This window comes from Centroberyx affinis, unplaced genomic scaffold (genome assembly GCF_046629955.1).
Source record: "Centroberyx affinis isolate AG114_WGS23_722 - 3 ecotype Tasmania unplaced genomic scaffold, CSIRO-AGI_Caff_v1 ptg004512l_1, whole genome shotgun sequence".
NCBI classification, from domain to species: Eukaryota; Metazoa; Chordata; class Actinopteri; order Beryciformes; family Berycidae; genus Centroberyx; species Centroberyx affinis.
In genome coordinates, this window is record NW_027282157.1 from 33,801 (window position 1) to 95,430 (window position 61,630).

General features: G+C 43.9%; 1 protein-coding gene across 1 annotated transcript; it reads right to left on the bottom strand.

The window, feature by feature from the left end:
• Positions 1–30,937: 30,937 nt before the first annotated feature.
• Positions 30,938–60,370, bottom strand: LOC139665269 (A disintegrin and metalloproteinase with thrombospondin motifs 18-like). The gene is made up of 12 exons (XM_071544273.1): positions 60,283–60,370; positions 59,529–59,659; positions 57,751–57,874; positions 57,066–57,310; positions 48,713–48,833; positions 47,567–47,693; positions 40,391–40,595; positions 37,637–37,831; positions 34,374–34,444; positions 33,677–33,842; positions 31,909–32,128; positions 30,938–31,053 (listed from the first exon to the last, which is right to left on the bottom strand). Exons 1-12 carry the CDS (start codon positions 60,368–60,370, stop codon positions 30,938–30,940), a joined length of 1,809 nt encoding a protein of 602 aa, XP_071400374.1.
• Between the last annotated feature and the right edge of the window lie 1,260 nt (positions 60,371–61,630).

Here is a 61,630-nt window from a genome sequence, read left to right on the forward strand (position 1 = left end):
GAAGTGACAGACAAACCGCAAAAGGTCTCCAGGCGTTATGGAAGTGCCGGTCAGAAGGAGTAGAGGGTTGCTGGTGCATGTGTGTCGGCCGGTGTGTGTGTGTGTGTGTGTGTGTGTGTGTGTAGGGGTTTGGTGTTGGAGATGTGCAAGCAAGAGCAAATTATCTCATAATATCCCAAAATCAAGAATACAGAAATAATTTGGCACCTGGAGATTCATTTTACTTTGTAGATTAGCATAATCTTCCATGCTCAAGTGTAGCTATTAGTCTTTGATACAGCACAGAGAAGATTAGATTTTATTTCTTCACACCCTTTGGAAATTGAGAAGAGCAGAGACGGCCTTTCGCTATTAATTCGCAGGCTTCTGGAGATGTGGGATTTGCGTTATACGTCGTAGGGGGTTTATTTAATTTATTTATTTGAAAATTAAACCCGGAGTAAAAGAGACATAAAGGCAGATGTGCGCAAGGAGCCAACAAAGCTCACGGAGTGGGCTTACTGAGTGCGCTCCCACCGGAATGAAAGGAAAAATAATTAAGATGTTAGAACAAAAAGCTTGGGTTGACATGATAAGGGACAGACTGTGGGCAGAACATAACTTGTTTTTGTTGGGTAGAAATAGACAAAATAAAACAAAGGCAATATGATACTGTCAGTGGTGGAAAAAGTACTCTGATCCTTTACTTACGTAAAAGTACCAATACAGCAATGTAAAAATACTCCATTACAAGTAAAAGTCCTGCATGAAAAATCCTACTTAAGTAAAAGTACATAAGTATTAGCAGCAAAATGTAGTTAAAGTATTAAAGTAAAAGTAGTGGTTTGGTCCCTCTGATATTTTATTATATATGACATCATTAGATTATTAATACTGAAGCATCAGTGTGTAAGCAGCATGTTACTGTTGTAGCTGCTGGAGGTGGAGCTAGTTTGAACTACTTTATATACAGTTAGCTAGTTTAGTCCAGTTGTTCCCAACCTAGGGGTCGGGCCCCTCCAAAGGGTCACCAGATAAATCTGAGGGGTCGTGAGATGATTAATGGGAGAGGAAAGAAGAAAAAACAAAGTTCTGATACACAAATCTGTTTTCAGTTTTTGGACTTTTTCTCTAATCTTTGATTTTTGCTGAAATATTGGATCATTTGAACATTTATTGAAATGAAACCATGTGAGGTTTAGAGGGAAAAATCACTATTTGGTGGAGCTGTTAACAACTCATAGACATCTGAAATGTGACCCGACTACACACTGCTTTTTGTAAGACGTCAAAAGACAAAAAAGTTGGAAACCACTGGTTTCATCTTTAACAATGTGTTGTATTTTAAAAGCTTGTTATATTATCCATTGTGTCAAATCTCCATCTGAAAAGTAACTAAAGCTGTCAAATAAATGTAGTGTGAGTGGAAGTATAAAGTAGCATCAAATGGAAATACTCAAGTAAAGTACAAGTACCTCTAAATTGTACTTAAGTACAGTACTTGAATAAATGTACGTAGTTACTTTCCACCACTGGATACTGTACAATGCAAACAAGTCATTAACAAGTCATTTAGTCTATTATTGAGTCCGAAAATCCTAATTTTCTTAAAATAAGTGAAGAAATCTGCAAATGGGGTTCGATAATTTCAGAATCAAGTGTCATTTTCTTGATATTAGTGCAGTGATCTGCCTTGTTCTGACTTGTTTGAAGATATTGACACTCATTTCTAGAAAATTCCAAAACAAGTGAAACTGTTTTGGAAACAGTTATCTCAGCTCACTGGCAGAATTTTTCACTTGGTTTATGAAAAATAAGCTAAATAGGCTAAATATGAGATTTTTTTTTTTTTTTTTTACAGTGTAATCAATATTGACCTCAGTAGCCCATATCCCTTTAAAAAAAAAACATTGGTACCCACCTTGACTATAGGCAACTGTTTTAACTAACTATACTATGTGAGGCTGGTCTTAGATATCAGGATTTTGGCTTTCAGTTTCTCTCAACTGATTTTGCACATTTAGCCAAACTAAGGTTCATGCTCTCAAAACAATTAACACAGCCATCCAAACTCATTCTCGCTGTTTTCTCATAAATTATACAACCACATATGATTTTTTTCCTAACCCCATAGACAAAACTCTGGATGAATTTCTTTTCCGTTTTCCATTATATCACATTCCTATGGCATGTGCTCATATCATATTAATGTCGGCAGGGTTAATGAAGCACGCAGCACACGGAGCGCTAATTGCTAAAATATTCACATAGCAATCAGCCCATTATGTGCTGATATTGAGCATGTGCCATAAAATTACTATTTACTGTAAAAGCAGAAGGTTTAATGTTACAGTAGCATAACTACTAACCATACTGTTTGTTTTCCGCAGAGGATGATGGAATCAAAGGGCGGCCAAAACGGTTATGAATACATTTATGTTGATGAAGAAAAGGAGATGGAGGAATGTAACTAGTAAGCGTGCTACTGTCAACATGGAGGCAACATTACTACATTTACTTACTACATTTACTTACTTACATTTACATTTACTTACATTTCTGTATATGTTATGGTCCGGTTGATATTGATCCTGTTTGTTGATTGCTTTGGTCACTATTCTTGGATGTGTGTATGTGCAGTACTATGTGCACAATACAAGATATAGTGTCTTGTAAGCCCATCCCTTATAGAAAAACCATATGAATTTCCCATGAATATTTCCACCTGTACACATGTGGAAAAACATGTTGTCACATTTAACCCTCATCCTTCCGAGGTATACTTTTTGTCATATCTCACAGCTGCTTTATTCTATCATTCCAATTTTCATGACTTTGTCAATCAATTTGTTCCTAATGACTTCATATCATTGTTTTCTGTTTCTGTTTTAATTAGTGCTTTTTAAAAATACCAATGTATTGTCAGTCAAAAGCACCCAATTCCGCCTATGCAGTTTTAATAGATGGAACTATTTATTGCGTTCATGTTTGCCATGGGTCCTAATTTAAAGTATCACACACTATCGGGGGGGGTAGGGGCACTCTGTCAGTCATTTTGAAGGAGACAGACACAGATGCAGCAGACACAGATTTCCTCATGTGCTCTGTGACCCTAAATACTGCTCTTCCTAAGGTAAGATGATGTTCAAAGTCACAAATACAATACATCATTTAATTAACTGTAACTTTCCTAAAACAATAATAATCAGTTCTTTTTTTCAGATGACATTAATTACATAACTAATAATGTTTTGAGAAGAAATAAGTTAACATTTTGCTATGATGGTTGTTTCGTACAGTAGTTTATTCTTGGTCGGTAGTCCTTGTATGTTAAATATGTTGGTAGGATGAGGGGTAATCATGTTATCACATGTTATAACATGTGGAGCACCTGAAAATGTTCCAAAACCACACATTTCCCATGTGCAAAGCACATATGTTCCAAATATTGCCCATGTAATGTCATGTGTTTCACATGGGATTGTTTTTCCTGTAATGGATGTGGGCTGGGCACCTATAAAATCAAAAAATCGAATTATCTGTGCAGCCATTTCACAGAAAGTTGTCTCGGCCCCTCCAATATGTCAAGACTCTCCAGTTTCTTGGATTTCCTCAGTGACATCCTCATTCCCCAAACAGTTCAAGGCATGGAGGGACAGGACTGATACAGTTAGTATCCACTTCCACCCTTCACCGCCGGTACGTGAGCCATCTGAACCCATCAACGTTTTGTGATGGTGTTCCTTACACCTTCTAAATCCCAAATGGATTTAGAAATGGAGCCATATAAGAGGACAGCACTTGAGGCCATGTGGAGATACAGCAGCAGATGGACACTCTAGCCGTTTTTTTTTCTTTTCACCTTTGATGCACGGCTAGAGAGAACATGCTGTGTGATGTTGATGAAATCCTCTGGCATGGCTGAAATGAATGTGTAGATGATGAATTAAGTCATTGGTCACAGATGTTATGAGGTGTAAAAATGTTGTGGTTGTTTCTTTTGAAGCAAAATGTGATTTGTTGTGTAAATCTGTGGGGTCAACATGGGGTCCGGGGACCACCAAGGGTCCTTGAGGGGGTTCCAGAGAGTCCCCAGCAAACCGATGAATTATTCAACTTCACCATTATTTCATTTACAAAAAGTTAACGCAATATAGAGAATGTATAAGAATGATTAATTTGATCATAGTTTCACTTAAACAAATGTAAAATGTTAGATATGACATTGCCAAATTTGACATTTTCCATGTGTGAAAATGTGAAATATTACATACTATAGCATTTCCAAAATTGTCATGAACAGAAACGTTTTGCATCTCTGCCCAATCACAGGAAGACGACATTTCATCAACAAATTATGTCTAAAATATAATAGAATAAATAAATGAGTTCATGAAATAGATTGTGGAACTTTCTGATGAACCCTTGGTATTCCTGTGTGTAAACAGCTGCAAATATGATGTAATTAATAAATGAAACGGTTGTAGTTTTGCTGATTATTTGATAGGGATAATTCAAATTACGATTATAAGGACAATTTGCATTTTTTGAATACATTACAGGATGAAGCAATACTCCATTTTGCAGTGGGGTTTTAGCTGTTTAGTGTGTTTAGATGGCTGGGTCAACTGTTTTGGGAGCTTGAACCTTAGTTTGGAGAAATGTGACAAAAACCGATTGAGAAAAAACGGTATGGCCTTTCCTGCCAAGACGTTAAACAAATTGAATTTATTAAGGCGTCGACTAAGATGAACAGCTACGTGCTTGAGTGAATACCTCTGCTTTATCCTTCAGGTGAAATGTTTAAGCCGTCTTACTCATAGCAGTCAAAAGAGGCTAAGAAATTCCATTTGATCAGGCACAAAGCTGCCAGATGATGATTGGTCCAACTGAGACTATTTGTATTGTTATATATTTAATTTGACCAGAATTCCTTGACTATCTATATTGTAGGTAGAGAGATAACAGTGAAACTACGATCCAAACAGTCATTCTTCTACATTCTCTAATTGTGTTCACTAACAATTTATCAATTTGCTGGGGACCCCCTGGAACCCCCTCAAGAACCCCTGGTGATCCCCGGACCACATGTTGAGAACCGCTGCGATATAAGACCCAGAAAATCCCATTTTGTGAAGAAAGTCAATGTTTTTATTTAACACTGCCTACATCAAAGGTGGTAAAAATTACCTTTACTGTATCGTTGGCCTAGTTTGTTGTTGTAATTTGCCTCCTGTGAACATCAACTCGCCAGTTTCAGTTGAAATATTATATATATCGAGGCATGCCATTGACCTCCGGTTGCCAGGGTGTTATCCTCAAAAACAATTTTCCCCGTCGAAAATCATTTCAGCTGAGGTTTGTGTTTAAATAAACCTACCAGTTTTGCTCGAAAACAGTTTCCCCCCCGCATCTAAAAATTGTAATTTTAAAATAATTTCAGACATTTTCTTTCTTTGCCCTTTGGCATGTAGCATAGTGTATTAAGTGAATCCTCCTTTTGAGCTGCACTACATTTATCTGGCATTAAAACGGTGCCATGTACAAGCACAACAATGTTGTAAACAGTTGACGTGTGGTGGGTTGCTCTTTTGGATGAGGACGCCATGCTGTCAGAAACATTAAGATGTACACATGCAACAAGCTTCTCCAGCGGCAATCATGAATTAGTCTGGCATGAATACAGATAAGCATGGGTAGAGGGGATGGCAGTCCTCGCTGATGTATTTTGATGCTTGTGTGTGTGTGTATGTGTGTGTGTTAGAGAGAGAGAGAGAGAGAGAGAGAGAGTCTATAATATCAGCTCTCCAAATTAGGAATCCCTATAAGTCAATAAGCAGCTGTGCACTTTCTATTGGGCCCTTCACACTGGGAGTTTCTAGTTCAGCTCATGAATAGAAAACAGCTCATTTATGATGTGGCTCTTTCTTCTAAATGGTCCTCAAATCCGTGAACAACATTTCACTTTTCTCCCCAGTGAATAAGAAATCTATTTCTCTCCGCTCTTCCGCTTTATCTCGGCCTCTCTGGCTTCTTCATCTCCCTCTCTCTCTCGCACACACACACACACACTCTCGTTCTCTGATCTACAAGTTGAAATGGAGTGTGTGTGTGGTGTGTGTGTGTGTGTGTGTGTGTGCGCGTGTGTTTGTGTGTTGCCCCCTCTCTCCTCCTGCAACAAAGTGGTCTGACAGGCCATGTCACATGGTGGACAAGTGGCTGATGGGAGCTCGTCGGCAGGCGATAAAGCTTGTCAATCTCCAAGGCAACACCGCTAGCCATCTGCCGCCTGATGTGCTGTCTGTACACACACACACACACACACACACACACACACACACACACAACCTCCCTTAACCCCATACCACCCCAACTTGTTTTTCTTAGCCTCCAGGCTTCCTCACGCAAGACGAGGAGGTTTTGCGAAACTTGTCTCCCCAAACACATACAGCTCACACGCTGGACCCAACGTGTCCTCCTCCAGCCTCCTTTCCCACACTTAACTGATCTCTCTAACCTGGCAACCAGCAACTCACAGGCCCGCCGGACAGAGAAGTGCACAGCCTGGGAGGCCTGGTGATTGAATTTCAGAAATGGAATAAGGCAAGGGGGGGGGGGGGAATTCCAAATATTCTGTGGTGGTGTTTCTGTCAGTTGCTTCAACCAATTTGTCCAACAACTTCCAGGCATGAGGGTTTGCTCCACCGAAAAAGGAATCTGGGAATTTGCTGGAAAGAAACAGGAATGGTTTCTTTACTAATAAAATTGGGAAATAATTATAGGATCAATATTGGCTTTTTATTAAATATCAGAATGTCAGTTCCTCCCTCACTGCAGCTACGTAAAAACTGTAAAAACCGGCAATTTCAATTTTTTATTTATTCATCCAATTAATTCATTCTTCATGTAAAGGCCATGAGTCAGTTTCCCTGACATTAAAGAGTAACTAAACCCATACTTTTCACCTAATGGTGAAAAGTAGAATACTGAACTGGCCATCTGCTATTGGCTAGTCTTTGTGCCAGGTGATGTCACCACCTGTTGTACTCTATAGAAGGTGACATCACCTGGCACAAAGACCAGCCAATAGCAGATGATCAGTTCAGGACCCTACTTTTCACCATTAGGTGTCAGGCTTTACACAGATTTTACACAGACTACCCTTTTTGTGTTTAGGGTCTAGTTCCTCTTCTTGTCTCTCTCTGAGAAGTTGGCACGCAGCAGGTTCTAGATGGGGATGGTGGTATAAGGATGGAGAAGGTGAGGAGGATACATCCTGGCTTGGGGGTCGGGTCGGCCACCAAAAGTTTCGAGAAACAGGCTTGTGACCTGACGGTTGAGTTCGCTCGAATCCCCCCAGTCAAGGCTCGGGAAAATTTGGATTGGGGAAGCGAACAAATGAACGCTCTTCCCTCCCTCAATAATACCATCGAAATGCCTTTAGGCGATGGAGCTGCCAGCGGAAGCAGACTCGGGGCTGCTCCCAGGTCTAAATATGTGTATCTGTATGAGCGTTGCTGAAAAGGAGCAGCTTGTCTCCCTGCATAAATAAAGGTTAAAAAACTATCAGCCTTCTGCTTTCTGTTTCACTCTCTTCACCCCCCTTCTCTCTCTCGCTCAAAGGCGGCGCCGCGCCCATTAACATTTAACTATACGCTGCTAATGACGCTCTTCACCTATACGCTGATCCTCTGCCGGTTTGCCCGGTCGTACCGGCGACCGGCTGATGTGCGCGGCCGTAGACAAGTAGAGGAAGAGAAAAGGTAGGCGGCACACACACACACTTCCTGGTGAGTCTGGTCTCCCTGTTCGCAGACACCCAAGGCCGTTTAATATTCACCGAAGAAAACAGACAACAAGGACGGCGGTGAGTGCCGGAGCAGAGACGGAGGAAGACAATGCGAGGTACAGTGCGAGAGGGAGAGAAGGACGAGCGAGAGACGGAGACAAAAGGGAGGCAGAGACACGGGAACAAAAGCTCGATAGAGGGTGGGGGGTGGGGAGGGGGGAAAAAAGTGTGTTTTCTTGTGTCCTGGCATCTCCCACTGACAGCTGACTGTAGAGGAGTTTTTTTTGCGTGAGAGTGGAACAGTTTCTTGGCTCTGAGGGTAAACTCCCCCGGCACCAGTCAACCCCTCCAAGGGAGAGTGCCATGGAGCAGAAAGACCTTCTCCAATTAGAGACCCTCCTACCTTCCAATCAACACACACACACACACACACACACTCCAACCCCCCCTACCCTTACCTGCCTCCTCATCCTGCTCTCCAGTTAGCTATCCCCCCCCCCCCTGCCCGGGGCCTTTTCTCTCTCTCTCCCATGCAGAGTCATCACAGCAGATCTTAGAAAATTGGAAGGAAACATTCGTCTGAACTGCCATTGTCAAGAAGGAAGAGCTCCTGCCAAAATGGGCTGAAACGACTTAACAATTTCACCTGCGAAAATATTGTGGTTCGAAAACTGGGGAAAAGAGAAGTGCCGTTTGGTCCCGCGCCCTTGTTTGCGTGATTCCGATTCCTTTTCTTAAGACTATATAGATATATATTTCCCGTCTCCATCCGAAAGAGGTTTAAACGAACGATTTCAAAAACTTTTTTTTTTTTTCTCCCCTCACCTCCCGTCCCGAGCAAATTACTGTAAGCAGCCGCGGGGAGTGGGAAAACTATTTCCGTCTGCGCTTCGGGCTCTTTAATAGGAGCCGATATCAGCCGTCTTGTCAGCCTTTTTGTCATACCATTGTTTTCTTTTGTTGCTCCGAGTAATGCACATCAAAATAAAGCCCTCCGAGCGTCGTGTCATTACTCCGCTTGTCACGCGCTCGTCACAATCCCTTTTTGTTTCCCGATGTCGCTCATTTGTGCTACCCGGCCGCTCCGCAGAATTGGACACTTCAATCCATTAGGTTGTTTACAAGTACAAAGTTTCTATGTACTTTACTCAAAGCGGAGCCATAAATTGAATATATTTGTCTCCTTCAAACGGGAGAGGCGGCTGACAAAATTGTCAACAAAATCATTGCGAAATAGGAGATCTTATAAGCATACGAATCGATGTTGCTTATTGACTCTTCAAAGGGGGGAGGGGGGGGGACCTTGCTGCGGCTCGGGTCGCATGCGTGTGGTGATAACAAGGCAGGGGAGATGTCGGCCCGAACCGCATCGTTTTGGATAGGTAAATGCTTGCCGTGTGTGTGTGTGTGTGTGTGTGTGTGTGCACGGCTGCTTCCCGGTGTTTTTTTTGCGTGTTTCCATGTAAACACAGTCTAGTCAGCATAGTTTAGCCAAACACCGGTGTCCAATTCCCTCTTCTGCGGGTTCGGGGGTGGCTGTTACGCCGTTACACCCCCTCCCCCACGCCACCCCCCACCCCCTAATCTTTGTCTCTCCCTTCTATTCTCTCTCTCTCCCCTCATCTCCTCATCTCCTCCTCTCTCTCCAGAGGGCCGATGGTGACAGCTGTAAAACCTTGTATCAAGGCGTTGACCTACGCTGTGCTGCCCTCTTCCTCCTCCTCCCTCCCTCCATCCCTCCGTGATTCTCCTCTCCTACACTTTGCTAAAGTGTTGCACCCCCCCTCCCATTCCCCCCCATTCCCCCCCCCCACCACCCGGCTCCAGTGGCCCGGCTCTGCCACTGCGACGTAGCTATCTGCAGCTGATGCTGCGGAGCTGATAACAGTCTCTTTTATCTGTCGCTTAGCAGCACAAAGGGACCTGGGCATTGATCAAATGCCAGCAGACTGATGGCTGCTCAACAGGCTGCTTTTTTACGCCCGCGACACTGCCTAGGGGACGGAGAGAGAGAGGGAGAGAGGGAAGGAGGGAGTGCGGGGAGGCAGAGGAGAGAGCATTCAACTTTTGTTGAAAATGCAATGCCTAAATTGACAGTCTCATTTCATGGTAATATATAGGAAATTATGCAAAAACCCTGCTGGTTTTGTGAGCCCTCTGCAATCTGAGCCGTTAACGACGTTAGATTGGCCGGGCTGGCCCAGCGGTTAGAAGTGATGCCAGTAGCAAGGTGGAAGTTTGTTGTGCCACCCCAGGAATGTGGCTTTTTGTCAACCAAAAGTGTGCCACGCGCCCAGCTGTTTTATAACAACCAAACGGCAAACTGTGACCCCATTCGCATCCCTAATATTAAAAGGAATGTTCAGCTCAGTCCACGGAGAAACAAACAATTTCTCTCCACATTGCACAGCAGTAAGAAGAAGTAATAGCTGTTTGAAAGGACTTGTATGACATTTTCAGAGAAATGGTTTCATTCCCCATTGACTCGCACAAGCATTGCTATATGCTAAGTGGAGGCTGGTGCCCATTTCTGAGAAATATACACATCATTATGAAATGTTTTTGTGTCCCATGATGGTATACAGGTCCAATGGGATAGGGTTCTTAAACCCTGAACCCTCCGAATCTTTCTTTCTGAACAACTCCTTGAAGTGAGTGATTTGATTTACATTAGATAAAAGAGTTTAACTTCCCATCTCCATTCCAGAACCTGGAGATTTTGTCAAAAACATCAGTTCTTTTTTACCAAACCTTAAAGGTAAAATCCACCCTAAAACACTGTTGTTTTAGGTTGGTTTTAACATTGTTAAAAAAACAGCAATTGGCGATGTCCCTTGCATTCCTGGGTCCATTTTTTGTACTTTGGTGGTGTATTTTTCTTGTTTCCATGAATAAACGTAGACAACGTGATGTCACGGCTAGACATTTCCAGCAGCTACAATGGAGAACGTGAGAATAAGAGAATAAGAGATAATAATAAGAGAAAATGTTTCAGCAGTCCAAAACATCAGCGGTGAACGTTACTTTGCACCATCGCTCAACAATCATACAGGGAGAAGAGGCAGAGAGACCAATTTCTCCACCCACAGTAGCCTCAGTAGAACAGAATGTAGAACAGACATGCTGAGTTTTGAGTAAGGAGCGAGACTCTCGAATTTTTTTTGACTGGAATAACTCTCGGTCTCTTGCTGTTACTATCACTATCGTTTTCTCCACCTACTTGGAAAACCCCACAGCTGAATGCAACAAGTTCACGTCCGTTCTCTGGGGGTTGTCGAAAGGCATTCTGGGAAATGAAGAAAGTCACTAACTGAAGTAGACGAGGCAGGTTGAGGGAAAGTAGGTACAACAAAAAGATAAAGTACAACACTTCATCACAAAGTAACTCCTGGAATGCATTGAACATCACAGGTTGATGCTATATAACGGTGTAAGCGTATCCAAGGGTAGAATTTTCCTTTAAGTCTTGATACCTTGGCGTCTCATTGATAAATTACCCTCATCTAACCTACAGTAGCCCCTTCCATGACTGTAAAGGTCATTCCAGAGAGTTTCTGCTGCGTCTTCCAGTGAGTATTCTGTGAATACAATCTAAAAATTACATTTGGTACATCACTCCCTTTGGGATTTACATGAAGTTGTGGACTTCTGTGAAGCCGCCAGACACTGAGATGTGGAAGATCCCCGCTCTAGTCTCTCAGCTAAGAATAGACACACACAATGACATTTTAATTTTGCGCTGCTAACAAACCCCCTGTCTCCCTTCCCCTCACTTTTGTGCTAACTGCCAAACCCTCACCATTGCTGCTTTCAACATTAAATAGAGGGGCGTAGAACTGCCCAAATTGAGTGTGGCATTACTCTTTGACACCATTCTGACAAGAACCACCTATGGAGTGTTATTGTCAGTGTTTGATTATGATGGAATTTCGCCCTGCTTGCCTGTTTGTTGGTCTGTCTTTATGTGTCTGTGACTGAGTATGACGGAGTATGATTTGACTCCATCTTTGTCACTCAGCGCTCATCGCTGTGGTGTTTCTGCACTGCACTTCCCAGAGATCACCTGTCAATCAAACAGTGTGTCCAGTACTGTGACGTCTTGTTCCTTGGATGTTCTGTTGATGCAGTCTGAGTTTCTCTTTTCTTTGTCTGTTCAGCCCTGGTGGGAGTCATTCCTATGTTCCCAGGGTCCTATGTTCCCCATTTCTAGGGTTAGGGTTAGGGTTTAGGGTTATGGTTAGGGTTAGAGACCTTCAAAATCAAATAAAATGATAACCATTGGTTTTGTTGTGTTTATATAGCCTTTTTTGAAGCCTTGTTCCAATAAAAAAAACGGGTCAAATTTGATCCGAACACAATAGGAGGGTTAATGTGTGTTAACAGAATATTGATCTGGGGAAAATAGGACCCTGGGAACATAGATACGCTCCCCCATGGTGGCCATCACTGCTCATGCTAACTACCCAGTTCTTCCTCTGTTTATTCGAAACAAACCGGAAACATAAACCAAGTTTCCGGTCCAACCCACTACAAACTGGAGGCTAAAGTGCCCCGTACCTCAACTACGGTCTTGCAGACCAGCTACAGTAACTAAATGGATTCATCCAAACCAACAGGACAACCCGTGGATAGAAATATAACTGACTGACTGTAAAGAAATCTCTATCACTGACTTACCATTTCTCAGCAAGACCATAAAACACCATAAGTGCTTCAACAAGACTAATCACCACAACTCTGACAGCTTGGCGGAAAATTAATAAGATCACAAATTACACTTTGGCACCTTGTACGTACACCCCAAACCGGTTCAACCCGCAATTTCTGATCATTTATTTTTGACACATGGAAACAAGAAGGTATCACAGCACATCTTTGAAAATAACACCCTCGTTAACTTTCAAGATTTGGTCCAGAAGTATGGCATTGGGAAAACCCACTACTCAAAATACCTACACTTAAAATGTGCAAAAAACAGTATAAATGACAAGTCTGTTCAATCACCACCACTGATGGAAAACCTTAACAAAATAAGACATTCTAAGAAACCTCTGTCAAAACTATGCAAACTACTCAACCATCTCCCTCCCAATTCAGACATGGAAATATATATAATAAGCACCAATCCCAACTTCTAGACCCAAATCTGCAGGGACACTTTTTCCTTTTTGACTAACAATACAAACGCACAGCTGATTCAATATAAGATCATCCACAGAGCGCACATTACTTCACACAAGATGTACACATGTACATCTGATGTCTTCCACAACACCAGTCCTATACTCATATCTCTAGCTATTGCCAAGAACTCTCCACTACACAATGGCTAGATCTGCTAACAGCACACATCTCAATGGAAAGAATCACAGCTTCTCTTAAGAAGCAGGAAAATAAATGTAATGAAATTTGGTCTCCAGTTACCCAATCCCTAAATTTGCAAATAAATGAATGCCACATAGGTTATACAGTACACACACACACACACACACACACACACACAATTATAATTTCAGACTCTGGTTCCCACACATTTCCTTTTCTTATCCATCATCTCTATTAACTCTATTCTCCCATCCTTACAACAATTATATTTCTGTTCCATAACTACATATAGCACAGAGGGGTGGAGGGTGTGTGTGGAGGGGAGGGGGGATGGCTTCACCATTAATACTCTCTGAATAATGAAGAAAAAAAGGGAAGAAGAAAAATCACTATCACAATCACTATTGTATTATATCAATCAGCGATAGAGTAGCAAAGCAGCCATTTACTGTATTTATGTGAAAGTGTGGTAGATGATTCTTTCAATAGGTACAGCACACAATGGTTTATTATCAATATATATGTATATATATATATATATATATATATATATATATACATATATATACCAATACATATTCACACATGCACACACAGCACTGGTGAGCAGCAACATGTGATGACATGCTTTTGTGGTGCAGCTAACCAAAACTCTCCGTATATTCTTCAACACTACACTAAAGCTCTATGTGATGAGTCTTTTGTGGTAAAACATTCATTTTTAATTGCTCTTAGTGTTGGAGTTTGCCTCTCCAAGGAAGTGATGCGTTTTACGTAACATCCATCTGTGTTAGTAGATGCTAATGCTAACTGTGCCACGTTAGCATCGTAGCTATATATATATAGCCTAAGTGTGTTTTTTTGTGAGTAGTGTTCTACAACGGCAGACACAGCGTTCTAGCTAGCATCTTCAGTGTTGTGAGTGTTTCTGTGTTTTATCCCAAACAGCCAACCACAGGATTTGAATGGACAGAACGGTCTTTCCCATTCAAATCAACGTTCCTGGATGGTCGGAGTGGAGGCCATTTTTATGTGTACTGTTTGATGATATAAAACCTCCTTGGTACCGCTAGCTTCCGTATAAACTGACTTACAGCAAGTGGCAGAGAGAGGTTTTGCAGCGAGGACCAAGCAGTGAAAAACTGCCATCTTGCTCTCCGTCTCTTTGCTGTCAGCGGTAATCGCTTTATATTACTGTTGGTAAGTCGTCACATTTTATTCATTTAACGATAGTCTTGTAACATTACAAAGCTAACCCACTCACACTGTGAAGCAGCCAGTGTGACATACTTTACCGCCTTAATGCCCAAACTTCTGTTGTCACCATAGCAACTAACCATAGACGCCATTTTATGGTGTACTAGCCAAAATACCATAGAAAACAGTGGAAAGACTGTTCTATCCATTCAAATTCTGCGCAGCCAATAGTGCCATGAGTGTTTACTGTGTTTGTTGTGTGACATCATTAAGTCCCGCCCCCCTTGGTTACTGTTGCTACGCCTGTCAAGCTTTCGCACCCGGCATGTAAATATGGCATTTTCGACGATATCGGTGAGAGATATTCCAAAGGAAATAATAGCAAATTTCTGGAATAATAATTCAGAAATATCAGAGAGAAGTAGACAGAAAGGACTACAATATGCTTTTGAGAGCTACATTCATAATATAATTTCTCTGTGGAGTATTGTGAATGAAGAGGACATTAAAATCGAGGGAAAAGCTCACCGGTCCCAATGCAAGCGTCAGGCACCCCACGTCTTGACAATTCATGTGCAGGACAGACACATACAGGAACAACAATGTTCTTGCACAGCAGGGTTAAGTCAAATTGTTTTATTTTAAGCTAACGTTTAGTTATGACTCCCTATAGCTTTCATTATTAATATATGTTTTAGGGTTAGGTTTTAGGTTAGGGTAGGTTAGGTTTTTGGTTAGGTTTTAGGTTTTGCTCAGCCTCAGATGGTACACAACTACCTAACTTAAAGTTAAAACATAAGTAACTTATAATTAATATTCAACCGTCTTTGTTTGATAACAACCGTGTGCTAAGCTAGCTAACGTTAGTTAGCGTCTTACCTTGGAGCAAACGAAGGAGATCTTTGGAGATTTTTGTTGATCTTCGATAGATTCAGCTGTACGGAAGCCGAGAACGGCCGTGCTTGCAATTTTTTTTTTAATACCGTTATCTCGAGATCACAAGTTAATTATTTCGTTATCTCGAGATAACAAAGCTTGTTTTCTCGAGATAACGGGTTAATTTATCTCGTTATCTTGAGAAAACAAAAGGCCGATTTCTCGAGATCACGGGATAATTTATCACGAGAAAACAACTTTTGTTTTCTCGAGATCACGGGATAATTATGAAGAACTTGAAAATGAGGTTCATTTGATCACACCTGATTTCAGCCTTCAAGGTCACTGTCATGACTGTCGGGGAGGATTCATAACTGAACAGGAAGTCAAGGCATAAATGTGTAGTTTTGTTTGCTGCAGTTACGTTGTTGTCAGTTGTCAAGACGCCATCTATGCATGCTGGCGTGGCACTCCTGATCTCTGATAAAAATCATAAGTAATAAGAGGAAACAACATTTTGTTTTCTCATGATAATGGGTTGATTATCTCGTTATCTCGAGATAACAAAGCTTGTTTTCTCGAGATCACAAGATAATTAACTTGTGATCTCGAGATAACAAAGCTTGTTTTCTCGAGATCACAAGATAATTAACTCGTGATCTTGAGATAACGGCATTAAAAAAAAAGAATTGCAAGCACGGCCGTTCTCAGCTTCCGTACAGCTGTGAGTGAGGTCTTCCACACTGTTTATTCCATTTCCGACATCTCTCCTCTAGCGTTTTTGGCTTCGGAAAAGCGATGAAATACGACACCTCCCCTCTGAACCTTGAGGATATCTGCTGTCGGACTTGCAGGTTCCATATGCACACCGTTTTGGCATTTTCCCTTGCTTCTGAAAGCTTGACAGGCCTCCCGCGCCTAGTTACGGTTGCTAACGTAGGATTGGACAGTGGCCGTTCTAGGGAGGGGCTTAGCGAAGGGTCAATTCTGACCAGAGTAGCCGCTGACGTGCCGAGCTATCACATAGAGCTTTACGACAGCGCTAATCTATGTGAGCTATCATTTTCCTGTCACGCTTTGAGCTGTAATGTGAGTATTGACACACGCCCACACAAGCAGAGACACACACGCTATCAACACAGCCATTACATTCTATGGCTTTGAAGTATAGCGTGCTTATGTCTGCACAGTCACATGGCAGCTGTCGCGTGTCTCGCTTTTTCATGTCCATATGCCAGAATTTATGATGTGACGGCGATGATAACGCGCACACAATTGTGCCAGCGTACACACACACACACACACACACACCGACACACACATTACAGTGCGTCGCTGCAGGAGCTCGTCCTCGACATGAATCAAAACTTGCCAATACATGCTTAAGCTAGAGCCGGTAGGTGGAGGATAGATAATAAATGTTCCCATTGATCCGGCATTGTCTTGACACTCTCCTTTCTACCGCGAATGCTCTCTCTTTCTTCCACTCTCTTTCGTTTCCCCCGTCTATCCATCTGTCTTTCGATTTTCTTCTCTTTCTCTTTCCTCAAAAGTGACAATGGCCCTCGTTTGTCATGCCATCCGCTGACACCGCCTGTAAATCCGAGCTCTGAGAAGATTGTGAGGAACTTGTCCTGGCTGATTTATGGAACCTTCCTACCCATTGATGCAAGCGCGAAATCCAATGTGAAAGGTAACCCGGTGACATTTGTCAGAGTCGGTATGTGGGCTCTCTCGGCTGTTTGCGGAGCTCATCGCTTGCCTAACACCCGAGGGCTGAGCCTTTGTTTTGTCATCGAGTTGCCACCGGGAGTGAATTTACCATATTCTATCCAACACAGTGTTGAAGCAAAGACGATATGTGGTGTGTGGCAGTGTTTCTCAACGTGGGGTCCGGGGACCACCAGGGGTCCTTGAGGGGGTTCCAGTTGGTCCCCAGCACTTGATGAATTGTTAAACTTCACCATTATTTCATCTACAAGAAGTGAACACAATTAGAGAATGTAGAAGAATGACTGTTTGGATCATAGTTTCTCTGTTATCTCTCTACCTGCAATACAGATAGTCATGGAATTCTGGACAAAATCACATCTAACAATACAATTATTCTCAGATTTGGGTCTGAGAGACAAAATCTCTTCAAATGGGGGTTTGTGGCTCTAATGTGCACTTAATTAACCTCTTCCCCCCTATACCGCCCCCGCCACTGGGTCCATCATTACAAATGCAGGTTGCACGGCCAAGCTTTGTTCAAACCCACAGAACTTTCTTTAAAATTCTAGTCAAGATAACACGTTTTCCAAAGATGCCAAATGTGTCATGCTGAATTACAGGGAAATCTGTATATAATGATGCACAAACATCTAGATTTTTTTCCATTTGATGTAATGGTGCAGTATCTTGTATTTGAATATTTCATTCAATATAAGCAGCTAGAGCTTCAAGAAAGTGTTGGAACGAGCAGATACAGAATATGGATGTGACGTTGTACAGTTAGGACATTTTTCTTTTCTAACTTTGAAGCTACTTAAGGGGAAATTTAAGGGTAAAGTCAGGGTACAAGGGGTTAAGGGTCCTTGATATGAAAAAGGTTGAGAATCATTGGTGTATAATAACAGCAAAAAAAACTTCTTCCACATCCGTGCATAAATAAATGGAATACGGCTGTGCACTCTCATTGACATTCAGTCAGAGGGATACAGTCCTGTTGCATCAACAGCACATAACAGCAGTTAAACTGCTTGTTTGTGGCACACAAATAAAACAATAATCCAGTCTATAATCACTTGTCCACCTGTCCAGCTGAGCGTACATTCAGACTAGACATAAGGTCAAACTCATTTGTATAAGCGAATTCAAATTGACAACTTTGGCCGCATTTCACAATCCCACTGGATTGCACACAAACCAAATAAGCGAAGAAGTTCAATCACCTCCCTCTAGCCTTTCTCTATCCCTTTATGCGTTACTTTTTTGAAAGGAAATGCAAAAATAACATAAGGAGATGTGTACCCACTTGCCTCCCTGAGTATGCGGCTATCAATGCTAATTCCGGAGTATTGCAGCCACTTCAGCCCTCTGCTGCTCCCATGCCACAAGTGGCTCTTACAGGCTTTTTCATAGAAATTCAAGGAGGGTTTTCTGGCTTTTTGGCACCACACAGGTGCAGAAACAAAGAGCAATTATTCCAACCTCTTCACAAAAAGCCACATTGAGATGTGGGTTGTAGAAACAGGCTGTGCAATTTTATGCCCCCCTAAATAAAGAATGCATATCAAGCCATCAGTGGGTAGAGCTTTGGAGAAGCAGAAGTTTAGGTTCAGGCAATGCATAATTGCCGGATACAATGCTCTTGAGCATCCATTTGTGGAATATATAACTCTATTGCCACAATAAATGTCATTTTGGATTGTACATTCAGTTCCCATCAAAGCTATGAGATGGAGAGCGCATTTCAGGGTCTAATTGAATCACGCAGTTGCAGTATTCAGCTCACTGTACTTTTGGACTTTCTAAGTTGGACGCTTCAGACATGATCACAGTGCAGAATAAATAGTTCACTGAAGATGAGCACTCAAATCCAGCTCATGAGAATTCAGACAAAAAATAAATCATCACCCACTATATGATGTAAAGATACATAGACTGAGCAGAAAAGACAGAAGTAGAACAATTTGGAAAAGAAAACATCATTCAAAGCCCCGAACTTCATTGTAATGCAAGAAAGTCGGAGTAACATACAATATGAAAGGTTTTGAGAGCATCTTGCTTCCTTAATGTGATGTATTTCCTGTTAAAACAGGATATTGGAGAGGGACATAACACAGGGAGGAATCGTTCAAAAGTGTAAACCAATAGGAGATCAGTTAGGGAGAGAAAGGCAATTTTATTTGATGGGAAGGGCGGAGGGGCGGAACTGCTCAAAAATCGGTGATGTTTTTATTGGTTGGAATTTTGATGTTGCCTCCTGGTACACGATGAAGTCACTGCTAAAGATTTTCCATTTTCCAGTAAGTAAAACTAATGAGATTTTGATATAAAAACGCAATAAAATAAATTTGTTGTCATTTTTTGGGGGGGGCAGAAATAGTCAAAGGTGTATGATACAAGTTAGAATGAGCTAAAAAGGTGAAATTCATTTTTCATTTCAGTGTGACTTTAAGCCCAAATGAAGCAAGTGGGAGAGATTTTTTTTTATTAATTACACTTCGTTCTGTGAACTTTTACTGCTAGTCGACTGCGAAAAAAACCCCAAACAAAAGGCCTCAAATACAACTGGGCTCACAGCTGTGCAGTCGACTATTTCTGTGTCAAAAAAAATACCAAAAAACAGAATTCTTCTCTTTCTGGACTTGTTGTTGACAGCGGGATAACAAAATGAAAAAAAAAAAAGTAAAAACAAAAAAATGACAGTGACACTTGTGGCGCTGCGCCATTGTACCAGCTGAATAACTAATCTGCATCCGCCCGCTGATTTCAACAAAACTGTATTGTAAACAGTGTGTGTGTGTGTGTGTGTGTGTGTGTAAGGTGGGGGTGGGGGGGGGGGGTGCGCCTTGCCTTTGCAATCAGTCCCCAGCAGCACGTGGAGAGCCGCTGTAATTAAGGAGCAGCGTCCCCGCCACGAATCCCAATCCAGTGGAACAGGACTTTAATTCCCCGCTAATTGAGGCCAACGCGGGGGAGGGAGGGGCAGAGGGAGAAGGGAGGGAGGGGAGGGGGGCGAGGTATCGTCGGCTCCTGCGGGGCGGACCGACCGCCGAGTTTTTTTTTTTGCGATTAGGCCGAGGCGTAGAGCGGGGCCGAGAAACGGAGCCCTCGCCCCGGCACAGCGAGACAAAACACCTGCCCACCTGTTTCTTTTTTTTTTTCTTTTTTTTTTTAACTCACACCCTACATACAAGCTCTCCAGTGGGAAACAGGAGACGCAAAACTTAGCTCCGGCTAAGGAGGGTGGTGTGGGAGGGGAGGGGAGGGGAGGGGAGGGGGAGAAGAGGAGGAGGAGGAGGAGGAAGTTTGATTGATTCGCTTCATTTGGATTCGTATCTATCGCGGCGGTGATTGCCAGTGACAGCAGGTTCACCCAAGAGAAGGAGGGAGCGCAAAAGAAAGAGAGGGAGAGAGAGACAGAGGGGGGGGGGGGGCTATATTTAGTGAACACTCCAGGCTGCTACAAGTGTTATATCTAATAAGAGGAGCCATTTGTAAAATATGATTTATTTATTGTGTTGATATTAGAGGTGTGTGTGTGAGAGAGAGAGAGAGAAAGAGTGTATGTGCGCAGGCTTTTTTTTGTTGCTATACTCGTCATATTTTCTGACTGGAGCTGCCTCTGAGTTTACCATAAACAAACTGGCGAGGGTAAGGTAAGGTAAGCCGTCAAATCCGCTGACTCGGGCTCCAGGTGACAGTTGTTTTGTATCTGTAATGGCGCCGTTCGCCGTGTCGGCTGCATGCGACGCCTCCCTCGCTTTCATGTGTGCACTTCACCACAGGCGCCGGGTAAAAAGGCGCCGAGGAAGTGGCTGTAAGGCACATTGTCATTGAAATCTGTCATCGACTCTTCTCTCTCTCTCTCTCTCTCTCACTCTGTCTCTGTCTGTCTCTCTCTCTCTCTCTCTCACTATATATATATCTTTCCATTTCAGAGCCGATCCTGACAGCCGCAGACTCTTCAGCGGTACTTTCGAGATCCACTTGCTAGTCACCGTTGTCTTAGGGAAAAAGTTGTGAGCTATCCCCCACGCAACTTCGCCCCACACACACACACATATGAACACATGAACACACACACACACACACACCATCCACACAAGCTCATACACACGTATAAACTGTAGTAAATAGCTTCTGCTCCCGCCGTTTGAAACGTCACGAGACGCCTCCGTCATCGTTTGCTCGCGAGTCTTTACTGTACGCCAGACAGCGTACAGACGGCCTGTTTTTGGCACATTTTTTTCAGTGTTTTCTGAAGCTGAAGTACTGTAGGTTCTGTTGTTGTGAAGGAGTTGTAAGGCGCATCAGCCCCAAAACTTAGTATACATTCACAGTTATTTTGGCGATGTGGAACTCGAGTGCGACACAGCAGCGGCTCGACATAGTCTGAGCTTGTCTTGGTTTTTTGAGGATTCCATTGTAGCCAGACTTGGGTCACACTTTGTTTGGATACCGTATTTCCTCTAATAGTGGCCGGTAGTCAATTAAAAGCCGGGTCTCCGATAATGGCCGGGGCCGTGGTCAACACGAACAAATAAAGGCCGGCCCCAAATACAGGCCGGGGAAAAAAACAAAGGAAAAAAAAACGGTGGATACCGGTAAACTCCTGGTGCCTGTTATATAATGTAACTGTAGTTTGTAGTAAAACTTCCACAAGATGGCAGTATGCCACAAGACGGCTCGGCCGGCGGAAGTCTCTGGAGCTTGCTGACGTCGATTACTGTAATTATCGATAATGCATTGCAGTAACAAAAAAACGGCTACCTAACGAACCCCAACAGAGGCAGATCAAAAAACAAGGAGGCTTCATACTAAAATATGAGCAAATATACTTATCAAACAGAGGGAATTAGAAATAAAGGCCTGTCTGTAATATAAGTCTGCTTCCAATAAAGGCCTGGTACCCTCTGCAGTTGAGGTAAATAAAGGCCCGGGCCAATATTAGAGGAAATACGGTAGTCCAATGTTGATACTCAAATTCCCATGAAGTGACTATAATGTGTCACTAAAGTCTACTGAGTTTCAAGTGATACTCATAACTGTGTGAAAAGCAGTCTAGGGTTAGGTTTAATGTTAGTGTGTTGGGTTGAGGGTTTGGATATTGGACGAGGACATCGATCACATCCACAGTCCAAGTTGTTTGGGTTGAGTTTAGGCATGAAGATCTCTTTGGTTAAGGTTAGGGTATGCCATGTGGAAGGTTATCCATCAGGCATGTCTTCTTCATTGCTGGGGTTGGGTTTAGGCATTGGAATTCAAGATTCAACACATCTCATGGTCTCCGTAAAGAAATCCGTCCTGAGGTCAGTTGCATAAAGATAGACCTAGTCTTAGACTTAAATGTGACCTTAAGTCAAACTTGCTATAGACATATTTACCTGTTCCTACAACTTCTTGATTGTTGTAGATCTCTAATGGGTTGTGTCTTTCTCTAAAGACTCTCTATCTTTTCAGGCTCTTTCCAAAAACCAAAGATTTGCCATCTTGTATGAAACAGCTTCAGTATTTAAACCTCACATTCTGACAGTTAGGCCGACTTGTTGCCATAGCAACAAAGTTCTTAACTCAAGACTAGCCGGGGGAAGGTGGCTAACTTTCCTACCTCAAAATAAGTCAGACGTAATATTTAATTAACAGACGGTCTTAATTAGCCTAGTCCAACCTGAGAATCTAAGACCAGTCTAAAGCTTAGACTAGTCTTAAAGTAGCTTTATGCAACTGGCCCCTGGACCACAGAGAATGCTGCTGTCATTCTACACTACATTAAGCCACATATAGACTCACACAGGCACGTGTATCACATACGCCACACTAGGCCTCAACAGCCACATTGCACATCACTCAAACAAACAATTACAATTACAATTTCGCATTTGGCAGACGCTTTTATCCAAAGCAACGTACACATGAGATTAATACAACACAAGCAAGGATCTAGTCAGGAGAAAACAACGTTCTGGTCCAGCAGGACATAGGTGCTACGAGGCATAGAGGCAGTGCATAGAGCGTATAGAGGCAGAAAAAGATTGGGTTTTTTTTTAGTAATTACACAGTCCATCAGGTGAGAAGGTGTTCGCTAAAGAGCTGGGTCTTTAGCCTTTTCTTCAAGATTGAGAGGGACTCTGCGGATCGAATGGAGTTTGGTAACTCGTTCCACCACCGAGGAACCACAGAAGAAGAGTCTGGCTAGAGACTTAGGGCTGAAGTTCCTACAAAGCCTCATTTAACCCTAACCCTCATAACAAGTAGGGACTGCCACATATTATACAGTTCCTAACAATACAGGTAGCCTACCATTGTGACCAAGAATCAACTCCTGTTATTTAGGCCTATTGTACCCTGTGGTTAGGTTAGGATTAGGGTTACATGGTCTGTAGGGTTAGGATTAAGGTTACATAGTCTGTGGAGATGAACCAAATAGGCAAGTGACACTTTGTTGAACATCTACGTTTTGTCACCAGATAGTTAATTGAGTATCAACATTGGACAATCCAAATAAAGTCTCACCCAGACTTGTTATGATGTACACTGTATATGTAATGAGTCTTTATCAATGATGCACAGAGATCACGATCACATTGTACAAAAGAGCTGGGGAATTTGCCCATTTCAAGATGGCTCAGAACATCCAAGATGCACTCCATCCCGTTCAAACAGCCTAACTAAAGCAAATGTCCGTCTGAACTAGGCTACTTCAGAGATGCTCTCTCAAAAAGCCTTTCACTTTCAAAATGCAATCTGTTCAGTCTGTCAATGAGATGAAAGTCTTGCCGAGGCGAAGCCAGACACGGAAGCTCTTTATAGGTTATATATGCTGTTCAGGACTCACAGTACATACCGCAGGAGGTCAAGCAGGCCGGCGGTGCGATGTACACTCGTTCTGTATGAGGATGTCGGGAGCTAAAGCATGTGTCTGAGAATAATGGATCTTCGGTAATGTTTCTGCTGTTGTGTCCTTGTTTGAAGTACTAGCATGGCTTTGATTTATCGAGGTTTCTAACCTTGGCCAATTACCTACAAATTCACTCCCTAGCTGTTTTTCCACAACGAAGGAGAACACTTCACGCCCCCCCACCCCCCTTTAGACACAACACTTTGTTGCTTGGCTTGCACAAAAATAGTAGTTAATAGGTAATAGTTGTGACCTTGTTTCTGTTCGTCTGATGATGTTTCCCCCTGATTATTTGTAATTCAGCTTCGCCCTCAACATGCTTGAGAGCCCTCTGTTTACTTAGGAAATCACCGGTGGTCCAAAAATCAAGCCTGGCTTGTTTTTGCCTATTCATCTTTTTATCCACAAGGGGCAAAAATGAAGGATAGCCTCAGAGATTCGGTTGGCATTCCGACCAAAAGTCTGAAAAATTGATAGGTTCGGAATTTACATATCTGTTGTGCAATTGTATTCCCTGTGGCCGGCGTGAGCGTGCGGGTTCATCAATAAAATATGAATGTCTGTGCAACAAATGCTGCAGCGGCGTCTATCAAAATGAAGTTTGGCAATGTGCATAGAGCAGTGTGCAGCGGTGTTTAACTTGGTGACAGAGGTCAGGAAAGTCAACGCCTCTTTTTTTTTTGGGCTACGAGGAAATCAAGGGGAGACCATTTGCATACATCTACAATCTGAAGTGTGAGAGCCTATGATTTATTTTGCTGTTGTTGTTCTTTGTTTATGTTGTTGTTTGTAATTTGCATTTAAAATGTGCTTTAAAATGGGGGGAGAGAGAGAAAGAGAGAGAGAGAGAGAGAGAGAGAGAGACAAAGAGAACCATTGTGGATTCTTTATTGGGTAAGCATTGCCCTCTGGTGGCCGGAAGAGGAACAGCCGTAATTAATAACCGGTGTGTTTTCCTCAGCAGTGTTGCATCCCCCACACACATTGCTCCACCATCCCCACAGAGTGTGTGACAGCTTAAAGCCGGTGCAGTCAAACCCACTGACTTCCACACAGTCGGACACAGTAGACTCTATTGCTTCGAACTAAGGCAGCCTGACCTCTGTGTGTGCATGTCCATAGGCATTTCTGCACGCATACGCCTATTGCATGCATATATATATGTGTGTGTAAGTGAAGAGCCGCCGCTAGCAGCACAGTAGAGGACCCTGCTGTTAGTGCTACAATGTAAAATAAATTGACCGCACACAAAGCAGCGCCTCTCCAGGGAGGAGGAGGAGGAGGAGGAGGAGGAGGAGGAGGAAGAGGGGTTGGGAAATGGATGGGCTTTCCGCCTTTGCGTTGATTAATTCACAGGTGTCATGGGGGAAGGTCCTTCGACTCTCAAAGCAACACATTTGGATAATGCAAGAGTCGAACTCGATGTGTGGCGCGGCGGCCTTGGGCAGCCGAGCAAAGACAGGGAGGAGGGAAGAGGGAGAGAGAGAGAGAGAGAGGGAGAGAGAGAGAGAGAGAGAGAGAGGTGGGAAGGGGGGAGGGGGGGGGTGGCAAGCAAATACCAACAAATGGCACCACAGATACAAAGAAATAGACACCAGACATGAACACACACGTACATACTGTACACACACACACGACAACATGAGTGTGTGTGTATGTGGGTGGCTGGGGTGTGTGGATGTGAGAAACAGCAGAAGACAGAATGAGAGCACAACTGGATCAGAAAAGAGAAAGGACGAGAGAGAGAGAGAGAGAGAGAGAAGACAGACAGAGGGGGGAGACGAGGGGGGGGGGTGGGGGGGCAGAATCCTTTTGCTGCTACTTTGAAGCCGTTTCCTCAAGGTCGAAGGGGTAACAGGCAGGCGGATCGGGCTACAGCTGGTGCCTACGGGGCCCCGGGATCCTAATCAATTCCTACATTTCAAGGGAAAATGATGAGATGCCGGCCGCTCAAAGGAAGATAGATGAGAGCGCGTCGCGGCAAACACACAGATCAATAATATTCATAGCCTCGAGGAGAAAATGCGATAAATAAAAGGTTTTTACTTGGCGGATCTGAGCAGGGATGCTCGGAGAAGCAGGTGGTATGTCCACCTTTAAGCTCCTGAGAGAAAGAGAGAGAGATAGGTGGGGGAGGAGCTCAAGAAAAGCGAGAGAAGAAAGAAATCCGCCACTGTACAGAGGGAGGAGAAGGAAAATGCCTAATACAATGCCAAGAGTCAAACTCTACAAACTTCTCAGTTTGGGAGAGCATGCGTGGGTTAATAGGAAGGAAGGAAGGAAGGAGGGAGGGAAAAGTGGGCCCTTACAAAAAAAGTCACATGTGAAAACCCACATGTGAATTCGAAACACATGAGCACATCCTACGTGAACATGTGACATTCCCCACTGACTTCACCTGCGAACTGTCTCTTTACATGTGAAATGAAGTTTTTACATGTGAAACAGGTGAAAATGTGAAGAAAAAAGTTCACATGTGGCAAAATATTGTTCATCTAGAAATTATTATTATTTTTTTTACATCTGAAGTAAAAACTTATGTGATGTCAAAATGCAGAAAAAACTGTTCCAATGTGAAAACCAACATATGTCCAGAAAACACATGTGCCTTGAATTCACATGTGGGTTTTCACATGTGACTTTTTCTGTAAGGGCAATGAAGGCAAGTCAAGTAAGCAGGATGGAAGACAATGGGATCGTGGGATGCTGGGAGTGAAAAAGTGAAGGGAGTGAAAAAGTGAAAGTGATGGGAGTGGAAAGGTGAACGGGGTGAGCTGAGGATGCTGTAAAAAAAAAAAAAAAAAAAAACAGATGGAGGGGAGGCTGGGAACGCATAAAGAGAGGCGAGGCCGGGGGAGGTTTAGTTAGCCGTGAGTGAGCTATCCAGGGGTCTTTACCGGGCTCTTAACTCAGACGGCGTGACAGAAACACAAAGGCCCGACTCGACGCCGAGCTGTCAAGCCGCCTTTTGAGCCGTTAATCACGGAGATCTGCGAGCCGCCGATCTCTTTGCGTTTCCGCCAGGCGCCAGGCAGCAACAAACGAGCCCCGCGCCGCCGCTCCCACGCAAAATCGCGAACCTCCAAAGCCCTGCCAGTGCCGTGATCCACCTGCAATCGCCCTGCAGCAAATACCAGGCGCACTCCCCCTTATGCTAGACTGTCACTGTGTGTGTGTGTGTGTGTGTGTGTGAGAGAGAAAGAGAGGGAGAGAATGCCAAGAAAAGGGTAAGGGTGTGTGTGTCTTTTTGTATGTGTGGGCACGCGCTCGGTGAACTCCTGCCTGATACAGAGGTGCTGATGGGAGAGGTGGCGTTGAAATATGACAGCTCTCACTTGTTCTGAAGCCTGCCCTCGGAGTAAGCCCTGCGAGAAATGGAGAGATCACTCTCACTTTCTCTCCCTGCACACACACACACACACACACACTAGGATAGAACTCTGTTAAGATGTGATTAGGCTGACTGTCAGTTGTGAGGGGTCCTATCAAGGTTCACTGCACGCAAAGCGCACACAAATGACCGTCTTGGTCGGACTGCCAGACAAGACGGCTTGTGGAGGAATGTCAAGGCTGGAAATAACAGCCGAGTCTTGACTTAGAGCTGGGCCGACAACAACCGGTGCTTTGCCAACTGGAAAAAAAAAAAAAAAAAAAACCAACACAAGATGGACCTTGAGACGGTGTTGAAAACGGGAAAAGAAATACCTGAATCGATCAGCCTTGGCTGGGAAAGCATTAGGAGAGACAGGCCTATTTTGGAGTTGACAGACCGGGGCATCTATTTGGGCTCGGTGTGCAAAATGTGCACCCTGTTTCTCCCCCCCCCCCCAAAAAAAATAAAGGGTGAACTGTTTGCCCATCTGCAACTGAAAGGGAGTACATGGAGAAATAGAAATTCTCACATTGCGGCTCAGCGGTGAACCTGCTGCCCCACTGAGAGGTAGCGGTCACATGCTGGGATATAGGAGCATGCATATGTATACCCTCTCTTTCTCACTCACACACACTTTAAATGCATAAAATCAATCATTAAAGGCACACACACAGACACAAATTTGCAGACGCCTACACACATGCATGCATCCAGGAAAGCGCACACGCGAGCATACATCCATGCAACCCACACGCATCCAAACGAACCCTGCGGACGTGTGCACCTCGACAGCCCGTCTGGCGCTTAACGAGCATGTTTATATGTGCGCGTTCGCCACGCAAGCGTATTTGTGTGTATGTGCGTGGGCCCCCAGCTTGTGGTGTCTGGCTCGCAGCACGCCAGTAAACAGCATGCAGCAGAGATGATGTGGGGACTTCGGGCTCCATGATTCACGCAGACGGGTTGATTAAAGAGCAATCGCAGCCCCCGCAGTGCGAGGAAGGGTGGCATAATCACCGTAGGAAAAACACTGTGTGGTAGCATAAATCTCAGCACGCTTCGAGTTATGAAACTTTTGAGGGGGCAAAAAGTCATCAAATATCAAAAGTTGCCAGACAGACTGATGGTGTACGAGCAGACTCCTGCTAAGTGGCCAGATAGAGACTGGCCACCTGAGTTTCTATCTGGATATCTAATTGCCGTGTAAAAAGAAAGTGAAAGACAGTCAAGAAAGCACAGATTATAGATCTCTGCTTGCTTAACGCCAAAAAATGTATTGCACTGTTATGGAAAACGGTTCACAGACCAGGCGCTATGGATAAGATGGATGTTATCAAGCCTTCCATTAGAAAGGACTGACATACTAAAGGCTAAGCGTATATTTGAGAATATATGGATGCCCTTCATTAATTATGGACTTAGATTTAACAGATGATCAAGCGAATGACTAATTTTTGTGGACAATGCAGTTTCTGAGCTTGTAGAACATTTTTTATTTTATTTTTTTCTTCTAAATACTTGTTATATTTTGTACCTACTGCAATTAATATACTCCATTTTGTTTAGATTACCATTTGTTAAAACAGGAGGAGCATTCTTGTTGTTTTTTTGTTTTGTTTTGTGTTAATGCAGCAATTTTATGTTGTATTTTATATCATATGAATGTAAAAGGCTGTATTTCATGGTGTTGAAAATTTAAATAAAAATATTGTGGGGAAAAAAAAAAAAAAGAAAGCACAGATGATATAGACTGTGAGCAAAAAGGGTGCTAGCTAGTACCAGAAAAGCTTAAATGCTTAAATGGTTCTGCATAGGAGCTTTGCGGTGCTGTAACAAACCTTTTAAGAACGTATGAAATGTTACAAACACATTCCAGGATGGTCGGAGCTAGCGGTGGCCATTTTTATGCGTACCGCCGGGCTAGCTAGCTTCCATAAAAACCGACTTACGGTAAGTTGCTGTGGTGAGAGGTTTTACAGCAAGGACTGAAGGACTTTCTCTGTTGCCTTGCTGCCATGAAATGCTAATATGCTAATGTTGACTAGAAGAGCTAGCAAGAGGTAATACTACGTTAGCCTGGTCGCTAACGTTAGCTTTCAGTTGAGTTTTGGCAGTTTGCTAAGCACTCCTGCAACAGACACATGCAATTAACCCTTAAAATCCCATAGTTGCCATATTTTATGCTACTAAAATTACAATGGCAAACAGTGGAAGGACCGTTTATCCCTTCAAGTTCTCTGGTTACAAAGCAGCAGTACTAGTATTTTTGAAGGAATTTTGAGTCATTACAGCTCTATATACAGCCTCTATCCCAACCAAAGAACTCTTTTTCTGTGCGTAAATAGAGATGGACATGGTTTGAAGTGAGGACGCTCGAGGGTGCAGCAGAACATGAGGGATAATCTCAAATTCTCTCTCAAAAAAGGATGATCAATTTGGAGAGGATACACTCATACTCCCACAGATAAACCGCCACTGGTCAAGTGTTTGTATCTCGGTGTCTGTGAGTCAAGTGAATGCCTTCATTTTAAGCAAGCCGTTCGTTGCTGCTCTGTGAGTCAGTCTTATTACATTGTTCGGGATTGTGGCGGCTGATCGACACCGAGCTGACTCACGACTTATCTCCTCTCAAGTCCGCCGGCCCTGAAATTGTGCCCAAAGCCTCCCCGCCGCATCAGAACTCCATTTTGACCAGCCTTTTTGTGGATAACACACCTACACTATTCTCTCTCAACGAGCTGAGGCCTCTCTGTATCTAGTCTGCACCCACACTAACCCTCCAATCATCCTCTTCTCTCCCTCTTCACCTGACTCTGCTCTCCCCCAGCCTGCAGACACCGCCGTTCGTTATTCAGGTCAGCCGCTGTGATCGATTGGAAGGAAGAGGTAGAGAGAATGCTGGGCGAGAAAAGAAAGGAAGAAAGACTCATAGGTGATCGCGTTGGATCACTGTAATGATGCTAGAGGAGAGTTAAAAAAAAAGGACCACTGACAACGTGAGTAAATAAAATGTTTTACGTACACGGATAGGCATGTTTTCGTAACGTTAACATGTATGGAATGCACAGGAATAATGTGTCCTCACATGATACAGCACCAGTAAACATAACAAGCGGAGAGAGTGTGAAGGGGAAGTACATTAGACAGTTGACCACTAATGTCTTATAACATGGATCCAAGGGTGACTGGCACAATCCTATGGTACATCCAAACATGGAAATAACATGTCACAGATCCACTGTACACCTGACAAAATGTAAAATCATATATTACGAACCATAATAACTTAAATAAAGGCTTTTGAAACCAGTCGCCTTTAAATATACAACATATAAGCGAGCTAAAAAAAAAAAAAGCTATTGTCCTTGTCCTGTTCTCTTGATGGCTTGTAGGTTCAGAGGTTGTCGAAAGAAAAACAGTCAACGAAAATGGCAAATTTATATTTACACCGAGCGACTCTCGAGACGCTCCGTTATTCGCACTCTTTCCAGTTCCGATGTGACCGATGACTCGATGACGCCGCTTTGGCGGTTGAGCGCGGGCGCCCGCGTCTCCTCGTCTTTTAGCAGAAACGAACGGCGAGAGTCCATTCTCTCTTCCATTTTCTTTGCGAAAATGCGTTAAGTCAAGTACTCCAGGAAGAAAACACAGAGCGTTAAACATAGTTCTGTGTGTTCAGAGTAATTGCCCCCCACCCCCCCCCACCCCCCAAAATGGCCTCCGCGGAGGTGCACTGGTAGTGTCAATTCTGTCGGGAGGCCGCGGCCAGAGACCCAGAGGTAACGGAGCTCTACGGCTTCTTGCTGGAGCAGGACTTGCAGCACTGCTGTCCGTAGAACTTGTGGTTGCAGACGCCGTGCTGGGGAACCAGGTGGCACCAGCTGAAATGGTCCACGCACTGCTCATCTGGAAAGGACACACAGAGGACACGGCGTGTTTTTTAGAATCAATCGAACATACGCAAGGCAACAGCAAACACAATGCAGCCCCCCTCTGGGCCAATCAGCAACAAATATGTCACCTTGTTTTGGCCTGTAATTGCAGTAGCCTCCCCCGGACTAATCAGTGCACTATTGAAAATGTCAGAACACACAAGTGAGACGCATGGGTCTCCGGTCTCGCCAGAATCCGATCAGTGGTGCTTGAGATGTTCTGTGAGACCGACAAATGCCCAGCTGGGAGAAAGTGGATTCCAGCTGTGAACTGACAACTGACAGACAGTTTTCTTCTAACTTTCCACACCATTTTCATATTTCCATGTTGGTCATGCAGTGCAGTGAAGGAAATATTACTCTTTTACTATGGTGTGTTTAAAATGGCTACAAAGGGTTTTCATAATAACAGCATTTCTGTAATTTCCTATTAATCAGTGCCATTTTTAGGTGGAATTTGCCAAAAACTAGGGGAGAACAGAGTAAGTTGAGCCAAAAGACCGTTTTTTTGTGTTATACTTCTCAAACTGAGAAATTTGCATGTACAGAAAATGTTTTAATTCCCAAGGATTCCCAACAACCTTGAATTTACATAGCAATTATTGTTTGAAATAAGTACCCATTTATTTTGCGGTACTACCACAAAATATAATACGTGGTTCATCTTATCCTGATGTCCTCACACCAAATAGAATCTCTGTGATCTCACTCAGTGTTTTGCATGAGCTTGGAAATGAGAATTCTCAATAGGAGCAGGCACAGTTGGTTTGGAAACGCTATTGCACCCACTTAATGAATTGTGGCTTTTCCCCCCCTCCTAGGAATTTACCTCTCTGTGTTGGTCCAGCACCGGGGACCTGGCCTGGCATCGGGCCTGGGCGTTGTGCCGGTCCTGGACCGGGGCCAGGGGCTGGCGCCGGGCAGAAGTGGGTGTTGCACGCCCTGGAGGTGACGGGCCTCTGGTGGGGCAGGCAACCAGCTGCCGGGCGACCCTGCCGGAGACACTGGATGGACCGAGTCTGGACCCCTCCGCCACATGACACCGAGCACTGAGACAGAGGCAGGGAGAGAAATGGTTGAGAGAGAGAAACGAAAACAAGGGCGGAAAGAGAGAGAGAAGAGAGAAGGGGGCACAGAGATATAAATAGGAGAGGGAGATCAAACGGGGAAGAGCGGGGAGGGAGAGAAACCATTATAAAAGGAACCGTGGAGGGAAGGGGAGGGATGGAGGAAAAAGTCTAAGCTGAAACAAAGAGCAGATGAAGAAAACCCACATCCCATACAGCATGTCCTCGCCCTGCAGCGAGCTGTCAGGAGATATCTTCTCCAGTGGAAACGCAGGGATCACAAGCGTTAGATCAAGGAGAAAAAAGACGCCATGCTATAAGAGGTTGCCCTCAAGACTTCTTACATAATAGATGATATAGAGCGTACACATAGCCTACACCACCTGCCTCAATAGGCACTGTAACAGAGAGTCAAGCTTTTGGGTAGCATCTGAGGCCCGTTCCACATCCCCAGCCGGTGTGGGCTAAGAACTTCCACCACCTGCAATGTATGCAGGCAGCTTGCCTCTCAGTTTGTTGGGATACTCTCAACATATATATACACAGTATATTGTAGCACAGGAGACATTCATGCCCGCAATGTCTTGTATTGCTCAGAGTGATGGTGTGGACATTGTGTTGCCTTGCTTATACCAAGCCCTCCCAGAGATAAGGGCCTGGTAAACAAAAATCAATAAAGTGAGGGAAGGCCAGGTGAGAAACCTAATGCAATTCAACTAAGACAGTCCTTTTCAGTGGATTATTGCAGTAGATTGACAGTGTGTGCGAAGGGCACTGCCATTAGTAGAAGGAGAAAAGACTCCTTTTCTACTTCTTCCAGTCCCTCCTGGCCTCATTTCCTACAATTTAATTCTACATTCACACACTGTGGGCGCTCATACTGAATTCCAAACTCAATTGCTACTCATCCTGTATCTGATTTTTTGGTATGACTGTTTATATTTATTCTAAGATGTAACCCATATCCCATACCAATATGAACCGACAGCAATGTTGAAAAGATAGCCTGCAACAATAACAAAAGACGTCACATCCGTTGACGTTTTGAACACATTTCGGTTACAGTCTGGGCCTTCAAGTTTTGACTGAATTGAGGCGTCTCCCAAAATATGAATCAAGTTTTCTATTTCAATTTAATTCTATTGTTATGTTGCATCGTCCTCCATGCTAACGCTGGCTCAGCCAAAATGACAAAATTATGATAATTGTCTCAGGTGGTTGACTTCAGACTTTTTGTCATGGCAATTACAACAAATTCTGCTTTGAGTGTTTAAATACAAGGTGCAACACAGCTTGCATGCCTCAGGATCTGATTTTGTACCACAAATCCATGTGGTCCAGGTCAGGATTGAAAAAAAGCAACTCTATGAAGCTTTTCGCTATTTTACCTGATAGAAAACAAGAGATCTGTAAGACGTGAGGGGAAAAACTCAAATTTGGGACGCTTTCAGCCGGAGTGTGCACACAGCCTGAAAGTCCCCCCTGTGCGGACAGCTTTTGGACCACAGCGTTGAAGCAGGAGGAGCCTACCTGTTGCCAGGGAGAGGAGTACCAGCCCAGAACCACGGCGCTGGAGGTGGTCCTGCCAGGGACGACCCGGGGGGGCTCCGGGCACGGACCTCGGCTGCAGGCCTGCTGGAGATCCACCGCGGGCTTGGCCATGTTCCTGCACCTCCGTATGGGGAACTCCACATACCTAGGATGGGGGAAGAGTGCTCAAAATGGCTATTCCTGCAGAACTTACAATTTGGAAAACATTGAATTTAAATTGCTGCTATCGTGAAAACATCCTGACTCCAAATGTGTATTTTATGTGTACTTTTTTTTTTACTTGAATCGAAAGTTTCTGTGGTTTTTCATGTGAAGAGTGCATTTCAAGATTTTATAGCCCATGAAAGTCTTTCAGAATTGAGTGTATGATTCAGAGGTATATGGGTATTGATCTGAAAATAAAGCTGTAATTCTTTTACCCCCCGAAGAACTGACTGACTGGAGATAATGCAGTTTTCAGCCAGCGAAAGCAGAACGTTATAATGGTTGATTATGGCAAATCAAGATGAATATTTCAAAGTTGACACGATTTCAAAGTTGGCAATTTGTCTAAATGTCACTTTACCCTCTGCACTCCACACACAGTGTTGTAGAGGCAATACAGTGTGATCTTAAGTGTTTCTGTGGATCTATTACAGTGTGAAGGATGTGTTGGTGTGGAGCTCCAGGTACGTACCCTCCCTGTGAGTCTCGCTCCCCACAGCGAAGCTCTCTCTTCTGGATGCCTGAGCCGCAAGACCTGGAGCACTGGGACAGAGTGGAAGGCAGGAGGGCCGATTTTAGAAAATAAACTCTGTGTGTGTGTGTGTGTGTAATGTGTGAGTGTGTGTGTGTATGTGTAATGGGGAGTGTTCCCATAGCAGCAGACACCACAAGGCCACATATTGCCATAGTGATAGAGCCAAAATACTAAGTGCTCTGTTGAGTATTTTTCAGTCATTTTCTTTGATGAGCAGACAGTGTGTGTGTGTGTGTGTGTGTGTGTGTGTGTGTTTGTGAGAGAGACAGAGAGTGCACATTCCACAAAAGTATCTTTCTATGGCTCTTTTTCAATATCCAAACAGTATTTTGAGAAGTAATTATCTTCACGTTGTTGTACGTCTCTGGCCTTGTACTGTGAATTTCTCGTGAACTTAATCCTCATTCTGACCCATTCTATTCCATATTTAATGACTTGCCGTGTGTCAGAGTGCAATGCCCTCTCCCACTCAAACTGCTGTACTTACCATAACTAAGAATAAAGCCGGGCTAGTAATAAAGGCGTCTTAGTCATCAAGAACAAAAACTGGAGAAGTCAGATGGAAACCTAATTTGAACTGCAATACAAAACCCATGCCTGTGCCAGAAAGGTGCAAAAATAAGCAGGTAGATCGAAAGGGAATCAGCACATTACATTAGTAACAAAGAAGCCCGGGACAAGTCTGTTAAACTAGGTCGCCCTTACTTTTATTCTGTGGAAGGAAGAAATTAAAGCTGCAGTAAGTGAAATTTTCTAACCACTAGAGGGCGACAAAAAACAGCAACACCTTTGTAAATAAACTCACAACAAAGCCACATCTCCCTGCACTGCGCTACGGAGGCCAGCCAAGGATAAACATCGCAAAGCACCGTGTGTAAAGGCTAACAGCTAAGCTAACCGTACCTACGGAGAAGTCTCGCCGGTTACCAGTCTCGCTTTGTCGGGCCTTTCCCCTGCGGACGTTTACGTGCGCCACAAGCAATGACAAGTGAAGAGGTAGCTAGCAAGTTCACTAGTTTGAGGGGGATCTGGCTGCAGACCTCCACTGTCAGGCCAGCTCCACGCTCAGGTCTCTTCTTCGTCAGTTATTTTGAACTCCCAGTACCTTCTCAAGCTGAAGTTCCGTGAAACTGGCCACAATTTCATTCCCAGTCTTGTCTAAAAGCCCCGCGAGGCTGCCACAAAAAAACACGGTTGTGAGTGGTGAAATCTCCCTAATTAATGATTTAGCAAAATGTTTAAGACGGACAGCGTAGGCTACTTCATGACTGTCTTATGATTTGGGGATAGTGCTAACCGGGAGAGATGTAATATCAGAACAAAAGAAGTTGCAGGAGATATCTCATCCTTCCCCTCCGTTTCTAGCTGATGGTTTCATTAATTTTGTTTACTGCTTGTTTTCATTCATTCATGCGTACGCTTAAATATTCATTCGACAGAACAAGATAGTAGGTAAAGAGCGAGGTAGGTGGAGGCGGAGGTAAAGAGCGATTAAAATAACCGACGATGAAGAAGAGCGTTGGGCTGCGTCATTAGAATGAGAGAAGAAGAGACCTGAGCGTGGAGCTGGCCTGACTCCTTGGCCTGACAGCGGAGGTCTGCAGCCAGACCCTTTTGACTAGTTTACCAAGTTTACCCCCTTGCTTCATCGAGTCCGCCATTATGCGAGCATTTTCAGGAATGGGAGGGGGAGAGCGCCGCTTTTAAACAGCGAGGGAGGTGCCAAGCTAGTTTTTAAAGAAATTGAACCAGGGACCAGGAGGAGCTTCGTTCAGGAGCAGAATTTGACAACACAGGTAGAAAAGAGGTGAAAACAGCAACACAGCTGCTGCTGTGGATATTGGTTTATATCATTATGTTTCAGTGAAATCAATACATAGCACACGTTAGTTTCAGGATTGGTTATAAGGTCTGATATCGCTTATTGCAGGTTTAAAGTACCCGGAAAGAGCCTTAGCTAACTGCCTCCTTTCATCTGTTGCTAGCTAAAAAAGCTAAACAAAGTGGCAAAAGCTAAACAATGGTAAATAATATGGTTCCATCTTTTTTCACCCATTTAATTCTCTGTGTACCCAAAATGAAGAAATTATTCGAGATCAGTGATGGAGTTGTAAATACGCTGAAAAGCTTGGCTTAAGTGGGACTCTAGCTAAAATAATATGCTATGTGAAGGATATATGCTATATGAAACACCCTTCAAGCATGGTATTAGTGCCTACGGTGACAAAACCAAAGACAAACCTATATAGTAATTTGTACCAAACAGGATTTGAGAAGACAGTGATGATTAATAAGCGATCCGTCATTCCAGATATTTGTGCACATTCCTAAAAAAAAATAGATGAAACCTTTCTGAGAATACGGATTACATCAAATGTATGTAACACCTCTACCTTCTTAGGATGCTGATTAGCTTCGGGGTGAGCCAGCAAATCCGTGATGGAGTGTAATGTCTCACAGCATAACATATTGGCATGGAAACCTTAGCCGTAATCCCAGGGGGAAACGGGCAAGGTTGCTGAGCACAGCCGGTAAAATAATGTGGAAACCTCAAAATCAGCAGAGTGACCTGTATTCTTTCTGCACGAGGTGGAGAAGGCAACTCCACTTTTACCACCTTCACTAAGCTAAGATGGTCTGTAGGTACGTTTTAAATCCTTGTAATGCTTATTTCTGACCAGAGAAGGCTCTTCCCGACCTGAAAATGCATTGCTCTTTCAGAACATTAAATGAAAACCCCCGTCTCAGATGCTCTTACACTGTTATATAGTAATTTTGTGATGAAGTGTTGTAATTTACTTCTTTGGTGTTCCCATTTTGCCTCTACCTCATTTAGTGATTTCCTAGAATGCCTTTCAACAACCCCCAGAGAAGGGGACTGAACGTGTTGCTTTCAGTGGGTTTTGCATGTGTGGGGGGAGAGTGGAGAGTGGAGAAATTGGTCTCTCTGCCTTTTCTATGATAGATTTCTCCCTGTATGATTGTTGAACATCTCTTGGTGCAAAATGGCGGCTCTAGAAAGAAGCCGTCGCTCTTCGATTCTGAAGGACTGACAACAAAACCTGACGTTTCACCAATTTTTTAACAGCGTTCAAGTGTTCCAGGGTGGGCTTTTCCTTTACCAAAAATGATTAAATTTGAAAACAACAATACTCTTCTACTGCAACTACGTATTCAGTTTCATGTGTCTTCCCTCGTACCTCTCCCCAGGGGGTGGAAACCCACTGCAGCCTCTCGTTCTTGGGGCAGCGGCGCAGAACGCAGGTCTCCTGGGCTTTGGGCCTGTGGTGCTGCTTGCACATGCTGTCGGGCACCACCACCGCCTTGGCCCCGGGGTCGGTGCTGCGGCAGAACACGCTCCGCTTCCTCAGCCCGCGGCCGCACGTCTTGGAGCACTGCGGAGACGACCACACGGAGGGTGAGGCGTTGAAAAAGTTGAAGAAGTCTTAGTTAAGAGATAGCACCAAACAGATTAGGAGCAAAAGTTCTTTACACAATATTTCAAAAGACACAGATGAGTGCGTCCCCAGGAGGTTCAGGAGGTTACCGATTCAATGAGCAAAGCTTTCACGATGACGAATAGATTAAATAATACACGCATGCCCATATAACTTGGCTTCGTTTTTGTTTTTCCGTTGCTTTAACCTTCAGCTTTCAGTGCCTTTCAGCACTAGGCCAAATTAAATGCAGTTAAATCCTTGGCATGGGCACTGTCAATGTGTTTGTAATTCACCACATGGCGGACACGAAAACAGCAGGTCACTGCTTCGATGATAGCCCATTATACCCTAACATTAAATACAATAAACCAATAACTAGGCGATGGGTTCGACCCCGACCCCATCACAGCGTCCGCGCCGGAGAGTGCCGGCGTAAACTCCGCATGAACCGGTGAGAAACGGACAACAGAGAGCGGGTACGGCTCCGCTGGGACCGGGCCGGCCGCAGCTTTATGGGACCGCACCGCATTCATTTATTAGACGAAAGACACATACGCATCTGTGCACAGCGATTTACATGCACGCCCAGACACACACACGCCCCGTCCCAGTTGTCCTTTGGTGACTGGACGGTCCGATTGATCTTTCCGGAGAGGGGGGGGGGGGCGGCCTTGTCTCTGCCTGACTGCCTATTGAACTCGGAGAGGCGTCGGAGCATGCAAACACCACTGTCCTAAAGAATGACAGCCGAATGACAGCTGAATGCCAGGATTGTGCGGTTTGATCGGGAAAGCTGACACACAGTCAGATCTGCTGCCAGGCCACTAATACAGTGTAGAGCAAAACGAGAAAATAAAAGTACTCGTCTGTTGTTTTAAACTGTTTTATCTGTGTGAAGCACTGTGGTTATAGAGAGACTCGCCAAAACCTAAATAAATTCATAATCTGTTAATAGCCATGGGATTACATGGGCAAAGCAAATCGTAGTCTATTTAATTGAAAAAATCTGTCACATACTCTTTCCTTCCTCCTTCCTATCCTATATATATATTGTGAAAACTGTTGTGAGGACAGACACTTAAGTAATTAATTCAAGATGGATCAAAATATGACAAACACCTAATAGAGAAAGGCTGATCCCAGACCAGACAGTAGCTATTTATTCATGTGGATGGCAAAGTCTTGTAGTTTAAATTAATTCATGCTTAGACTTCTTTTTGTTGTTGACTGTTTAGACAGATGAGGCAACAGAGAAAATATATCTATTGTGATTGCAAGTGACAGTTATTAGGATGTATTGAGGAGTGTGTTCTTGTTTCCATTGACAAGTGACACATGCACTTTCACTGTGTACTAAATTGTGTGAATACTTCTTGCTTATGGATTTTTTGCAGAGGGTCGATGTTTTCCATATGTCCAACAGAGGGCAGCAAAGTGTTTGTTTTTGCTTTAGGAGACATTAGTCTGCTTGCAAGTGAAACTGTGTGTGTGTGTGTGTGTGTGTGTGTGTAGGTGTGTGTGTGCAGGTGGATGCTTGTGTCTGCATCTGTAGCCATATCTATTCCAGGCACGTATCTCTCTGTCTGTCTACATGCAGATCTGCACACAAGCGTAGTGTGAAAGGGTTCAGGATGTTAATCTCTTACCTCTCAATCCAGTCAGGACTATTAACAATTATTTCAAACATGTTTGATTTTGACAACTCTGTTTGATTTTGACAAGTCAAGGACATGTGCTTCAGTAGGGTGAGCTGGTCAGTGGCTCAGATATGAACACAGAGAGCTGAGCCCGAGCAAAGGAAAATAATACAGGAAATGTGGAAAGCAAAAAATGCTCAACCTCCATATTTGTTTTGGTTCTGTGTTGTAGGAGCACAAGAGCTTGTGTTTTCATGAGATTCTGAAGGGCTGCATTACCCAAATGTGAAATTATGTAGTGTGTGTTCCCCAAATTCTACTGTTCATCAAGTGTGTGTTCCCTAAATCCAACTGTTTATCAAGTGTGTGTTCCCTAAATCCAACTGTTTATCAAGTGTGTGTTCCCTAAATCCAACTGTTTATCAAGTGTGTGCTCCCTAAATCCAACTGGTTGTCAAGTGTGTGTTCCATAAATCCAGCTTGTTGTCAAGTGTGTGTTCCCTAAATCCAACTTGTTGTCAAGTGTGTGTTCCATAAATCCAGCTTGTTGTCTAGTGTGTGTTCCCTAAATCCAACTGTTTATCAAGTGTGTGTTCCCTAAATCCAACTTGTTGTCAAGTGTGTTCCCTAAATCCAACTTGTTGTCAAGTGTGTTCCCTAAATCCAACTGTTTATCAAGTGTGTGTTCCCTAAATCCAGCTGGTCATCAAGTGTGTGTTCCCTAACTCCAACTTGTTGTCAAGTGTGTGTTCCCTAAATCCAACTTGTCAAGTGTGTGTTCCCTAAATCCAGCTCGTTGTCTAGTGCATGTTCCCTAAATTCCCCAAAAATCAATTAAAACAAATCCGAGAAGAACCCAAGCGATCCTCTAACCCACCTGCGACCAGGATCCGGTGCTCCACTCGGGCGGGCAGGCCTGGGTGTGGCAGGGCTGGAGCTGGGCGGGGGAGATGACGGGGCAGAGGGAGTGCGCCACCGCCTCTTCCCGTTGGTAGGTCACCTTCCTCAGGCAGCGCAGGGTCCTGGTCTGCTGGCCGCCTCCGCAGGACCGGCTGCAGGGACCCCAGTCTGCCGCCGCCCAGCTGTGGAGGGGGAACAGAGTCCGGGGAGAAGATTGTTAAGTTATGAGTAATTGAAAATTAAAAGCCTGTATCGGTGAGATTTAACATACACATACATACACTTGACCTGTGGAGGAGGGGGTCATGCGTGCATATGTTTGCGCAGGAACACACACACACACACACTGACACACACACACACATCATATGGAGCAGCTATACTTATGTGTGCCAGCCTCTGTCATCAGGATACCAACCACATGACTGAGATCCTAATCAGGACCGCCAACCACAGGTCCAAACTCTAATCTGCTGCACTTATTTTGGGCCCAAACACACACACACACACACACACACTCAAATCAGGGTAACTACAACAACACAATTTCACCCTACATTACCAATGAGTACTATCATACCAAACAGTCCTGTAAATTATTATTCAGTGGTTAAAGGAACCGACTTATTTTACTTGTTTTTCTTACAGTCTGGAAACTGGGATGCCTGACACCACAGATCATACATTGATATTACAGTATGCTAACAATATTTTGGCACTTGGGCATCACACGTATTGGTAGATTATATTTATTCTTTACACAGGCACATGTGGCTGCATGAGCTACAGATACTTTGGACACAGGCAGAAACAGATGCATGCTCACATATGTGTGTTTACACATCTACACACACACACATACAAACCCACAAACCCACTAAACATATGTTCCTATGGCATCCCAGTCCCATCCATCTCTAGCAGCACTATATGTATCTGAATCTAAACACGAAAGCTATATTGGATATACAGTACAACTCTCCTTAACAGCTTTCCCAGGTCTCTACTATAGAATACACTGTGTAGGGCCAACTGCAACATACAACATATAACATACAATAAGGGTATAGACAGATGTGACCTGGTCCATCTCTCCTCCACCCTCCTCTTTCCATCTCTCTTTTCTCATCTTCTCTTTCCCCCTCTCTTCCTTTCTCTTCTCCTGCTCTCTCCATTCCTCTTCGCTACTCATTTCCACTTCTCTTCTCACCTGTCTTCTCTCCTCCTCCTCATTTTTGTTCTCATCTCCTGGTCTTTTTTTTTTCCCTGTTTTTTTGTTTTTTTCCCCTCTCCCGTCCTCTCCTTTGGTATCTGTGAAATCATACTTCGCCACTGATGAAAGCCTGCTGCTGCTTCTAAAATAGCTTCTGTCTTGGCATCGGGGCCAAAGAGGGAGATTACAGCAAATGAGTGGTCTGACAACCACAGGCTTAGTAGAGGGAGATGGAGAGATGGAGAGATGGAGAGATGGGCAGATGGCTCGGTCCAGTTCTGAGACTACGTGGTAGCGCCCCGACCATTCCTCCATGCCTCCGACCTGCTTCGGGGGAAGAAAAAATGCTTTCATTCCCTTTCAAACCCAGCAGACAAATGAGGCAGCAGGGCTAAACTGCAATTTGGAAATGGGAAAGATGTGACCCATTGGGCCCGAAAAGCACCGGTTTGGATTTTTGGCTTTGGGTTTGTTTGCTTTTTTTTTTTTTTTTTTTTTTTTTGCTTTTTTCCCTGGCATATAAATAACAATATATCATTGGGGGAAAGAGGCTGAAGTGCCACTCCGCTTCGCTGCAAACCACCGTTGGCCTAGCTGTAATTTGTATCTCTGAAATCTTTCAATAACTTGCAATTTTAAGGCATAAGTACGGTGGCCCAGGAGTGCATAACATAACGACTTTTGTGAAGCAAAGAAAAAATGGCAACACTACGGCATTAAGCCACAACACGAAAAATTAAGCCACAACACAACGGAAGTGATAGGCGGACTTGTTTGCCTTCAAAATAAAAGTGTTACAAAATACAAAAGTTTAAATGTGCAAAACTATAGATTTAAACCAATTTATTTGTGTCTAATCATACCCAATAAGCGAGAACTAATCTTTGATGAAAAAGATTTAGATAACCTTAGATAAATATTATGGTATTTTTCATTATTATTACTATTATATGAAACAATCTGAGTTCTCACTTTTTGGGTTTGATGATTAAATGCAAATAAATTGGTATTAATCTATGAACTATAAATCTATCAGTTAATGCTGTTGTGCTGTGAGTTAATGCTGTCGTTGTGCTGTGCACTCCTGGCCCTCCGTACATAAGGGAGGAAAACTGCAGGGGAAATTCTGAGAGGCTCACCCATGCCTGTTTTATCCTTCCTCACTGCAGGGCCGCAGACGAGCTGCCACCACTGAACAAATATTGATTCTTAACCTAATAACGACTTTGGTTGAAGGGAACCTCGTATTAAGTTCTTCACAGTTCTTTCTTTGCAGAATTACATACCAAAATTGCCTCCTCTGCCAAATAGGTTTAAAAGAAAGTCTTGAAAAACTCACTAACTACTACTCTTAATACAGCTATCATGGATTCTTTCAACCCGTTTTTTTTTTTTTACATTTTTACATTTGTGTGGATTAATTGGAGATTTTCCCTCTGTACTCACTCAAGAAAAGTTTTATTCTATTTCTTTCACTAGCACTTCACTCTAACATGATCATTCTTTGGTCACAGCAATATGTTAAGGGAACTAAGGCCTTGACCTTTGCACTCCTTATTTTTGGTTGCTTGTAATGTTGGTGATTTAGGAATTTAAACTTTTTCTACAGTTGCTCCAGATAAGAGTGTAATCTAAATGTACTCTAAGTGTAACTACAGCTAAATCTGGTTGGGTGCTTGTGGCACACATGCATCCTTTGTCTTGTGGGGGGTCTCTGTTTTTTCTCCAGGATTTCCCTGGCACAGTACCACACGTCTCACTCCCGATTTGTCTGCATATGCCCCTGCAGGACGCGCCCAGGGAAACCCCGAACCCGCGGTAAGCGACTCTGCAGATGGCCTCTGCCAAGAGGAAGAGCAAAACGACTTCAAACAGGAGAGACGGGGAGCCAGGCAGACGCGTAGAGGGGAAGAGGAGACGGAAGGCGGGGGGATGGGGGCTGTGGCATGGAGAGAGCAAGACAAGACACAGAAATCTGTAAGATAGGAGCATGCCTTTTACCTGCTGCATGCTGGCAGACTGAATTGGCTTCTTATAATTCTCCCAGCATCCCCTGATCACAGCACATAGTCAAGCATCCCCAGTTTTCCCTGACACACTTACAGGCGCGGTCATCTAAATCAGTGGTTCTCAACGTGGGGTCCGTGGACCACCAGGGGTCCTTGAGGGGGTTCCAGGGGGTCCCCAGCAAATCGATGAATCGTTAAGTGAATGTGAGAATGTAGAAGAATGACTGTTTTGATCATAGTTTCTCTGTTATCTCTCTACCTACAATACAGATAGTGATGGAATTCTGGCAAAATCATATCTGACAATAAATATATTCTCAGATTTGACAAAATCTCATCAAATGGGGGTCCGTAGCTCTAATGTGGACTAAATTAGGGGTCCTTGATATGAAAAAGGTTGAGAATCACTGATCTAAATCAAACAGGCCGATTCTTAACCCCACTGTGCATTTTATGCGACTTCATCTGTACCGTTAGTATTTATTATAAGGCTTAGCGCCCCGGCGGGACGGGGACTGAAGGTCTCTACAGCAGAAAGGGGGGAGATGAGAATGGGGGTGAGGGGGTGGGATTTTTTTTCGGCTGTGCACGGCTAGACTGGCGCGGGCCCCCCCATGGGAATCCCGCGGTCTCTGCACAGTAAAACATGGACAGGCCTGTCAGCGCCCGCGATACACGCCGCAGAGATAAGCAGGCACCCCCCCCCCCCTCCTGTCAGACATGCACATAGCCACACACTCTCTCTCTCTCTCACACACACACACACAGGCGTGCGCATTCACACACACACATCCCACCTTGTAGTTTTTCTTTTCTCCCGTCGGGCTTTTGACTGCGTGCCCATCTGCCTCCCTCGGCTCCACTCGGTTTCTTTTAGCGACGGCCATAAATCGACACGTACGCACACAGGCGGCTACTGTATTTCAAGATCCCTGGGTGTCAAAAAACGGCTCTATTTTTCCTGAATGGGACAACCGCGCTGATGTTAGTCACCTGGGCTTTCTATCATTTCCTCTCTCGCACACAAAAAGGGGGAGGGGGGGGGAGGTCACGACAGCAACCGGGCTGTTTAATACCTTTCGCCGAGATAAGAGAAACGGTATGCCCGAGATTAGGGGCAGGAAATGCCCTCTCGGGTGGTGGGAAACTTGGGGAGAAACAGAGGCCGTATGTTGGAGGTGTAACCGATAGCTGTCTGGCTTCTTCAACCCCTGACAGGAGAAAGTTCGGTCTGGACGTGTTGTGGCAGGGTGGCTGGCGGCGGACGCAATGACGGCATCATCAACACGGGACACGAGCGGCTTGCATTTCAATTTATACCCAGAAAGATGCGTCATGTGTATGTAGATATGTGTGTGTGTACAGTGGTGGAAAGTAACTAAGTACATTTACTCAAGTACTGTACTTAAGTACAATTTTGAGATACTTGTGCTTTACTTGAGTATTTCCATTTTAAGCTTTGTACTTATACTCCACTACATTTTAGAGGGAAATATTGTACTTTTGACTCCATTACATTTATTTCACAGCTATAGTTACTAGTTACTTTTCAGATCAATATTTTATATTTAAAACATTTTATTATTTGTAATTTATAAAATAACTTTAAAATAGCATTGTTATAGATTAGACTACCCAAAAGTATAGCTAAATTGTTAAGATTAGCTTCACGTTGACAACTTTAAAATGCTGCTTACATGTACATGTATGTCAATAAATCAGTATTAATATTCCAATAATTTATGAAAAATATAACTCTCTAAATGGGGACAGTTTGCATAATGAGTATGTTTACTTTGATACTCTAAGTACATTTTGCTGCCAATACTTATGTACTTTTACTTAAGTAGGATTTTGAATGCAGGACTTTTACTTGTAATGGAGTATCTTTACATTGTTGTATTGCTACTTTTACTTAAGTAAAAGATCTCAGTACTTCTTCCACCACTGTGTGTGTATGTGTGTGTGTGTGTGTGTGTGTGTGTGTGTGTGTGTGTGTGTGTGATCCCTCTGAACCCTGGGCCCGGTTCCCTGCCTGTCCTTTTGAACAGTGCTGTAAATCAACCTAGCTGTGGCTCCCTCAGCCAAAAGGCCCACATAGGAGAGGGGCCATTTATTTAGAGCTGTTTCAACTTGCTCCTCCACTGCACTTCAGCCTGGTTTCCTCCTCTGCAGGCTACATCCTAACAGCGGTCCTTTAAATGCACAGACTCCTTTATACTCCAAGTAGGCTTGGGCCAATATTCGGTATTATCGATTTCCCACGATATTGAATATCGCTTTTTTAATTCAGGTGTGTTCCCTTTTCCACAATCAGACATTTTTTCTGGAAATAGCAGGAATTACCAAATTATATCAAATGACCGTTGTTTCCAATACTTGAATACAGGGTTCCTACACATTTTCAATTAAAAAAATCCATACTTTTTCCCGACCTTGATTTGTTTTGAAGATTTTGCCTGGTGTTCAATATGATTTACGCAGATAGACATCTTGCCCCTGCTAACTAGGTCATATCACTGTATAGATGAAGATTGTTCTTCACAGAGACAAATACCAGAATATGTGAAATGATTGGCAGGGTTCCTACACGGTTTCCATTTTAAAATTCTGTATTTTTCTTCTTGATTCTTGACTGGATTTGATTTTGGTCGGTATTTGATATAATGGTGGGTGATGGGTAATAAGAGCGTCCCTCTATCTGAACATTATTCTTCACATCAACAAAAACTGTGGACTCAAAGTGGGTCTACAACAACATAAAAGCTAGAATTATGTGTGTATCGGACCTGAACCGCAACATTTTCCATACTTTTCCAGACATTTTTTCAAATTCCCAAACTATTCAAGACCTGGAAATGATCAAATTAATTTTTAATACTTTTCCAGACTTTCCAGACCTGCGTAGGAACCCTGTGAATAGTAAGATCAAGACCCCCCTTTAGCCTTATCTTGCTTTGAGATTTGGTCTCAGCCTTATGTCTGGGGTTAGATTGGGGGGATACGATTTTTTCTTTGAATATTTGTGTTACCTTCTTAAAACAAGCCTACATAACATGAAATTATATAAGAGATCAAGACATAAATGAAGCAATCTGTGCACGTATTCAAAATGTATACACAAAATGTATATGAGGTTTGCCCCAGGCTGCAGTGATTCTGTCCCTCCTCATCCAGGCAGTAGCTGGGTTTCCATCCAAGTATTTTTTTTGGCGGATTGTAATGTATTGAATTAGAAAAGCTGAATGGAAACAGCAAATATTTGATCAAATTCCCTCAATATCGCAAAGAACCTTGAAGTGGCAAATGTTCTCATCGAGAAAGAAATTATGCAATAAATAACGATGGAATCACATTTGTGCATTTGGCCAACATCAGCTGACACTAAAGAAAAATAACTGGCCCAAAACTAATCAATGACTATCCATTTTTTTTAGTGGATGTGTTTTCTGACATTTTTCTGCATTTTAAAACAGACATCTGGGGTCTGAATCCGGCCCGGGACCTTTGTCGCATGTCATCCCCCTCTCTCTCCCAGGCTGTCCTGTGTCTCTCTACTGTCTAATAAAGGCAAAATGCCCAAAAAAGTCATCTCTTAAAAAAAAAAAACCAAGAAGGACACCGCAGCGCAGTAAATAAAGACTCAAACTGCAAAAAGAGAAAGAGATCGGGAGAGCTTTCATGTGTTTTCTCAAGAAGGACACCGCAGAGAAGAAGGGAGAGAGAGAGAGAGAGAAGGGAGAGAAGAAGAAGAAGAAGAAGAAGAAAGGGGGCGACTGGACCACAGGCAACCTCTAGACTGCTCAACCACAATCTGTGTGAGTGTAATGAAAGCAACGCCTTAAGTTAAAGGCCCATGCCACATACCCCGCTTCCAACCACACACACACACACACACACACACACACAGTCACACACACACAACACTTACTATGCGGGGCAGGGTTGTGTGTTGCAGAGGTGGGAGCCCAGCGCTGGTCTGGTCTGGGGATTGCACATGGTGGAGTTGACCTGAACCTTCTGGTCCTGCAGACAGATCGCCTTGGTCGAGATACGGCCTGAGAGAGAGAGAGAGAGAGAGAGAGAGAGAGAGAGAGAGAGAGAGAGAGAGTTTATACATACTACATACAAAATGTGGCAGATTATTGCTTTCAATTTGATTCCTCTCTCCTGCTCAAGAGAGAGGAAAAGTCATTCTTATCAGCTGTAAGGGCTTTGTATGCCCCACTCCTTTTCTCCTGACTTCACCTCCCACACACACACACACACACACACACACACTCTCAGTCCTAAGAGGGGCTATGGAGCAGCGCATGAATAAAACAGAGAGAGAAAGTCAGGGAAGAGGGAAAGCCAGAGAGAGAAAGATGGAGATCTCTGTGTTAACTCAGTGTGTCTGTCTGCCTGCTGGCGGTTGTAGCCTCCCGGGACAGGGAGAATGGAGCTACAAGGACCACTGGCACACACACACACACACACACACACACACACACAGACACACACACTCACACACACACACACACAGCCATCCATTGACAAGTGAACAGGGGAGTGCAGCGAGTCTTTTGGGACCAACAGAGTCTGAACTTCTCAGTTGACAAAGGTGCTTTTCATTAGCCTTAACACACTTCCTGGCCCCCACGCTAGCAGAAAGACACACACACACACACACACACACACACACACCCTAGACACACATACACACCCAGACAAATACAGACACACACAAAGATAAACATACACAGACACACACACACACACACACAGACAGACAGAACACACACAGAATCATAAACCATCTTTCACACGTCACACACATGTAAATGCATACACACACATATGCAAATGCGTGTGAGCATGCGCACACACACACACACACACAATTCTACCTTTGTTTTCTCTCTCATTCATACACATTTACACACAGATGCACAAACTATATGTCTCTTATTTCCTCATTCACACACATACACAACTCTATTTTCTCTCTCTCCCTGTCTCTCTCTCTCCCTCTCTCTCTCTCCCTCTCTCTCTCTCTCTCCCACACACACACACACACACACACAGGCAGTCTCACCTCCAGCGCAGGGTGCAGAGCAGTCGGAGCGCACCACACCCCAGCTGTATTCAGGTTTCCTCTCGGTGCGGGGCAGAGTGTACTCCCACACCACGCCCGGGTTCTTCCCCTGCAGGAGGATCTGTCAGGCAGCAGCAGAGACACATCATTACACATCATTATTTATTTTATTTTTTATTTTTTTTAACGTGTTTATTGGTATTTTAGTTAACAAAGAAACAGTGAGCAGTGTATACAAATTATATAAAATATTAGAAAAAACAGTACAGAATTTGCATACACACACATACAAAAAAAAGACACGTACAGAACATATACAGTATACAGTATAAATATCAATCAAGGTACCAAGCTGCTTTACATGGTGATTATTGACATCTTACATTAGGTATAACCTAGTTATTATAGCAAAGAGTTAAGAGGATGTTTATTGCCTAGCCTCTACATAATCAATGAAGGGTTGCCAAGTCTTATGGAACTTCTCAATGGAACCTCGTAAAGTGAATCAGAGTTTTTCCAGTTTAAGGTGTTGCGTAACATCTTTGATCAACATAATGTAAGTGGGAGGCTGTGCCTGTTTCCAGTTCAATAGAATTAATCTGTGCTAAAAGGGTTATGAACCTTGCCACAGTGGAAGTGAGTCCTCTAAGATGACTGTCCTCTCCCGGTACCCCAAATACAGCCAACACTGGGTCAGGTTCTACCATGTGTCCCAGGATATCACACAGAGTTTTAAATATAGAGTTCCAAAAATTTGATAATTTTGGGCACACAAAATGGCAGTGTCTCAGTCAGAAGAGACTCTGGCTGATCTGGCAGCACCATCTTCTTTTCAGCTTTTTCTTTTGGCAGCAATGGAGAATGTACAAAAGCCAGCCTAGTGGCTTTGCTCCCTCTTGTGGATAAATGCAGTATTATCTTCGACAGGGCTGCAGGAAGCTGCTAAGGGTTAGAGTTAGCAGACAGCTTGCGTAGGTCAAGAACTTGCGTTAGAGTATGCATACCTTGAGTGGAGTATGCAATGGACCCTACAAATGAAGCAGACCCTTCTGGACCAATAAGTGTCATTTTGAAAATGCCACAAAGCAGCGGTGAGATGCATCATTCCCTAACGTTTCAATCACGTTCCCCACCCACATTTTCTTGGACCTCTAGGCCAGTGGTTCTCAACGTGGGGTCCGGGGACCACCAGGGGTCCTTGAGGGCATCCCAGGTTGTCGCCAGCAAATTGATGAATCGTTAAACTTCATTATTTCATTTACAAGAACAATTATAGAATGTGAAGAATGGCTATTTTGATCATAGTTTCTCTGTTATCTCTCTATCTACAATAAAGATAGTCTTGGAGTTCTGGACAAAATCATATCTAACAATAAAAATATTCTCAGATTTGGGTCCGAGAGACAAAATCTCATCAAATGGGGGTCCATGGCCCTAATGTGGACTACATTAGGGGTCCTTGATATGAAAAAGGTTGAGAACCACTGCCCTAGGCTACCACCGCCCCTCTGCGCTGTGTTAATCACACTCATTTACTCTCATTCCAAATGAAAAGCAGTAAACATGACTTCCCCTACCAATGATGCAAACCCCTCTGGACCAATCAATCAGTGTCATTTTGAAAATGCCACAACGCAGCGGTGAGATGCATCATTCCCTCGTGGCGTCTGAGATATCGTGACATACTGATCAACAACAACAACAACGTGTCTGCATGCATTATTCATACAGTACGACCTACCCTGCATGGCAGAGTGTATTTAAACTCGGAACTCATGCACTCTGAGTCCAGTGGCCAGTCACTGTGTATGACAGCGCTCCACGGGCCGGGACTAAAGGTTAACACCGGTGACCACTTGGCAGCCTAATTCAGCTATTCAGGGCCCATCAAGCTGCTAGACCTGCTACCCACCAAGCAGAACGCTCCAGAAACATCAAGGAGTGCTTTGTTCCCCTCTCTAGCCCAAACTGGCCCAAACACACACTTTTATGGGGTCACTTTATTTGGCCAGTACAGTCAATGCATGAGGGACACTTTCCACTTTCTTTTGACAAGTTGCTGCCTTCACCGCATCGTCTAAACTGTGCTGGTGAGGACGCGTATTCTGGGTTACCTTCTCTGAAAGGGAGATTTATTTGGACGCTCAAGTCAAGCGGGGACCAACCAACGGATGAATGAATGCAGACATACACATTAAGGCTACAGGAGAAGCATCAGGCTATCATTAAAGTATCCCTATGAGGATTTGCTTCCATAGAGAGGAATGTTGTTTGGGCCGCAATCACATGTTCAGCTGGCAGTGTGTGATTTTCAACCATTTCAAAACACTGTGTTGGATCGCATTCAGCATAGCTAATATTCATTGGGTCCTCCCTTCCTTAGTTCTGTTAGATCTGAATGAATTATAACAAAATGCAGCTCAGCTTTAGTTCTGGTTGGGTGGGTATTAATCCTTATTTGACAAATCGTATCAGGTTCAGCCGTCTACATCCATTCCAAGGCCTGACAGACATATCAGTCTATCAATATCAGCAATAATGAGCTTTGACAGGTGTATTTTCTTTGGGGTATATCCTAATGTACAAAGGAATCTCCCATCCACCATCCAGCTCAGAGAGCCAGGCGTCTCCTGGGTTCGATCCACATTCAACAGTCCTGGGGCGCCTCCACCGACTGGACCAGTCACCCCCCCCCCCCCGCCGCATGTTAACTGTTCCGTGTGTACGGTCGGCTCAGCGCCAGACAGGAGGGGAAAGGAGGGCTGTTTATCTGGAGAACGAGCAGGAAGGAGGGGGCATCTAATGTCAGACACAACACGCACACGCAAACACGCATGCCTGCATAGACCCATGCAGACTTAGGACTGTTGTCATTCGAAACTGAGCAAAAGCAGGAGTTTGTTCAGATTTAAGGTTTGCGTGCTGAAACGTGTTGTGCCTATTCTTCTGCATCGATGAAAGAATAAGAAAAAATGTGAAAAGAAGTGAGTCTAAGTAGAGCAGACTCTTTTTCTCCTTTGACTGGTTTTGTTCACACCGACACTACCTCACTAATACAGGGTCCCTAGCCAAAGTTTCAGCTCATAACACAGCGTCTCCTTCCTTTTCCAACACGCAGCCACAAATCATCACACCCCCCCTCCAACTGCCAACACCCAGCCAAGCCCTGACCTTATACGCTAGTCTAAGCTAACTGGACGTCTTCACTCGCTGCCTAATCAACAAACACAAATATACCTCGACATCAAAGGCAAAACACCCACGCAGTCTTCACAGAGAGCTACCGAGCTTCCTTTACCAAAATGTCTTTGGCCATTAGCCACGAGCCAAACCTCAGTTTAACATGCCACCAGACACACCGTCCCCTCTAAACCTGAGAAAGTCTGGGCTAAAATGACCGAAATATCTCCATGAGAAATTGCAGCCTTGGTTTCCACCGAATGGCATAAACACCAACGACACTTCAACACCCACACTTCCTTTGCTGATGCTACCCATCGCAACCGACCGAAACCCATTGCCATGAACCGGTTGCCACCAGTAACCACACCGGGCCTTCATGCTTATACAAGCAAACTGACCCTTACCAACACTCATATTCCTTCGCCAAGTAACCAGTAGTGACGTGAACCAGCGGCTACCAAAGCGTAGCTCAGCATGACACATTTTTTGCAGTCCCTTTAATAAGAGGATCTACCCATCCTTGAAGCCTTGAAGTTTACTAAATAAATGACTTCCCTTTCCTTAGCCATCCATGCTGTATAACACGCCCAACCAACCACTGTGTAATATAGTCTGCCAGGAGAGACACACTGACTTTCAAACATTAAAGGAATAGTGCACCCAAAAATGAAAATCCTGTCATCATCTCCTCCCCCTCATGCCAGTTGAAACACAGGTGAAGTTTGTCCATATAACACACAGGGAGGCTGCAGCACAACTCCATAGCAGCCTTCTCCAAAACAACTGAAGTCAGTGGGGACCAGTTCTTCAGAGTTCCAAAAAGACCTACAGTATATTTACACCATCATTTAGTGCAAATCTTAACTACAGCTGATTGATTTGCAACAAATAATGGTGTATAGGTCTTTCTATTCACAGTGTGATTGTTTGGCTGTTTTTGTTTTGGAACTCTAAAGAACTGGTCCCCATTGACTTCAGTTGTTTTGGAGAAGGCTGCTACCAAGTTGTGCTGCAGCCTCCCTGTGTGTTATATGGACTAACAAATTTCACCTGTGTTTCATTTGGCATGTGGGTGAGTAGATGACAGAATTTTCATTTTTGGGTGAACAATTCCTTTAATTTCAGACATATCCAAAGTGTCCTCTCCTCTTGATCTGTCCTGTCTGGGACAATTGCACCCAATGCTCATTCCCCCAACTGCAAACTAGTATCTGAAATCATAGACAGAACCCAATGGCCATTAGCTACAACACTCACACAAGTCACACTAAAGCCACAACAACCAGTTACCTATAGTCACTACATGAGCCTGACCTGGACTGACAACATAAAGCTACTGTGAATTAGTGGTAGAGCGCAAGAGTAAACTCATTTTCACTCAATAACAAGCATTCATATCTGACAAGGTTGCTATAACCCATATGAAACAAGAGGCACTCGAGCAGCCTAATGTGCCACCATAATAACCATGATATATTAAACATAACTAGTTATGCTAATGATGTCATTAATTAAGATGATTAATGCGTTAATTAGTGAATATTTCACACACACTGATACCACCACATCACGCATTTCCATGTCCCATAACAACAAATGCACGTCACATACTCCTCAGAATGTGTTTAGAGATATGTTTAAAAATATACTAATATTGTCAAAAAATTTATTTGTACAGATGATATTTTGAATGGCCAAAATATATCTTGTATATACTGTACTTGTATACTGTATGTTGTCAACAGGAAGGATGTATTACTTTTGACCAAAATATATTTTGAATGTCATCTACTTGTACAAATTTACATGTACATTTTTGCCCATTTTATGTGTATTTTGAAATCTATTCCTAAACATATTCTGAAGTTTGTGTGAAATGTATTTTTACCTCCACCAAGGAGGTTATGTATTCACTGTATTCACTTCTGTTAGTTTGTTGTTTTGCTGTTGTTTTGTTGTTGATGTTGTCTGTCTGTCAGCAGGATATCTAAAAAATGTATGAACAGATTTCAATGAAATTTGGTGGACAGATCAGCCTTGGGCCAAGGAACAACTGATTCGATTCTGGTGGTGATCTGGATCTGGTATTTCTGCAATTAGACAATTATATTTTTTTTTTGCCATAACTGTGAAACAAACACGGATTACAGACTTGATTCCTAGTCCTAAGGGTATGTTTGCAGGGTCAAGAAATCAATTTAACTTAACATTTAAGTGATGATGATGTCTTTGGGTGTGTTAGCAAGTGCCTTCTAGTTTGCATTATGGGAAGTTAGCTGCAAATATCTGTTGATTGTCTTAAGGTTCACAGAAAAGTCATGTCTGTAGAAAGAAATACATCCTTCAGAAAAGAGTCATGATGAGGTGTCTCTCTCTTAAGTTTAAGTTGTGCGACTGATGTCAGGGAGTCCACATTGTCCCACAGTGCAACATCATACCGCAGGGTGTATCGGTTTTCACAGCCCCGCCACCGCACCGCTCATCGAGTCGAGATGAGAAGATGATGAATTACAATGTGGCAGACGCAGATATCAATCTCTCCCGTGGACCCGCAAAACGCTTTGCCCTGCACTGGCATGACCTCGCCACGCCGCGCCACAAGAATGTCAATACAGGGGGAATAATCCCTCCTTGGCTTCCAGCGAGACCTCCAGAGGCAGCCATATGTTATGTCTGCTCCCTCCTCCTCCCCCCTCCTCCTCCTCCTCCTCTTGTTAGCTCGTTCTCTCACTCCTTCCCTCTCCCTCCCCCCTAACAGCTGAGCAGCGGAGCAGATGTGAACACCTTGTCACAGTTTATGCTCACACTCCTCAACATTTGTTTTCCTTTGAGCGTTTCAAGCTGAGTAAGGGTCTGGGAGTGATCGATGCGTAGACCCCCCCCCCCCCATTTCCCCCAATTCTCTTTCTTTTCTTTTTTCTGTGACAGCGCCAGCTCACTAGAATGTGTGAAACGCACAAGGATATGTGGAAAACTCGAAAACTAGATTTCCTTTTATTTTTTCCCCCCCTCCCTCTCTCTCTCTCTCTCTCTCTCCGTCTCTCGGCTCTTTTCATTTGCGGGGGGAACGTTTTAAGTCTCCGCCGTGCCCCGACCTTAACTTCTCACATCCATAGAGTTCAATTGCAGAATTCCTAATCTTTTAATCTCTCTCCCTCTCTATCAACCTCTCTCTTTCTCTCTCTCCTTTTTTTTTTGTAATTACAGGACATACTTAGAGAGATTATGGCCGTGTCATCTGCAGATCAGCGGCATGCCACCGCTGAGCGTTCTGCCGGACGGACGCAGGACTGGGACTCACGGGTAAGCCTGGAGGAACGCTGTCAGCTTTTGCGAGCTTCCTAAATGAAGATAACGACGCTCTTAAAGTGAGTGAAATATTGCATTGCAGGTAAAGACCAGCGATGCCCCAAGAACTCCTAGAATTACTTGGAGAATTTCTGCTCTAAGAATTCCTAAGTCTTTCTGCGGGACCGAGAGTTCTTGAGAAGTTGCTGAGAAATAATCGATAAAGGGAATGTAAACTGTGCTGATAGGATGGTGTCGTGAATGGGGAACAGATTATGTTACCCTGCAAATTCAGGCAGCGGGGTAAATCTTAGGTCGTACCTGCAAAGTACGGTTCCACCTTCTTCTGGGAGAGAAAGAACATTCGGTTTGGATCACCAAGCTGCTCCTCTGCAAGCATTCCACTTGTAGGAGGAAACAACAATGGGCTTCTAAAATAGTTCCACAAACACACAGACATTTCCTGACTGCCAAACAAGTGACCAGCGAAGCATTTTGGAAATATCACAATGGTATTTCTCCTGGATTTACAGGCCAATCATTCCTGCTTCAACTGCAGTTCAATTGTAGCCCAAGGGGCCGAGAGGAGACTCGCTTTTACATGACTATCGCTTCACCCCGTGGAGGAGGGGAAAAAAACCCAAACGTCTAGCCTTCACCTGGTTTCCACTTCTGTTTCCACAGCTAGGGTTCATAGTTCAAGTGAAAAGAAATGCTTTCGCTGACAAGGCTATGAGGGAATGCACATCCCACACGTCCCACCTTTTCGGGGGGGGGGAGCGACTCGGCCACTTGTCGAGCGTTCGTTTGGCTGTCAAGACGACACGCCTCTCCGGCGTGGCGTTCTGCCGCTTTGGGACGGGTAAAGACTCGCCTGCCTCGGAGCTCTGGCTGCTCACCGCCGATTACAAACGTGCCGAGGTGTTCGTTGGCTCGTAAATCACCTCCCATACGCGGAACATCTCACTCCAACAACTCACTGATTCCGTACTTTTCATCCCTGCCTTTGAAGGGCAGTTGACTTAGGGATTTTGCTCGCTCTATTAGCCTAGAATCACATGGCTGCAACACAGCACTTTTGAGTTCAGCGGCTGCAGGGGCCACATCCACAGCCTTGAATGTGTGTGTGTGTTTGTGCTGACAGACACGTGACTGTGTGTTTACACTGGAGCATCCAGTACCAAGAAGCTGTACGCTATATAAACAAGGAGGCAGGCCTCTGCCATGTGAGTCCTTCACTCTGACCTGAATGGTGAAAGTGGCACAAAGGCCCATTTAGACTAATTGAGCAACATCGCTCTCTCTTTCTTCTCTCTCTCTCTCTGACTCACTCTCTCTCTCTGCCACTCTCTCTCTCTCTCTGGCTTTCTCTCTCTTTGTCGCCTCCCCGTTTTGATGTCCAACACCGCTCTCCCTGTCTTTCTATTGATGTTTAAACTGTTGGCCTGGATTGAGATAAGTCCCTGATATGTAGAAAATCTTTTTCTTTTCTTTACATTCTTTACATTACATTCTTTTTATTCTCTCTCTCTCTCCCTCTCTCTCTCTCAACGTCCAGAACGGGCAGTTTGAACCCATTACAACCTCTCGTTTATTGAGATGAAAGCCCCCCCCCCCAAGAGCTCCCTGCAGCCACAACATCCCTGACGCAACTGATCACCCTGCACAATTAATCCCCAGATAACAGTAGCATTAGAGTCAGCTACACCCCCCCGCCCCCCTCCCCCTATCCCCCACAAACCCTGCCTACCCCCCACCCATTTTCTATCTGGGCCTCATGTCCAGAAAGAGAAAAAAAAAAAAGGCGGTGGCGGCGGCTCTGCCAGGGCCCCTGTCACTGTCAATTGCCGTAAACGGACGTCACCCGGCGGCGGCGGCTTACTTCAAACACCAGCGTCTCATTAGTCGGCCCCGCGGCGTACAGGCTCTCCGGCTTGTTGAAGGAGCGCTGGTACTCGAACACGGCCCCGCCGAAGTGGAACTTCCCCGGCCAGTCCACCGTCCAGTCCCCGGTCAGGTAGTACTTCCTCTTCAGGGAGCGGACGGCCAGGTAGCTGGTGGACACCTCCATCTCCTGGACCCGGACGCTACGCGCCCCCGAAGGCACCGTCACCATGGAGTAATACTCTGGGAAAGGAAGGCAAGGGAGGGAAGGTAATTTATCCTGATCTAAATGCAGTAGATATGTGTGTATTTCTGTTTGGTGCATTGCTTTGTGGATGCACACGGGCGCCAACTGACATCAGGGTACGTTCTGTGCTACTCCCCATGTCCCAAAACACACTCCAGCTACCCACACACACATGTACACAAACTTTGAGATACACACATCAGCGTCCCTGCTTTACCTCATCCTGCACTCTGCTTTATGTCTGGTCTATGTGCGTTACAGGACGGGGATGAAGTGGGATGATGCATTATGAGGTGGCATGAGATAAAGCTTATTTCTGTGTCCATGTTTGTCCGCTTAAGTCTCTTTTTGTCTTGCAAAAGCACTCGCCACATGCTATATAATATGCACAGACACACACACACACACGTACACATAAAGGCAAACACAAGCCTACCGTTAGCCCTGTGTTGGAGTGTGTACTGGCCCTTGAAGAACTTGCAGGTGGAGTTGTCTCCCTTACAGACTCCGCAGGCGTCCAGAGTGGCTTTGGAACCCAGAACCTGGTCGCAGCCCACCGCCTACACACACACACACACAGTGATGTTAGCATGTTAGCATGTTAGCAAGAGCAATTGCTTCCTCTTGGAGCGAGTCTTCTCCATTCACTTACCAGTCTACCATGGTAAGTGGACTGGTTCCCTTAACGGAGTCATTCCTATGTTCCCAGGGACCTATGTTCCCTAGATTTATATGGCACATAATGGGAACGTGACAAAGGGTCCTATGTTCCCCAGTTCTACATATGTGCTCTCCCAGGGTCCTATGTTCCCATGGTCCTATGTTACCAGGGTCCTATGTTCTCCAGCTCTATATAGCACATAATGGGAACCTGAAAAAGACGTTCCCCAGCTCTGTATTCGCTTAATATTAGGGTTAGGGTTTAGGGTTAGGGTTAGGTTGGTTGTTTGTAGATGTTTACCCAGAGCCCTGACCACAACTGTTAGGGTTAGGGTTAAACATAAGACCCTGGGAGAGCACATATGTAGAACTGGGAAACATAGGACCCTGGGAACACAGGACCCTTTGTCATGTTCCCATTATGTGCTATGAATCTGGGGAACATAGGACCCTGGGAACATAGGACCCTGGGAACATAGATACGCTCCCACTCTAACTAACTAGCATTCCTACCAAAACTAGCAGTGCACTCAAGCTAATTCCAAGACATGCTGTTTCAATTTCAAAAGAATACTTTAGTTTAACCATTTCAGGTATGGTCACTGGCAAGAAATTTTCTCAGTGAACAGGAAGCGATGAATCTAAACTTTGGAGCAAAATACGAAACTTTCTCTAAATTTAGGTCTAAGGAGTATACAGTTAACACAACACGATTTCTGGGTAATGAAGTCCTTCAAACGTTCAAAAATTCAACCAGTTATCTCCTGCTGCTGGGGAGTGAAAGTGCAAAGTTGCTGCTTTAATCGAGACCGCCTTGGTGGAGTTCAAGTCCAGATCGAGTCATTGGTGAATCGAGTCCAATTCAAGACCAAGACCGAGGGGGGGTCGAGGCCGAGTCGAGACCAAGACCGCGTAAACTACGAGTCCAATTCGAGACCAATACCACAGCAATGTGTTATCCAAGGCTACCATTGTATTTATTGACTAAAATAGCATATTTTAACATAGCATATAGCATATACACACAGCCGTGTGCTTTTTCTTCAGTGTGCCTCTGCACACAAAGTCTTTGTGATTTTTAAAAGCAAATGACCTAAGAATTGGGATTATGAACAGCTACGTTAACGTTGAGCAATTTAAGAAGGCGAAGACGAAGGAAAAAAGAAAGACAGAGTAACGTTATGGACATGGTGAGTTTTTTGGGGGTTTTTTAAAATCAAAACGAAGTCGTTGGTTGGGTAGTTGGCATATCACCAATCAGCAGTCACTAAACTTTTCGGTGGGCGTATAACTTTATCAACTGTGAAAATTGTATCATTCGCTGCTGGTCACTTTCTTAGAAGAGATTATAATTATAAAAACAATAATATTATGTAATGTTAATTCATCTGAGACCGATTCAAGACCGAGTCATATTAACTACGAGTCCAAGACGAGACCAAGACCGTCAAAAATCAGTCTCGAGTCCGGTCTCGGTACCACAGCCCTGGCTTTAATACTGATACACTGTCAACGCACAAACGCACACATCCTCCATCCCAGCAGCTGCTGTACCTCACACACTCCTTCGATGCAGACGTCTCCTTTGTGGTCGGAGCAGGAGGTGCCGTCTTTGACCTTGCTGGACATGGCGAAGAAGAAGTCAAAGTCCTCCGCAATGCAGTACAGCTTACAGATGTCTTCGTCTGCACAGAGAACATGCAAATACAGAATAACATCATCAGTAAAGAAGAAGAAGTCAATTAAATGTTCAAATTTAAGGGGAAATTAATTTGAACTTCAATGCTCAAATAAGGTTTCTCTATGACCTGTATAGTTGAATTTATACTAGTGAACCCTTGCTATTGCTACCTGTTACACTGATCTACGGCTCCTGCTCTGCTGAGAATGAATTGAAAAAGATAGAAAAGGTAACTTTGAATGCACCCAGGGGGATTTTTCTGGGGATACGGGTGTATTTTGTAGTTCAGATCAGTTATCACAGACAAGTCTCTGCAGCCGTCTTTGATTAAAATAAACGACGGTGAAGGTGACTTGGCCCAAGGTCCCAAAAGGCAGTTCAGAATCCGTTCCTCTCTACATCACCTCCCATTCATCAACAGCTTAAACAGGCCTGGGACGACGGCCAAGCACACCGCTCTCCTTCATTGCTCTCTCTCTCTCTCTCTCTCTCTCTCTCTCTCTCCCCCTCTCCCTCCCTGACACAGGTAAAAGCCGGCCTGCGGGCTTCCTTTTTAAATCTATCCCCACTGTGTCAGAGGGTGCAGGTGGCTACATGTCTCCCATACACATTACACTGACAGTTTACCCAAAGCTCTCTTCACGAGGGGCAGAGTGATAGTTTCCTGCAGCCTTTTTTGGCCCTCATCATCGCAGCGGTAAACACAGGCTGGCATTACCGAAACACTTCATAAAAAGACATTTGGTTGAGCAGAGTGCAGCGGGGTGGAGAAAACAAGAGATCAAGACAAGAAAAAGCTTGTCTTGGCCAATGTGCAATTCAATGTTTATTTAGTGGCATTGTGTCCTTTTAACACTGATACTTCTTTTATTTTGTGTTATGTACCAAGTCAAGAAATCTGTTAGCGGATGCCTGCGTGATCCTCTCAAATTACGGCACACTCTAGAGACAGAAAAGCTCTTCACTCACAAACATTTCTTTCAGATTTCTTGAACTTTATGGGGCCAAAACTGCTCTGACAAGGTGGGGGAACAAATATGTGATGATTGTAAGGGTTCGGTGGTGGAGTAGCCCTTACATACTGCAGGACAGCAGCGGCTAATGATATGTACAACGAGGAGGAAGAAGCACAGCATCCACTCAGAGGTCAAGTTCATCAAAACTCTGTCGTTCACTGCACTTTTTACTAGAGTTGTTCCGATACCGATACCAGTATTGGAAATGCCTCCGATAAAGCCTAAAATGCTGGATCGGGTATCGGCGAGTACGCGAGTCTATGCACCGATCCGCTATCACGTAATTTATTAGCCCAGAAAAAAATCTACTTTAAAGTAGTTTCACCCGGATAAAACGGCCGTTTTCCCGGAAATCTATACTTATATACTAAATTTATACTGTTACTGTACTATTTAAAATGTTAAATGTCTTTTATTTTACTAAATTGTGGCTGCACTTTAACAGTTTTTTTTAAAGGAATTGTTATTTATTCCTAGATTTATTTATGTTCTTTTTCAGTTCTGACTGTCAAACTAGATAATAAAGTTCTATGGCATTCATTCTCTGTATGTATTTGTTCATGTTTTACAAAGGGTTTAACCTGAGCCAGGCCATACAACAATGATAGCAATCATATCACATCCATACAGGGTTAGTAGTATACAGCTGTTAAATAATAATAATAATATATATATATTTTTTTTAACGTACTGGTATCAAATCGGTATCGGCCAATACACAAGTTCAGGTATCGAAATCGGTATCGGGAAGGAAAAAATGGTATCGGAACATCTCTACTTTCTATATGGCCATATTGACAAAACAAAACAGCAATACAGAGGGACAAGGGTTCCCCTCTACCCACAACCAGCCAAACCAACAACAGATTACCCCCCCCCCCCCAGTATATAAATGCCCTGAGTCTAACCACTGCAAATACAATAGGGGTGATATTTACAAGAAAAGCTGCAAAAATATA

What these genes read in the sequence shown, in the direction of transcription:
- LOC139665269 (XM_071544273.1), bottom strand. Translation starts at nt 60,370, where the DNA reads ATGCCAGCCTGTGTTTACCGCTGCGATGATGAGGGCCAAAAAAGGCTG. An exon ending in ACTCCAACACAGGGCTAACG is followed by an intron (nt 57,311 to 57,750) that starts GTAGGCTTGTGT and finishes TTCCTTTCCCAG; the next exon opens with AGTATTACTCCATGGTGACG. An exon ending in GAGCGAGACTCACAGGGAGG is followed by an intron (nt 33,843 to 34,373) that starts GTACGTACCTGG and finishes CCCCCATCCTAG; the next exon opens with GTATGTGGAGTTCCCCATAC.